This window comes from Haemaphysalis longicornis, unplaced genomic scaffold, assembly GCF_048455015.1.
Source record: "Haemaphysalis longicornis isolate Haplotype H1 unplaced genomic scaffold, Haemaphysalis longicornis Haplotype H1 scaffold_1, whole genome shotgun sequence".
NCBI classification, from domain to species: Eukaryota; Metazoa; Arthropoda; class Arachnida; order Ixodida; family Ixodidae; genus Haemaphysalis; species Haemaphysalis longicornis.
In genome coordinates this window covers 463,967,154-464,039,242 of record NW_027526203.1, presented here as the reverse complement: position 1 = coordinate 464,039,242, position 72,089 = coordinate 463,967,154, and the positions used below count along the sequence as shown (strand labels likewise).

The window sequence follows — 72,089 nt, the reverse complement described above, 5'->3', positions numbered from 1 at the left end:
CTTCCGCTCCCTTCACTTTGCGGTGTACTGGCGCTCGTAGTAAAAACACGTTTGAGTTCGTATGGCAACTAAACGCGGGCCTCTAGGGGCCGAGTGCGTTAACACCGGTCTACCTCAACACGTTTCCAGGGACGGCACAAACTAGCGTAGTGCTTGGACGGCCACCTCTCGCTACGGAACGCCTCACGCAATGAACCCTTCTCGCCGCGCCGTCTCTTCCTACCACAATTTCCGGGGTGGAATTCTGAGTTGTGTCCGTACCGAAAATTTCCAGTTCGCGTCAGTTTCAATCCTGACGTAGTTACACTTGCGAGGACTCTGACAAATGATATGCACAGAAACGGACGACTCGCCTCGCTTGTGTTGCGTCCTATTCGGTCGTCTGCTTTCAGCCCACCAGGTCTAGCTCGGAATAGCACTTTGAAAAGAAAAAAAAACATAAAATGGACAACACTGAGAATTTTGGCTCCATTCGCGGACATTTCAGGGCTCGGGTATCCCGTGGGGCTGCAAGCGGGAATGCAAAGCGAGGTTTACGGTAAAATGCTTCCCTTTGAAAGTGTTATCTGCGCTGTGTCCCTGAGAAACGCAGAGCGTCATGCTTGCATTGCGTTGTGCCACAGCGCAGACCGAACTTTTGAGCCAAGTCGTTTGCTGGACATCATCGCTCGCCGAATTAGGTTGGTTGGTGGCATAGATTAGACAGTCGAGGGCATTGTGGGGCAGCTGAACCCCGGCGTAGCCCTAGAGTGAAACCCTTAAGAACTTGGGGGCATTGTGGTGGAGCTGAACCACGGTATAACCCAATAGTAGAGCCCTTAATAACTCGAGGGCATTGTGGTGCAGCTGAACAATGGTGTAGCCCTAGAGTGGAAACCTTAATAACTCGGGAGCATTGTGGTGCTGCTGAACCATGGTGTAGCCCAAGGGTGGAACACTTAATATAATAACTCGGGGGCGTTGTGGTGCAGCTGAACCACGGTGTAGCCCAAGAGTGGAACCCTTAAAAACGCGATGGCATTGTTGTGCAGCTGAACCACAATGTAGCCCTAAAGTGGAACACTTAATAACTCGGGGGCATTGTGGTGGAGCCGAAGTACGGTATGTTTCCAGAATGGAGTCATTAATCAAACCTTATAGTGCTGCGAATGAGCTAACAGTAGCTCTTGAACCCATACTGCCTGTCGGTCGGTGCATGCAATTCACAGAAAACCATCACAGCTGTTTTTTTATTTGTCTCGAGTTTATAGAGGCCTTGGGGTTGACCATTATACTGTTTTTTATTGCAGTGAAGCTTGTTATGCCTCGTGTTCCGCGCATTTTGGTTCTGCGAGCGCAAAAACTCAGGTCTCGTAGATAATGCGAAATTGTTTGATTCTACCCACTAAACTTTTTCACACCCTTTTTGGCCGAAAAGGGTGTAAAAATCCTGACCAATAGCAGACACCTTTAAAAGGTGTTTTAACTAAAAAATAGTGCAAGTATGAAAAAACGGTGTGATTGTGAACAACCCAAAATGAGGGTGTCGCCATGCGCAGGTACGCGTGATCGGCTGAGCGCGCAGCGTGAAATTCAGACACAATCAACAGGCACAAGTACCGCTTGGACAACAAATGAATTCAGCAAGAACACAAACGAAATGCATTGGGAGAGCAAGCACATACTTGCCTTAGAAATATCTCTGTTCTTACTTTTATAGCCACCAGAGGAGAGTCCTCTTATAGAGTCGGTAGGCTTGTCGCAAAAATCAGGTATTTTAGTGCTAATTTTTGAGTTATGCATTTTAATGTGAGCATATCATGTACTTGTACATGAAATAAACTGGATCTGAAAATATACAAATCACCATGCGGATTTGCAAAAAGACGTTTTAATCGTGAGGTGGTGACTATGTTCAATAAGTCACGCAATTTTGTTAAGTACCGAACACTTATCCCACACCCTTTTAACACCCACCAAGGACGGTATTCATTATTTCAAATCCCTTTTTGCCACATGGGTGTAAAGCTACAAATTAGGGTGCTGGAAATTAAGAAAAAGGGTGTAAAAGACCACAAACTAAGAAAAAGGGTATGAAAGACCTTAAACTTTGGAGGTATTTTCTATCCGTTTATAGGGGCGGACTTGGAAATTTCCCACGAGCGGGTTGATGTTTTGTACCTCACGGTGTTTAAAACAATATGAATTGGCATCACTTATTACCAGCGGAGCTGTTTAAGCTTGAGCTTGGTTCGGTGGCGTTAGCAAAAAAAAATACCAAGAAAAATAACTGCGCCGCCTTTAAAGGGCGTACCACCACAGACAGGATATTATAACAGGGAAGCCAGCTTTTCAGCCAACTGGAGTGTGAGGACAAGGAACGTATGCGCACCTCTTACTGTAGCATTTTAAAGGTGTTAGTCTCTTAGGGCTACTAAGACGTAAAAAATGGCGCAACTTGCACTCGTGGTACAAGGCTGGAGAAACAGCGGAATGGGGGGATGACGTAGCTTGCTTCCCCCTTGGAGCCGCTCTCAGTGGGGGCACACTGGAAAAGCCTTGTCAAATCCGGCTAAACTTGGCCTCACCCCTCACCCCTCAGCACTTAGCCTAGCCTAGCAGGAGCATCCCAAATCCAAACAAAACTTAGCAAAGCATAGCAAAACTTAGCAACACCGGAAGAAGTAGGCCGAGCCTCAGCTCCGTGTTTTTGTTCCACCTGAACACCTATTTCACACCCTTTCAACACCCTACAAAAAACCGAACGTGTTGCAGTCGATCAACACCCTTTTTGACACACAACAAGGGTGTAAGCTACAAATTATGGTGTTGGAACCTAAGACAAAGGGCGTAATGTTTTCTCAACACCCTTATTCAACTTATGCTACACCTTTTTTTAGGCGGTTATGGTGCAGAAAAGTTTAGTGTGTATGCAAAAACTTCTGTCTTATCACTTGGATACGCATTTTGAGTCGATTAGTTATCAGTAGGAGCCATTTTCAAGATCAGTAGGCTCTCTGGTAGACAGTAAAGGTTTCTCAAAGACTTCCCTCTATGTGACCTGCATCAGCCATGTTTCAATTCTCACCGCCCTCTTTTCGTCGGCGTTCCGAGCGCTTGCGTGCCTAATTGCAATGAAAACGTCCTAGTGTCGTTAGCAAAACTGCGACAATATACTAATGTTTGACAAACACGCCACATGGAGAGATGGATAATTCCGACTTCCGACGCCACACGCTTTACGGTACATAATCTTTACGGTACACATTGTCTGCTTTTGTTAAATAGGCCAGTTAGAGAAAACTGTGATCAATCAATCAGTCAAATCAATCAATCAAATCAAAGATTATTAGTTTCATGACAGTGCACAAATACATTGGAGTGTATCCATATGTAATGCATATGTATCCCATATGTAATGCAAACCTTAACATTAGATGGTTTTGTGAGCACAAGTTGTGAATTTTGTACTTTTTCTATGTTGTTGTTGATGATGTGGTTGTTGTTTTTGTTGTTATTGTTGCGGTTTTTAAGTGAAACCACCTAACTTTCTGTGTTATTGCATGAAGTGGTAGTATGCAATATGTTTTTGAAATTGTACGTGTCAACCTATGCTGTCTCCGCTAAGCTGTCAACGAAAAGGTGGTCGGGGCCCCGTCAAACTGTTCAAACAGCTTTTTCTCTAGCCTCCTCCTGCAAAAAAGTAAATAAAGATGGAATGGATGTATTAATTAATTAATTAATTAATTAATTAATTAATTAATTAATTAATTAATTAATTAAAAGTAAAGTAATTTTTTTCCGGATGCTGTGGGTGGCGGAGCCATCCTAAAGACAAGTTGCTGTTCTCAATTTAGAATTTCACTCAAATCTCTTCTTTTGGCGTAATGGGGAGACCGCGTATATTCCGCTCTCTTACTTCGCTGGTCATCCCCATTCACAGAGTGGAATATCTGAGACTTTTTTTTTTTGTATTCCCAACGCTGACGCGACGGCTTACAAGAGCTAAACCCTTTCTTTTCAAGAATCGCCCTGCATCAACACAATTTTATTTCCCTTCACGGAGTTTTGTGCTTGTACAGCTTCGACACAGCTATGCCTGCTGTGCGCACAGTTCTCTAAATTATTTACTCGCGAGCTGTCGTTACGCAATGCTTATTAGCTATTCTAGTTTTATGTAGTTTAGTTGCAGCGTCAGTAAACAGCACGAGACTTTCTGTGTGGTGCACAACGAGCAGTGAGGAAACATAACAAATGGGACTACCATTACAGTAAATAAGATTAGTGCAAGCATCTCACGCAGAAGATAGCGAAAACTGGAAAAGCTGGAGCTCAAAAATTGCAGTATGCCTTCCTCTCAAAATGTCGTCGAGCGCACGAATTTTGGAAACGAACCTTCTCACTGAGGAAGCAAGCATGCTAGCATTCCTACTTGGGTCCATGGAGCATTTATTCATTCTCATCCCATCTCTCCATGGGTGTCACATGTCTTGTGTGAGTATGTTAGCCATGGTCTGGCTCAGTATCGTGCCCTCAGCACCAGATGACCGTCCTGACCTACCTCGGCCGACAGGACAGGACTGGTCCATACCTCCTCGGCCAATCATCCGCAAGGTTATTCATCATACGTGGATATGAGGCTGGAATATTTCTATTCTCTTCACACATTTGCGACCCTGCAGATTTATCCAGCAACGGCCCGTGTTTCTGTGGCTGCTGGCCCAAGTCGGGGCAAACGCAAAAGCATAACAAAGCAACCCTTCTGCGTCATGGATTTAATAGCATATCTTAAAACATGCGTGCAAACACCTGCAATTTTACTTCCGCAACCGCAAAGGAATAAGACAACCGTTTCGAACGGCTGTGTTTTTGGTGTCCTCCGCCGTTGAAAGTCGGTCAGCCTCTGGCCGAGGTGCCGTCTTGAAAGCTGCTGGTGGTAATTATATCTGCTACAAAATCATCGAGCCCAAACTTTAATCGGGTAACCACGTGGGCGTTTCCTGGTTTCTACATCTATAGTTCATCTCACAAGCTAGCTGCAGCACTGTGGAGGCTACATTGTTATCAATAGTGCGCCCGCTGAGGGCGCCTAATCCGCCGTGAAGGGGGTCCTGAAAGGACACTCCCTTCTCCCCTCTCGGCAAGTGGCACCGCACGGCCCCAGCGCCTTTTGTCGCTTCCTTCGCGGTGAGTTAGGCGCCCTGAGAGGGACAACAATGTAGCCTCCACAGTGCTGCAGGTAGCTTGTGAGATGAACTATAGATTAGGCCAGGAGGTTCATTCTTGACATTCAGACGATACCGCGCTGGCACTGACGTCGTGTAGACGTTCTGGCGTAGAAGCTATAGTAACGCCGAGATATCTGATGCTTATCTACAAAAGGGCACCTGGTGTTTCGGCTCTGTGGCGGGGAAGGAACACTTGGAGTGACCTAGGCCGCCCTTCATTCATGGGGAGAGGGGAGAGAGGAAGGCATGCCCACCCCAGGGAAAGGCAGACGGAGACTCTAAGGGAAAAGAAGCAAAGAAAAAAAAATTGAAAGTTGAAAACCAAAGCTGCGGGCTGGGGTGCAGTGCGCGTACTCTACATAACATTTTGACATTTTTTTTTTTGTTGTAGTTTTTCTTCAGGGGCACAGCCAAATGACTGATCGTCGTGCTGACAGCTGAAACGTCGACGCCGTGTAAGCTTGGGACATCGCATGCAACACGGAAAAAATGACCGATACTTTTATTTGACAATAGGCGAATTCAGGTGCCTCGTCCATCCCCCCTCCCCTCTCTGCCAGCGGCTGTTAAGCTTGAGCGGCGATTTCAAACGGCAATTCGCATTTAAAAATATATTTTGTCTTTGCGCTTTGTGGGAGTGAAACGAAAAGCATATGCAATATATATATATATATATATATATATATCTATATATATATTTTATTTGGGCATGTTTTATACCGTTTCGGGCACGTTATACGGATAATTCTACTTTTCACTGCGTTCAATCCACCCGAAACATCCTCAAGTATTGTAGCCCCGGCATTTTACAAACACTCAGCGCGATGACCTTATAAGGGCCGGGATATTTGTGGGGAGCTGCGTAAGCACATTTACTTAAACGAAGTGTCCACGTTGGGCCCGTTCAGAATGAGCCCTTTATGGAGGGCGTCCTCTATGTCAAGACTACTGTTTGGAGGCCCGTGATCATGGGGAGCTTACAGGTAGTTAGCGCTTCATCACAACAAGGAAAAGATGGTGGTCAAGCTGATCTGGCTATTGCAGTTCATCCTGTACCCCAGTATGCGCGAAGCACAGAGCTTAAGACTAGGGACGACGAAAGAACGACGCAGGCAAAATATATTAGCTAACACATACATGGACTACACCGAAAACTTGACACATTCAGGAAACCAAGAGGCAGCAAGGGGGCAGAAATCCAAGTCAAGTCTGAACAAGTGATCTTCAATGGGTGGCAGTGGCTATACCCTGAGAAAGCAAAAAAGAAAAAATAAACCCTACACAGAAATGTTTATCTGGGTTAATCCGAAGTATGTACCGGCACAGAGACCAGACAGAGAATTTCTTTCGGCCATGTACTCAAAGAAGGTATGTTTAGGCATGTGGCAGCCAGGCGGGCCATTTCGGGAATCTCAGGCCACTCTAAACTAATTAAACGTGGCGTCGCTAATCTGTGCCTTAGAAGCGCACTAATGAAGTCATGCGAGAAGAGTGTTAGGGCGCAGGCAAAGCGGCCAGACAAGGCGGGATATCCGCCGCTGTAGTCCGGGGGAATAGGCTCTTGCTTGACGTGCAATGTCGTCTCACAACTGGACCGACCGCAGTTAACACGAGGGAGAAGCCTGCAACAGGAAAAGTCGCAGTTGTGGGGTTCACGTACACCGTTTGCCACGTAGGCTCAAGTAGATCTGAGCCCGCGCAGACGTGACAGCGTTGTTTTCCGCTCCCGAAAGGCTTACAGCTTTACAAAGCAACTTCCCCCGGCCAAACGCGAAAAAGGAGCCGCAAGATAAGCCACGGGAACTAGTTCCTTTCGTGTGGGGAAAGTAACTCCTGTCCCGCATGTTCATAAATATGTAGGCCAGCCCCGCAATATGTGAACGTTGTGCCAGCACCTTTGGAATGGGAAAAGCGGAAACACGGGGAACCTTAGCGCACATTGCCGAAATTGAGCGTGCACGCCTTTCTTTAACGAGACCCCCACAACAGCCAAACATAACAATCTGCTTACAAGAGAGATTCTTGAGGCTTCCGAAATGGTCCTCAGCGGTACGCATGTGTAGCACGCCGACCTTGGTTTTATCGCCGAACGAAATTCTGTAGCTGATCTCTGCGCCTTTATATGTACGTACGAATAAGCCAGATACCTGTTTACTGCGTCTTCTTGTGGGATTTTTTGCTCCAACTCGAAAAGAACCGAAGCTGGCTAACAGTAACAGCTTCTATATTTGTAAACAAAGTACACTAGCATCAACAGGAACTTGGTTGTGACAAATTTTATTGTTAAAACGGACAACGCTTTTGCTCTCTTGCGATACGTACAATGCAATAAATCTCTGCTTAACGTGAATTATTGATAAAGCGAACAAATTTTGACGGTCCACTCGAGTTCGTCTTTACGAGATTTTAATTTTAATTTTAATTTCTAGGAGATTTTAATTTTAATTAATTCGTTCTGCCCTCTTTGGGAATTCGTCATTAGTAAGTGGTGGAATTAGCAGTTGGTAAGGTACAAGCAGTAAGAGGCGGCAGCTAGGTTTCACCAAGCACTAGGGTACACGTATACGGCTCGACGGAATGTTCGGAAGTTCCCATATTGTAACGCACAAATAGCTGTGAACTCCAGGAACTCTAGAGCTAAAACGTCTGTTTTAACCATGTAATTCGTCATAACCATCCTCGACATGCGTGTACCTTGTGGAAACGGTTTTGCACCAAGATGAGTGATAAGATGGCGTAAAAAAGGATGAATATAGACGAACCCGGCGGTGCATCAACGTATTCAGACAACATTACTAACAAAAAACGTTGGCGTCGACAGAAAACAGCGGAAGACGTTTAGCAACTTTAAAAATGCACAAAAAATTACCAAAAGCAGAAATTCTTGCTCCGGGACTTTAATTACCATGCCGGGTAAACGACATGAAGTGTGTCGGGTATTCACAAGCATTGCAGCGTAATTCCTGTGGTTCGTGAAAAAGTGACCTCCGGCTCTGATGTCATTGAACCCGTAACCCCATGATTGCGGGAGTGAATTCACCATATTGAAAACCTGTTTGAGGACCCATGCCTTTAAAACTACCATGGTTGTATGGCAAGTTTGTGTGGCACTTTGAGTTTGAGCCTAAGCAGCGAGACAGCCCTTTTCTTCTGGTGAAAGCGGGAGACTTCGGGCTTCTCCTACTTGTGTTTACGTTAGTTGCGGTCGCTGTTATTGCTTTTTTTAGAGTAAAACGGCTATCTTAGGAGTGTTATTCCGGAGTTTTTCGTGTTCATTGAACTGACGCCGAGGCAATTCTTTACGGGCTTCTTAAAGAAAGTAGCAGAAAGCGTTAATTGTTTGGTTGTTAATTTTTCCTCTGATTACTCAGATTCCTCTGAACTGTGAGAGGAACGTTAACGTGGTGTTTTTATAAGAGCGCCTCAACTGTACTGCACGCATTTATACTCCGGACTAAACCCAGATGCGCTCTATCCGCCAGGTTTAGCTAAAGCTACTGGCATGTCCTGGCGCAAGAACTTTAATGTCAAATTACACGGTGACACTTTACTCTCCTGTGTGCGGCTCCAGCAAATATTCTCACCGCTTGTTGACTGTCGTCATTGTTTTTTTTTTTGTTTTTGTTTTTAAGGATTATTTAGCAAGCTTTACTGCGGGAATATTCAAGTGGGCCACTTGAGATTCTCAGGCAATGTAGTCCTGTTCAGAAAGTCTGGAAAACACTTGCAAAACGCATCAGGACCTGCACTGGATAAGCCTCGTCGTAGGACTAAGGAGGAAGATGAATAAATCGAAAGTTATCTTAAATTTAACGGCAGGAAGCCTTCAACCTATGCTACGATATGGTAGCCCAACTGAACAAATAGAACTACCTTGGCCACGTCGTCAGTGCTTATCGCAACCACGTGAAGGAAATCCGGCACATAATAGTTGCGCACTGGTGTGCGCTAGGCAAACACTCTCAAATAATGAAAATTAAGCTACCTCTATAAGGGGAAAGAATGTTACACAACCAATGCGCATTGCCGGTGATTACTTATAGAGCAGAAACCTGGCAAAACTGATGTCAGCCCAACGAGCCATGGTATGAAGGGATGATAAGAGTATCGCTTAGGGATAGGCAGAAAACGAGCCTCTTGGATCAGGGAGCAAACTAGCTCAGATTAAGAGAACGAAATTAATTTTGGTTGGCCATGCAATGCAACGAATTGGCCAGCGGTGGAGCACCAGGGTAACAGAGTGACTAGCGAGAGTCGGTAATAAAAAGGGAGAACTATTCACTCGAGCGTGTGACGAAACAAGAAAATTTGGGGCAAAGAATGAGCTCGGGCAGCGCAAGACAGGTGTGGTTGGAGGTCTGTACCTTGGTCCAGCAGCCTGCAGTGGACAGAAAATGATTATGACGATTATTGTTATGGTATTGATGATGAATTAAACACGCATAATTACTGCCGCAGCGCTACATTCGTCTAGGATATTTTTCAAAGTACTTCAAAAGCCATGTTCGATAACGCCGTGCACGATTTGTCTGTGTTTTACTGTTTTTGAGTCCGAACCCCGGCCATATTAACCTAGTATTCCTTCATTCAACGTATTGTTCTGAACGTCCCATTTTGCTTTTCGGAGCAATGACCCACGAGTGCACCCCGTGCGAGGATATTTCAAAAATGGCCTTCTGTCTGTTCGCAATGCCTGGTTACACTGGTTACCCCACCCACCCGAAATATTACCATTTTTTTCCGCGCTGATTAATTTAACTTACCCTTAATTTTCGTAACTGGAGAGTTTCCTCTAGCTTTTCTAGCTTTGCGGCCGTCTCCGCGCACACGTACACCAGCAACGCATAAGAGAGAGAGAGAGACATGGGTAAAATGCGGAGTTCTAACAAGTGCGCCGTATTTTTCCCATCCGTGCTTTGCCATGTCAGATCGCATGACCACAGTTTTCGCTCGGCCACTTCTGAAGTTCAAGGTGTGCATTCTCTTATTTACTGAAAGTATTTTTTTTTTCATAAAACTTGTGTGAAAATGCTAAAAATGAGGTTTTAGCGCATAGTGTGATGACCAGGAGGGCGTTAGTTGCAAGTCAACAAGTCACGGCGAATAGGCAAATTATATAAAATTAATTAGCATTGAATTTAAGGTTTCAGGGTACACAACTGTGTAGCGGAACTGGAATCAGTAATTTTTTAAGGGCAATAAATTTCTTTTCCTAAGTTGCGTAAGAAGGGCGTGCTTTCAGATAACCATCGCCAAACTATGAGATGAAACTCTACTCCGATACACCGAAATCTCAACATACGAATTTTTTTTTCTACCAGTAAAATGGCCACCACGGCTGGTAATGGAACCCGCAACCTCGTGGTCATAAGCGCAACACCTTAATCACTGATCCACTGATCCGTCGCGGCTATACAGCACGTCTTGGCGTGAATAGAAAACAGCTATAGCGGGGTGTGCAACGACGAATTCATACTGTACGTAAATGATCTTGTTAACATTGAACATGATACCAAATATATTATATACGCAGATGATACCACATTACTATTTAAATCCAACAATCCCCACAACTTAATCATGCTTGCAAACACTGTGCTAAATAAAATGCAAGTGTGGTCCTTGAAAAATGGCTTAAACATAAACGCCAACAAAACGAAAGCAATTCTTTTCAGGGCAAAAGGCAGATATATAAATTCTCATTTCGATCTCCAAATAAACTCGTCACAAATAGATATGGTAGCTTCCGCAAAAAGCCTTGGTGTCTACTTTGACCAGGCTATGTCATGGAATGCGCACATACATTTTTTAACAAGTAAACTTTACCAGGTTGCAGGTCAAGTATATTCGCTTAGGTACCTTCCTTGTCAACTGAAACTACTGATTTATAATTCCCTTTTTGCCAGCTTACTTAACTACTGCTGTCTTGTGTGGGGTACGACCACCGCGTCAAATATCATCCGTTTGTCTCGCCTACAAAAACGAATAATTCGCTCTGTTTGCAACGCCCCGTATAATGCCGCTACTGCACCCCTGTTCAGTGATCTCGGTGTACTCCAAGTACAGCACCACTTTTCCAGCCGCCTTGCGCTCACTTACCGCAAGGAAATAAGAAGCAGTAAGGGTTTCATTGTTAGCCTAGCAAAGCTGAAAGTAAATGTTCCCAGCTATGCCACAAGAAAACCAGAACATTGGTATGTCCAACACCCACGCACTAATTATGCCATGCAAATGCTTTCTTACAACCTTCCGACATTACTGAACAGTCTGCTACTCAATGGAATTGATGTAACGTTGTGTTTAGATGCTAGCATAATTAACCACATAGCGTTACGAAACTAACCAGCCTTTTTTCAGTGTTACACCGTCACATGTGAAAACTCGTCTTTTGTTTTCTTTTAATTTAGAGTTGTTTGTATTGAATGCAATGCATTGTGAAACCCCGACGGTTGCATTGAACGCCTGCATATAATTTATCTGGATTGTTTCTCTAAGGCTACATAAGAATGTGTAGTGCAGTGATTTCTGTTCTTCACCCCTGCAGCCCCCCTCCCCTTCATTTATCTGTGTTACCCCTTCTAGGTCGTTTTTTTTCCTTCAACGTTATTTCTGCGCCTCCTTTTGTATAGAAATGTATACTCTCCTTTTTCTCCTTTTCCTTTTTTTTTATTGTATTGTTTATGCGTATACGCTGCTGTCTCCAACTGTAAATGGATTTGTAGGGCCCGTCAAGTTGCATGATTGCAACTTTTTCCCTATTTGTCCTGGCCATAAACTTGCTTGTGAAATAAATAAACATTCATTCATTCAACCCAACTAAAGAGGGTTAATGGCCATTTTCATTTTGTTCATTTTGTTTCATGCGTATGTCGTGTTTTGTCGTTACCTTAAGGCAATGTGGCCATTATCTTGAAGAGACTGGCGACCTGATCACTACTGCGCTACCGAGGCAGGTTTTGTCCGGTCACCTGTTCGAACTTAGCGCCGGTACACGTAACATTGGAAGCTCGCTATTAGGTGGCGCCACGAGTTGTGGCGCTCGTGGAGCGAACATTGAGTTGAGCCCGCATGGGGGAAGCTCATGAGTTGAGCCATCGACTCTATGTTGTTCACGATTTAAAATATTGCCAATGTTTTGGCAATAGTGATTATATTTCACCACGTTTAATCTTACAAGGATATGCGGTCCCAGCGTAGTTTGATGCAGGTGTAACTTGGATATTATCAGGCTACCGCACGTTCACAATATTGATTATAAGCAAAAATTGTGCCAGAACTGTTGCACTCTCGCCTTCCGGCGACCTAATTGAATATTCAGGATCAAATGACCCTTCGTTTGCTCGCAATACCCGGGTACGTAGCACGCAAGAACTGCGCGTTCCGCATTGCATCCCTTGCGATCGGCTGCCGTCAGAAACAATATTTACCGACGACTCAGCGTCCTCGGAGTCGTGCACTAAATGTTTGTAATATAACAAGCATACTTGGTGAACCGCTGCGGACTTCCTGGCGTTATTTTCTCTCGTGCTAGTCCACCCCCCCCCCCCCCCCCCACCCTCCTCTGTGCGTGTGCCCATTTTCCGGCGTCGTTTTGTTGTTGTTGTGGTTGTCTGCGCTCATGATTTCACTGTCGAGCATGGCGACGCCGAAAGTAATAATTTCTAATCCTGGCTCTGATGAGCATACGCGGAAACAATTACCACACCATACTAAGTCGCTACATGATGAACCTATATCTATGCAAGGTTTTAGTAGGCTGTTTGGGTAAGTTTGAAAATGACCTTCTTTTCTCGTTTCTAATCACATCCCGGAGTGCGTACGCCCGCGGAGGCGGAAGTCCACTTGTTATAATTCGTATACTCTTTAAAAGAAATCGCACCACGTTTCCCCTTACGAATAATCTATAGTAACGCGAAAATTAATTACTGGGGGTGAGCTAGAAATTCCCGTAATCTCTATTCGTGTGCGCTCTCCCTTCCGGGCTGCGTTTTTCATACAAATACGTCCGGAATAATCGAAAGGTTGTGTGGCTGCGGAAAAGTGCCACCACACTAATGCAACAACTTAAAAATAGTCGGACATTTTGCTAAATAAAGTGATCGCGGTCAACACTTAACCGCTAGCCCATTTCTTCCCGCTGCTCCAACCATTTCTTCTGTTTGTGACTGCTCTGCACGGATCATCCATGACAAAAGAAAAAAAAGGACAATTTGAAATTTTACCTGCGATGGTAGCACCGTTTCTCAAGAAGAAAGAATGTAAAGAAGGTACTAAAGGCGTCATTTTTCAAATAGACCAACGTTGTGGCGGCCCTATCGTAAGTAGGTGTAAAGAAGGCTTTCGCGCCATTTTCAGAAAAATGGAGGGAAACTGTTCTTTCCTTGCGCAGGTCGTCCAGCGCGTAAAATGCGAGAATTCATTCAGGCAGCTGGACAGCAAATGACCAAGGATGCGAGCGAGCCGCCCCAACGCAAGGTTACAAGCATCCAAACTACCGCATTGCGCCAAATCAAGTAAGCGGGTGTACGGAAACGCGTCACCATTGCACCGCGACGTGGCACCGTAATGACAACCCATGCGTGAAGTTTCTAGGTTGAAATTGGCCACACCCGCGCTAAAACTCCAAGATGGCAATAATGTACCATGATCGGCTAGTTCGTGACTAGAACACGAAGATTACTCTCTGCTTTGTCCTAGTAAAAATTGAATGTGCGTAGTTCAATCTCCACGATCGAATACGGCCTATCCAAGATCGAAGACAGAGGAAATCAATTTACGCTCTGATATAGTGCTGACGGAGCTACCCGAGTTTGTACGCCGATTTTACGTAACCAGCTACGTGTAAATGCAGTTTCCAGGACGAGACGAATGTTGCCTTATAACTATGGTGATCTTAAAGGGGCCCTAAATAGGGGGGCGAAGGCTAAAAGGCCTGGAGCTTTCACCTTTTCTTGCGCATCAAAGCGTTGTGGATGTTACGAGATGATAAGCTCGAGCAAAACAACTCTGAGACACTTGTCAGGGCGCTCACCGATTATTCCGACTTTTTATTCCGCTTACGTGGCACTGCTCCGTGGCACTGCTCCGTGGCACTGCCCTTCGCGTCTGGCGTGCTAGCCATGGCATGTCAGTTCTAGCATAGGGGAAACTAGCGTTTGGAGGCCAAATAGGGGGGCCGCAAACACAACATGCTCGCTCACGACAACAATCGAAGATTTCCACCTACGACTAGCGGACCGCTGGTATTTCTTGCATGCGGCGCTGTCGCGGCGAACAGGTGTCTTCGAGACTGGGTCGCGCCATGAACGGTTAGCATCGGCGGAGTTATAAATTCACCGCTTTATGAAGCCGCTCCGACAGCGGTTCTCAGCGTAATCTTCACCGCATTATGATCCCCCTTTCACGCATTTGTAAGCTGATTTTCAGCAATAGTCCGGATATGGCTTGTGGAGACGAGTTCTAGCTGCTGTGTTGTGTGACGAATATTGCACAGACCTTGTCTATCGTGCCGGAAGATGGTTGCCGCGGTCGCGTGCGTAGCGTTTCTACCTACATACGACACTTCGTTCTTTTTAGCGTTATTCATATCTTGTAAACGACGCGCTACATCAGCAAACTCAGCTAATGTCGTGTGACGGATGGCGACGATTGACATTCGTCCCTACAAAGATACGCCGTGCCGGAGTGTCGCTCTCGCAAGACGCCGTCAGAGCAGCCGAAGTCGCAGGCGGCTCGCTGACTGGCTGCAGCATTTGATATAATCATACAATAGCGGTGCCGTAGTCTTCATAGCCAGTTGCGTCATAGAGGCTACGTCACAGGCAAAAAAGCTACGTCAAAGCTCCGTCGTATGGTGGGGATACTTTACATGTAAACAAGTAACGAAAAAAACGCTTACCTAGCGATAGCGCGCTTTTTATCGCGACCTCTTTAGGTCCTCTTTAACCTAGAAATGTGTCTACTCGGTGCTCTGCCACACCTCAACGCTTTCACTGAGCGTAGCGAGTTGTCAATCAACTTTTTATACTAGTTGAGCACTTTGCTCTGTGCCGAGACGGCCAGTCTGGCATAAAGGGACCTGTAGGCGGCCGACAGGGTAGGGTGGCCGAGCCCACGTTTATTGAGGTTGCGACGGCTGTGCCATGGTGAGGAATAGGATCGAACGTAAAACAGGTTGCCGCTCCAGGCCAGGTACCAAGCATATTCTGAGCACGAGCCGGTTGATTATGATGATAATGATGGCGCTGCTGAAGATGGTGATGGCGTCGCTACAGACAAATCGTCTTTATCTGAATGGTGAGGCAGCTTAGAGTCAGCTACATGAGGACCACGCAATGCATGTTAACATCAATCGTCGCATATGGAACAAAGCTACGTACATTTATGAATGCCGATAAAAACATTCCCTGCACAACCTTACAAACACTTGACAGCAGTTTAGACCTGTTTAAATTACGAAATAGACCCCCAGAGTTTTTTTTCTCGTCAGAACTGCATTACAACACGGACGAGGACGCTGTGACAAGCGGTCGCATGACGGAAAGGCAAAAGATACTCGTGTATAGCCGGGTTTGAGTGGCAGATGCCCGTAGCATCATCGTTAAACGCTGCGCATATTTACCTCTATCGAATGCAGACAAACTTCGCCAATGCTAGATAACTGAAATAGATAATACAAGCCAGGGTGAGGATTTATTTTCATACTTACCTGATTTCACTTCAGGATTTGCGCGAGTATATATGAAAAAGTGACATCTGCGGAGAGGTGGTTCAGTGCTATTCTCCTGCTGAACACGCCCTGGTTCGATTCTGAGCCTTGTCAGCAGACTTTCTGCCGCAAGCCAAATAAAAAGTGCCCATTGTGAAATGACGTTTGAAAATCCCTGGCGCTCTGCATTTACTTGGTGCCTACGGCAGGCCTGGTAGACCTGAGGGAGCGTCAAGTTATTGAGGTACATTCGCCTGACGTGTGTGATCATTTTGTACAAGTTTGAAATCGCTGTGTCACAGAGTACATTGCATTGTGAATAGAGCTGATTGTTGTGGAACCTTTCCGCAACCCGGCCTGCGTACTGCAAACCGGTAAGCAGAATGCACTCCATGACAACTCCTAGCGTTTTGATCGGTGTAACCAATTCCACTGCAAGCAGTTCGCGAATGTCGGCGACTACCTAAACGTTTGATTTAAATTACCCTTGCGTTAATATTATAGCGATCGACGACGCTGTTACAATTCGTCTCTCCCCGATAACAATTTAGGTATGAAACAATGTTGCGGACGTTTTACCAATCCTACTCGAACCCTGTGTTCCAGTAGCATCAATCTGCGTCGCATCGCCTTAGAAACTTGTATTACAGTGACTGCATATCGTCATCGTTATCACAATGAGCTAATGTGGCAGAAAACGAACATGGTAAGCGAGTGGTGCAGCGTAATCAACAACAACAACAACAAAAAAAAACGCGACCGAGTAGTTCTAACCACTCATTTATTGTCGTTATAGTTTTAATTTATGTCGTGATATTTTATTTTTCACAAGTAAGATGCCGCAAATTCAAATTTGCTCCTTGTTTTCTTGCTCACAGACCGCCTGTTCAGCCTTCACCAAGACTATTCTAAGCAGGCAGGCAAAAACACACACATTCCCCTAACGGCCATTGCCGCTTTCCTTTCACTGAGATGTTTACAATTTAGTGAGCCCTTAACTCCTACTCAGGACCCATGACGTATCGGCAGTTTTTTTCGTGGTGGCCAATAAGATGCGAAGTGATGTAGAAATAGTAAAAGCATGACAGTAATTTAATGGCGCATGTCAGTGACCTCCGGATGCAGAAAGAAACCTTGAAAGCGACACCTGCGAACCGCCGGCACGATTCGCGATGCACATTTCTGCGGCCAATATATATGATTGCGAAAATTACCGCGCACCTACGGGTGTAGGCAGGCAACAACATAAGTAAAACTACACCGTCGAACGAATAGAAGCGGATGCGGCGATAAACATGCTGCATCTGTCCTTTCAGCCATTGCAATACCAGCACTTCACAACAACCTACAACTAGTCACAATATTACCCTTAATCTACAAGCCTACGTTTGATGTGTTCACGCAGGTCGCTAGTCTTCACTGAAGTTTGCAGCGGCGTGCACACCGTCCAAGGATTCATGCGGCGCATATAAGGCTATATGTGGCTTGACTCGTCACAGCTTGCGACGGGTGTCCATGACCTTGGCCTGGTACGGCGGCGGCGGGAAGGGCGGGGGGTACATGCGGCTGATGTCGGTCAACGTCACTTCCTCGAGCAGGTAAGGCACCGCGTTGCCGCTCAGCGTTCGCAGCTGCAGGTGCGGGCACACAGACACGGGTATCGGCTCTCCGGGAAATGTCACACATTGCCTTCCCAGTGGGCGGCGACGATCCTGCGCCTCTGCTGCCCTGCCACCTGCTGGCAGCAGGCACACTGACACCAGCAGCAGCAACGAGGTGCACACCAGACACAGGCCCCACCAGTGGAGGCCGGTAGCGAGCAGCGCCATGCCGGTCACGAACACGAGAGCAACGAGGGCGAAACAGAACGCAGCGGACGCCCTGTGCGTCAGCAGACGCCTCACCGCCCGCTCCAGAGTCTCGGCCGGCCTCTGTTCCCTTCGGCTGGCCGATGCCTCCAGTGGCTGCTGACTCGCGGCGCTTGCTGTGCCGTTCTCCACCGACGCGATCCTGTGACCAGAGACTGCCACGTCTGATGAAACCATGCTGCCGCGCACAGTTCGGCACACGTTTTCACTCGGCTAATGCTGCAGCGAAGCATGAGCGGGAACAGTTCCGTTCTGCTCGGCCATCACGAGAGGAATGCAGCGGCCTCGACAGGGGACCACGTGCTGCTCGCGAACTGCTGTTCTGTATCCCTGGAATTCTACGGCGCGTCAAGGTGACGAGCGAAGCGCGTACGGAGAGGGTCATGCTAGGTCGCCATACACGAGGACACCTGCTAGCGACGCATGTAGTCTGTGTGACGAGCGAGTGTTTTAGGAAAGCAACAGAGCAGCTGCAAGAGAAAGGGGACAAAAACAGCAGCCTCCCAACTTCCTGTCGCGTCGTGCACGTGGAGTCTGAATTACAGGAAGAATAAACGCTGTCGACAACCTCATTGAAATTGTTTCGAGAATCGCTAACGGCAGTGCACAACTATCTACACGTGAAGTGTTTTGCTGCACATTTCTAGAGATGCACTCCGCTGTAATCTTCCGTGTCGCTGAGCACGGGCGGCCTCTTGGCTATTACCACAGCACCGTCTTTGATGTTGTACAGTACGGCCGCCGAGTCGCCGCTGCCGGTGTGTGGCCGCTCAAACGCTTTATCGGAGGGTGGCGGGTACGGGGGAATTTCGATGGCCATGAGGGAGTCTACCGGAGGTCCGTAAGGCTCGTCTGTCGAAGCGCTGAGCGAAGGGCGGCGTGGCTGGCCGCCGTAGCAGGTGCGGCCCATCCACACGATGCCAACGAGAAGCGCCACGGTAAGCGCGGTGCCGATTATGAACAGGCCAACGGTAATGTCAGCCAGGATGATGCAGAAGATGCCTGCCACGCATAGGGCCACGAGGAAGGCCCCGGTACCGTAGAAGGCAGTGCGCTTCATGGGCGCCGGTGCTCAGCAGCGCCGCAGGACCTCTTTGGCGCCATGCTCGGCTTTGCGACAGACCTCGAGGCCCGGCCCCATTCCCCTGCGTGTCAAAGAGAACGGGACAGGCGGTTTGCGGATGTGTCCTCGCATCTTAGCCCTCGAATTCAAGTTTTTTCCTCATGCACTATTAGATCGGATTGTAGGATTTTATGCGCCGACGCAACGCAGGCGATGAGGCGCGCCGTAGAGGAGGGCTCGGGATTAATTTTGACCACCTGGGGATCTTTACGTGCGCCGAAATCTCGTACACACGGGCGTTTCTGCTTTTCGCCTCCATCAGAAAAGTGGCCGCCGCGGCCGGGAATCGAACCCGCGACCTCGTGCTGAGCAGCGCAACGCCTTAGCCACTGAGCCACTGCGGCGGGTCTCATGCACTACTAGTGGATGCAAGATGTAGAGTTGCTGTGTGTGAGAGAGATTTGCTTTCCAAGGAACAGTTACTGAACGAATTAGGCGACTCTGCGGCTCGACTGCCCGGAAATTAAGTCAGGTTAAAGTCCACGGCCACATGTTACCCTTACCGGAAGGCTGAGAGGATGCCTTTTCGGTAACATAGGGCCTATTACCTCACATCCCGCACGAGTAAACGTGCAGTGGTTCAAGCCCGCATTGAATTGACGCGTCGTGCGTACCGTTCGTCGAAAGACAATTCGTGATAGGGCATTTCTTAATGGGACAATTCGTCACAGGACAATTGGTCATGTAGGGCATTTCGTCATAGGGCTATTCGTCAAAACAAAAAAACCTTCTTATTACCTTCAAAGCACAACGTACCATACGAAAAAGGGCATCGAACATGTATGCGTAAAAAATAAATGTTCAGACGCCTCCTCAGAAAAAATTATCCATGGCGGGCGTTTGCGTGGTCACAGAGCCAGTCTTATCACTCAAGGCCACAAATTAGTGGTTCAGTGAGCCTGCAGCTTCCAGAACGAACTTTCACGGTTAATAAGATAAAGTTCGTCAACCAAACGCTACAAATGAACTAGCCTGAGCGCTTTTTTTTTTTTTTTTTTGAAATCGCTATGGAAGTCATCAGGACTGAAAGAGGCGGAAAAATGCTGGTTGGCGAGGGATTTTTATGTACTGTGAAACGAAGTAACGAGCAAACCATCTCCTGGATATGTCGAAGAGGAGAGACCTGCAAAGCGATGATCGTGACTGACATCTCTAATCCGAGCGTTGTTAAACTCACAGATATCCACAGCCATGCTCCAGACCCAACCGAGGTTAGCTGTCTGAAAATTGGTTCAGAGATGAAGGGCAGCGCAGACTGGAATGCATAAGGTAGTGTGCAGAGGAATTGCGCAGTGGCATTCGATTCGCCGACGATCGCCTGTTGACGTCACTCTGTTTACTTCTTGGACGCTTGCGTATACTTTAAGTTTTTGCGGAGCACAAGTTGGCTCCAATAAACCTTGTTACTTGAAGATCCCTGCGTCGTCCTTGGCTACCTGGCAATATACTCGATAACAGCGAGATAGCGCTTGTTAATTTTAGATAACAGGAATAAAAGTGTCTTGAGAGGTACTTGCGTCGAAGCATCGTGAATGTCGTTTGCATCACTTTGCACGTTCATTAACACACACCGTGCGTTTAATCTGGGAAGGCGCGAGGTACTTGCCTTTTATTATAGATTGCTTGTGTCCTCAATGGAATTGTGTTGTTAGTCTGCACTATGCCTGTGCTGTGCCTTTGCTTCATCCTGCTGTTTCGCGCAGCAGTAGAATTAGCTAGTGCCAACTAGCCCAGTTCACAGTTTTTTTTTACGCATTCGTCGAAGCGACGATTTGTCATTTAGACAAATTACCCTATTACGAATGGCCTTATGCGACTAATTGCCCTAACACAAGTTGCGATATTACGACTTGCCCTTCGACGAATCGTCCTACAGCCAATCGACACTACATAGAATACATGATGGATTCCGACGGCACGTCTCTGCAAAAGACACAATGACGCAAAAGACGCATTCAAAAATACACGCAGAAAACTATCAGCACTGCCCAAACGTACACTTTAGTTGGTATCAATATTAAAAAGTCACTGACTGCCACTCAGCGCTCTATAGATAAAAAAAACCTAAAAACTAAACCTTAGGCGTTACAGATCCGGTCACAAAACAGTTTGTACAAACTGAAGTTGAGGCTTACCTTCCCAAGCAAACTTTGCGCTAAATAGAGTTACGCTTTCCATTCATTATGCCATTACGGCAAAAAAAAAACGTGCCATCGTATAAAATGATGACAAAATGCTCCTTTGTAACACGTACCGGCTCTCAAAATACTCCAGAAGAGGCCCTTTAAATGGGAATGGACACCTCGCCAACGCACGGAAACTATTGGACCTACAAGTCCATGATGGTAAATGATAATCACCGCTACCCAACAATTAATACTTACGGACTTATTCCCTATTAACCCAACGAAAAATAAAAAAAAGTTTTCATTAGAACTATGAGCTTTCACAATTAGTCCCGTACCGTCTTCTCAGAAATACCTATAGCCGGCCCTAAAAAAAACCCTACGTATTTCTGCATTAGTCATGAAAGTCCATGCAGATGTTCATAGGCTTAATCAACAGAAAAAAAAAAACTGCTAAATAGTGTATACTCAGAAAGGAAAATGATAATTTAAGGTTTTATCTTTCGTTCGAAGATCATAAACAGTATCCGCTTTCGTCAGTAAAAAAATCAATTACCTACGGGCGGCTTTTAAATCTGTATACGCAGGGCTGTACGTATTTTTCTCTGCATTTTTTTTCTATTTTACGTTCTTTTTGTATGATTTGTTGAGGGTAAAACTTCACATGGAGCACATTTGAAAGTGTAAAAAACTGATATACTAAGAAAAAAAAAAAAAGAAAAGCTAGGCACCAGGTTGACTCCAATGACTTGCCCTCCTCACGTCTTTTAAATCATTTTGTTAAGTTAGGAGTTGATTTAAATCTCTTTCCTTCAATTCCCTTGTCGCGTACCACTTCCCCATGTTTGAAATTTAGGCCCAGAACGTACAGCTAAAAGCTGCCAAGACGGCAAATATGAGCAAGGCTACATGCACATCTTTTTGATGCGAGAGGACTTCCTTTATATTGAAAAACAAAGGCTCGGGGCAGCCTTTTATTCCATCGATCTGGCCGAAGAACCCCAAATCACACAATGATGATGATGATAATGTAGCTTGATGCCGCGGCACCATGATGGGGGTTTTACAGGTGATGTGGGGAAACGATCGTTTGGGACGGAAATCAATCCTGGCACTCATTGCTCCTTTGGGCAAAGGCAGCCACTTGACGCAATCAGTCGTCACACTGTTGAAACAAACTCCTATAGAAAACAAGCATACGCAGCTGATTGGAAAGAAGTGCGTTTCATTCACCTGTTGTTTCAGTACGGTTAGGACGATCGTTTATACCGCAATTAAGTCTGGAAATGACCCTATTTTAAAACAAGCTCACTCTGTGCTCTGCTGAAAGAAAAGCGCGAACAACCTTTTTGTTGATTTTAGTGTTCTGTAAGACCTGCCTTTTCACTCTCGGCCATCTTAAAACCATTAGGCTACATTTTTTCGTACTCTTAGTTTAACATTTTCATATTTTAGGATAGTTTGTATACCATATCAATGCTACGAAATGCCACGATGGGGGAAACGAAAATCGAGACGGGAATGCAGGCCACTGAAACAAAGTCCCTGACTTTCCAGTGCCTACGTTTAGGGAAATGTTCCTACAGTTGGGTACACAGCGAGGGCACCACCTGGAACAAAAATAATCGCTGCACAGGCGACCCAGGCCCCTCACATGGGGAAGAAAGTGATTGGCCGCCACTGCGACTTCACATGAAGGCCATGCAGTCCTCATAGCCGCCAGAATTACGTGCGGCAACTTCTTTTTGCGTCGTACCGAAACCCAGAGCGTGAAATTCTTCCTACGCAGCGCTACCGGCGCCACAATTGAAACGCCAAACTTTAGCCTGTAGCCTTGCAGAGATGGACGTACTGAAACCACGCGCCCGCCTTCAGGCTATTCCACGGGAACCTACAGCCTGGTCCTGCTCGGGGAGCATTTCGAAGCGGTGGGAGGCTTGCAACATCGCTTCCGGCTGTCGTTATTCAGTTACTTTGGCGTCACACGTAGCAACGCCGATATAGCCGTGGTACGCTGCCAAAAGGAGCCACCCGTTCGGCGCCAGTCACGTGCATGTTATGAATCCGCTTCTTCTGTTTGAGAGCCGGGCTCAAGCCACGCTGTCGTGCTATTTTCTTGAAGTTATATTTTTTTACGCTGCCTTACTGAGCGAAGCCAGATTCCCTGCCATCATTTTTTGCATTCGGGTAGGTTTGGTACCCTTTAGTTGACGTCAAACGCAAAATTCCGCATTTAGCGGAAATCACCCCCGCCCAAACATGCCCATCACCCGAGGCTCCCATAGTTTCGTAACATGCACCAAAGAAATATGCCCGTCCCCTTTCAGACGATACCAAATACGGATTCAGATCAAACACCACGCCGAGCTGATCGAGCCAGCCGATACAAACACAACGGCTTCCCTCAAGGTGCAACAATTATTTATACAATGACGTGGATTTGAACAGAAATTAGGCCGCTAAGCCCCAGCGACGTCAACTTCACAACCTCCACGGGCCTCCGGCACCCACAGAAATGACTTCCAGCTATTTTGAATATGACTTCAATATAACTCCAGTCTATTTTCGGTGCAGTGGACGCGCACCAAAATGTTAAACTTCTGCAGGAAATTATGAACGGCAAACTGAAACCTGCGCCCTCCGCGACTACCTTGTATATCCGCACATGCGCCTCACGCTCGCAACCGTAAAATACAAGCACGATTTCGTGCTTCGCATTACCTTAAGCAACGCCGCCTGTATTAACATTGCCTGACGCGTCGCGCGCTTTTCAATGGGAAGGGTAGGGACGCTTAGTTCAGGCACTGATCCGCTATGTGGCGCGTGCCGGCGGACATCTCGCCTTACGTCACTGCTCGCGAGTCGCGAACGCTGCACCCACTTCTACCACGTGTGTCTGTCAGCTTGCCTGTTGGGCTTCAAGGGCCGTTTCGCTTACATCTTAGCCGCGACGGGGCGCTAGTTCTGTGGCGCACTGCGGATCTCGTTCAACGTGTCGCTCGCTTCATACTTACTGCATTTTTCCAAAGATAAAGACCGAGGCGGACTGAAATAGTGTAAGAACATACTGATTGTCGGGTAGACATATAGCTAACAGAAAAACGATATTTTCGGATGGGGCAGCCATTATTTTACTGATATTTTTCTTTCTGGAGTATTTAGAGAAGAAAAAATTGAGTGCACGTTTTTCTTCAGGCGCTCACTTCTACGATTACTTTCCAATAATATCACGAGCTTGTAAACTTCAGAAAATTATAGGAAACAAAAGGATAAGCAGCTGGGATCCCGCCACACTGTCCGGGCGCTTCTACAGTACAGTCCTCAATTTTAAAAGTGCGTACGGATGCGGAGTGCGAACAGCGGGGTCAAAGCAATACCTACATGCGGAGGGGATAGAGGTGGGATCCCCACCACTCAGAAAATTTCAGGGCCTGTGATCCGAGTAGATAAGCGCGCAAAGCCGGCATCAGCCTGCGGCAGTGCAAGGGATTTTGCTTCGTGACAAAGGAAGTTTTATCAGTGACAGACCAAGACAGACAGGCATGGTGAAAAACAAGAAGGCGTAGGAGCGCCGCCTCGGGAACGCTAAACAAACTTTCCACTATTTTGCATAGTTTCCGAGAAGCGGCGCTGGCTGGCGGACACGAAAGCACGCTGGAAGGCTACGGAGCGGGGAAGGGTAGGAGAGAGCAACAGGAGAGTGGCTGTTTGGCCATTTTTCGCTCACGCGTTAGGCAGTGTTTATACAGGTGGCGTTGCCTTAAGGCATATAGGCCCCTGTAAATGCAAGCCAAAAGAAGAACGATAACACGCACATACGCACACACGCGCACACGCATGCATGCACACCCTCTCCAGTTTTCCGATCTGAAGGTAATGCATTTCCGCTACGCGATCGGTCATCGACAAAGAAGATCTTAGGCTCTTTACACACATTTGGTCACCAAATATACGTGCATTTTTTGCATTACCCTGCCCATATTGAACCACGTTGGCACTGTGTGCGGACCTTCAGGCCCCTTTAGCAAGTCTGAGCCTGTGTACCTTGCCGCAGTGTATCTTGCTAGAATCACTGTCTGTTTGGACCACGCCGCATCGTGCTCATAGAATATCCATTTTAAAAATGACTGACCTCGTATTCTTAATAAGGAAAATTAAAGCGCGTACATGGTACAGAGCCTACTTTCAGAATCAATAGCAATAAAAAGAAACGATAACTTAACCAAAGTTGCCCTAAACGATAACTTAACCCAAGAACGTATGCATATGAAATAGATTTTGGAAGTCGATAGCCCAGAAGCGAGCAAAATACGAGGGTAATGTTTTTCTACTACAGATTTCGCACCCGGAGTAGCCGTTATCTGCCGCCAAGCCCCATTCTCACAACCATGTTCGGGGGTTTTACGACTGGCTAACTGAACTGCAGAGCGACGTGAAAACGGCACTTTTGACAACCAACAGTGGCTAAGGTTTAAACCTTATCCCTTTACCACCCAGTCGCTGGATGACACATGTTAAAAGCAGCACTCAGCGTGTCTATTTTGTAGAATGCTGCCGCAGTACCTCGCGTTTCACGCACCCCGTTTTTCCTCTGGCACCAGACCAAAGATAATGCACGCAAACATGGACGGCCAGAAGACAATTCTAGCTGCATAAAATAACCATTCCTCTTACCTCCTTTCAATTTTTACCCGCAGCCGAGCTGCGCGTGTCAAAGTGGGCCTTGGCAAGTGTTCTAGGACTTCACAGGTGTCGTGTTTTTGCGTTACACGTTTTCCAGGTATATATTGCTGCCTAAATAAAGTTACTTTTTTTTCATTAGTTGACAGAACAAAGTCAAAATCTCCTACGCAACGAGCCCGTCAAATCGCGTTTGAAGGGCGAATGAAGCACACACAGGCAATGAAGAGGGCAGGCCGAATGTCTAGCAAAAACTCCCATGTGTACGAGATTTCGGTGCACGTTAAAGGTCCCCAGGTGGTCGAAATTAATCCGGAGCCCTCCATTATGGCGCGCCTCATCGCCTGCGTTGCGTCGGCGCGTTATACCCCGCAATCAATCAATAAATTAGCCCAAACGTCTGAGCTGATTTTCTTTGCTACTCCATGTGCTCTGCCCGGGCTGAAAAAAATCTTAAAATAAGGCTTCATGGCTCCGCATTACGGATGATCAGTATTTACAGGGGAGATGAATGGGGAGGCTTGCAGTGCAGTCTCCTGCGCCATCCATTCATGTTTGATGCATTTTATGCACCTTACCCACGCATATATGCGTGGGTGCGTGCTAGCTCGCATGCGTGTTCGCACGAACAGCACATAAGGAAGCGAATGCAAGGGGCAGCTGCGAAGTGGATCTATAGGTCACTGCGGTTCGGATAACTGCTAATAAGTGCTAATAAGTGCTAATTTCGTGAAAGTCGTGCTCTTACGCTGAAAAATCAGCGTTTAAAGGCTATATAAGGTGCACCTGGACGAAGGTATCACTCTGAAACGCAGATGTAGACCTAACACTGCACACGTAAGGGGTCCCGGAGAAGTCGTGAGCGAGAGGGTGCGTATGCAATTTGGATGAAGCAGAAATGTGTGAATGAATTTTGGCTTAGAAAAAAACGCGGAATATGCGACTACGCAGAAAAAGGACGCACAGGACGCGCGCCGTCCTGGGCGTCCTTTTTCTGCGTAGTCGTATATTCCACGCTTTTTCTAAGATGTCTCACCAAATCGCCCATCTTTAAATAGTGCTGAATTTCGGGCCAAATCATTTCGACAAGAGGCACCGGCACTGACACGCGTACACCGTCCCCCACCTCCCAACCCTACATATACGCACGCACACGCAGATACACGGCTGACTGATAGACTTGAACTTCTCGCCTAGAAGTCACCACTTTTAAATTGTATTACTCCCCAGAAATTTCTTTAACACGAGCCAAGTAAGCCTACCAAAAACCCCCGACTACGCCTGTAGTAGAGTGCGCACAGGCGGACGCCGAAGGCAGTGTGAGGTCTGTTCAAGTACACGGCCCTGGAGGCCATCATCTTTCTCCTCAATTTTTGTTTCTCGTGCGAACACACAGCGAGGTAGGAAAAGGCCAACAATAGGGCCCCTTCGGGGAACTGGTCAAGAGCCAAAGCCGTTGGGAAACGAGCAAGTGCGAAACGAGGTGTCGTGCTCGGCGGGGGGTAGGGCGCCATTTGCGTGTCGCCTGGTGCGACAGATGTGCGACTGTGTAGCCAGCCCCGCCGTGGCATAAAGGCGAGCGCCGCCGGGACCTGCGCGCTCGTTGAAAGTCTAATCAAGGTTTCCCTTTCAAGGTTTCCTCCCTCGCTGCCAAGTGCCAAGCCGTCAGTTCGGCGTCGACGCTGGCTGTCCTAACAGCAACACGCCGTTACGTTCTGCTTCACGTCCGCCCACTGCCAAGATGACACTTCACGACGCTGTGCCGCCACGCGGCAGTGAAAAGCGCCCAGCCTGCTGTCTCTTCGAGTACCATTGCCGCGCTTCAAATATTCGCACACGGCGCTGCACCCTTCCTGGGGGTTTTCGGCGGAGTTTTTTTTTTTTTGTTTATTTTGGGGTGCGGATAATTTATGCCGCACCTTGGGAAAAACAAAAAAGAATAGAAATGTTTGCCTTTCGCGCTGACGACCAAGAACAAGGACACCAAGCTTCCGGTGTGCCTGCGCGGAAGAGTAGCCAACGTGCGTCAGTACTGCGCTTCGTCAAAAAAGAGAGCGGGTGCGCTAAGGGGCCGCTTGTTTGCCCGCAGAATAAACTGGTCGCACTCTCACGGAGCATACCATGAGTCAGTGCACGTCGCGTATGCAGGACATGATCGCTGTCAAGCCTAATAAAGGAACTTGTGGACAATTTAAAAAAGAAAATGAATGCCGCCGCTTACAATCCACAAGTGTTCCTTTCCCTTTCCCTGGCACACATGGCAGTGCACTGGGTGGACTCATCATTTATACAAAGGTCAGTGTTGTGTATGGGCAGACGGATGTTGCGTTTCGATGCACGATTCTGATAACAGCTCGATTACGACGGCGGCATATTGCCACTATCCCGCTTTTCGAGTTGTCTGACATTATTCCGCACGTTATATTTATGTTTCATTCTGAATACTGCCCCCAACCCAAGCAGCGCCTCTCATTGTCGGCTTTGCACTAAATGCGCGATTCCGAAACTATAAACGCGTGGCTTCTGGTCGAATATTCCTGAATGGTCATAGTAAGCAGGGCTCTTCCCTGAAGGGAATCAGCGGCTGCAAGACCATGTGGGCAGTAAATAACACAGATGAACTCCGCGAGAGGGCGAAATGTGTGGACTGCTCCCACGAGGCAATACAGCGCATGTAAAGGCGCTGTGCTGGTGCACACACAAAGTTGCAGACTCGATCCCCGCCGCAGAGCTTGTATTTATGACGGGGACGAAATATTATAGCGCTGGAGTACAGAACTGTGGCAGGCGTTAGTGAATCGGATGTAGCCTAGTCAAGCTGCAGCTCGCAGCTTGTAGCCCAGGAGACCGAGCGGTTGTGCTGGAAATAAAATAAATAATTTCTATCCTCCAGTAGGTCGCGTCTCAGAGCCGTATCTTCGGATCGAAAGCTAAATTTGAACTTACTATTTGTTAAGATTTTCCAAGCTTTTGCCTTGTTTCACATTACTGCATCTAGTTAATAACTCTTGCTACTTATTTATTTCACTGTGAAATAGTCATCCGGTATTATTTAAGCTTTTGGTGTAAGCTCCGGAACCAAAAAATGATGAAAACATGCTAGCCAGTTTAGTACCATAGGCTCCCGTTAAGAAGAGAGCTGCAAGAACCATAAAAATATATTCGTCTCGAAAAAAACATGGCATATGTAAGTGTCTCAAATTTTTGGGGGGGCTTATTGAGAATCGCCGGTTGCGTATAAATATGAAATACATTGAAAGGTTACAGATCAAAGTGTTTATGTTTATTTTAGATTATATGCCGATCAAAATTACCGCCGTAACAGTAGAGCAGAACATTACTGCAGTCTCCATGAGTACCCCGTGTTGACAATCGGACTTAAACAATTCTGTCTTTAGTAACTTTAGCACAGCATACAGTACTCCTGCCTGCCGCCCCCCTAATTGTATCCCACTTCGTACCACGATGGCTTTCCGGTTGTGTGGCGCTTTCCAAAACGTCACAAAAAAAAACGTGTTGACAGAAGTATGCACGAAGCACGGTTTGTTTTACTATATTCTTTTTCCGTATTTCATGTACAGCAAATCAGCCGATGGTTTCTAGCAGTTCAACTAGTATTTGGATTGACAAAATTTACTAGGGGCGAAGCCCCTTAGGGGCTGGGGTTGTGGGCGTCTCCTGTCGTCGTCGTCGTAATCGTCGTCGTAATCGTCCTTTCATGTAGTCACGGTACTAAAACACTGGGAAATTCGTTTACGCCTCGCCCTATAACGTAACACGTACTGAAAAAACACCGGGACACTCGCTCACGCCTCGCGCTAGAAAGCTTCATGCTTCAAAGACAAGAGACTTCTACAGCAAAGCTGTATACTTCTACCCCCCATCGGTTTCATATCCGCTGGCAAAAACGCCAAGGCGCCAAGAATACACTTATTCACTGCATGCTTCGCCCCTGCCCTGATTTCACGTTAGTGGAGACGGCCCAGGGCTTTTTTTTTCCTTTAGCGGTCGTCTTGATGGCTGTATCTGTTTTATATTATGCAATGTTTCATCCTATCCAAGGTGGCTAGGTAAAGCTTTCTCCCTAGTCTTTAAACAAAGATCATCCCTGGCTGTGAGGACCCAGTCTTAGAGGACCGTGGCTTTGAAACGAGTAACGCCGCCCTCAACTTACCTGTCGCTGTTTTACGATGGATGGCTGTTGCAGCCCACTCGACGACTGCAGAGTTCGTGTCCGATTCACGAACGAACGAGATAAAACAGACGGCAAGCGCCTAGGAACGCGGAAGATTCTCGCATGTCACCTGCCGACTGAAATGTGATAAAAGGACGAAGAAAAGGCTACAGAAGTTCTGAGTATGCTCTACTGATGTGTATTCTTACACCGCTTCTTCGTTTCACCAACCTTACGTTTCCTGGGTTGCATTGAAGGAACACGCCAATCTAGACAGTGTCATTTTCTTTGTTTTTTTATGCAAAAGCTTTAGTTAACTCGCTGGATCAAAACTATTGCGCTCCTGGCACGCGTACGGCACACAAAGTGGTCAACTGCTCAAATAATAATAACAAAAAAAGCCGTAAAAAGAATGCTTCCACAAGGTATGTACTGGCAGGGCTCAGGCATGACAGAAGTTTTCACCGGAAATGAAACCTTAAGTATATTTGAGGCAAAATGAAAGCACATAGCCCAGAATGTTAGCGTTCTTTTAATTAATTATTTTTGGCTAAGGCGTTGTGCTGCGGCGGCCGCTTTTCTGGTTGAGGCGACAAGCGAAAACGCCCGTCTGTTCGATATTTCGATCGGCGTACGTTAAAGATCCCCAGGGGCTCAAAATTGATTGATCGTGGGGTTTAACGCGCTGACGCTACACATGCGATGAGGCGCGCCGTAGTGCAGGGCTCCGTATTAATTTTGACCGCCTGGAGATCTTTACCGTACGCCGAAATCTCGAACACACGGCGGTTCGGTGTTTAAGTGGTCAGAATTAATCCGGAGCCCTCCACTATGGCGCGCCTCATCGCCTGTGAAGCGTCGGAGCGTTAAACCCCACAATCAATCTATTAAGGCTATATTTTGGGTTGGCATCTACTATGGTAAACGAAAAAGAAACGCGATAAGAACGGTGTCATGGAGAAGTGGAATAAAACAGCGACTAAAACAAAATCTCCTCTCGTGCTGTTCCAAGTAATACAAAAAATCTGCAGAAATTCAGAGAATTGTCTGCTAATGCGTAGCATTCTCAAGCCGCTTGTCTAGAGTGTGAGTTCTTTACAGCCATTTTTTTTTGTTTTTCTACATTCTGTAAATTCCTACCAACCAATTATCTCATTTTACGCTATTATAATGATTACAGGAGTTACTTTTGCCTAATCTGCATTTTTGTGAAATGCAGGAACTGTTGGCCGCCTTCGGGGGAGGGGCTCGGCCCCTCGAAGAATTTATGTGGCCGCCAGAGAGCGGGACGGAGTCCATGAGGCCCTGGGGTCCTATACCTGGACGCCTCAGGACTCCTCCCGGCTCTCCGCTTTCTCCCCACATAAACTAAACTGTGCACGTGTGTGTGTGCTTTGTTTTTTTTTTCTTGTGTTTTTTTAGTTTTTTTCTTCGTATTTTAGTGTTTACCTTGTATACATTGCATATATGTATATCTCCTGTTAGACCTGTATACATTTTTACATTTATCCTCTCCTCTCTATCTTCCCTTTCCTGTACAACTGTGTTCCCCATTCCCCACACCCCCCACACCAGCAGGCGTTCCGGTGTCCACCCTTAGGTGAGACAAGCTACGCCTGCTGGTGGTCTTTCCTTTCCTTGTTTACAATAAATTAATTCATTCATTCATGCCGGACGTTCACACGGTTCACCATTTGCACTATTTTTTTCTGTTTTTCTTATTTTCAGGTTTTTTAAAATTATGTACGACCAATCGTTTCCATTTACGTTATTACAACGATTAAAGGTGGAAATTCTGCGAAATATGCATTTTTTGGGGAGCTGCAAGGCGTTACAGGGTTCTCCATTTTCCTTGGAACAGCGCAAAGAGACGAGGACGAGGCGTAGACAGGACACAGCGAAGACTAATAACAGGTGTTTATTGCAGAAAATAACTTATTTACAGAAATACGGGACACAGCGCACACTAACAACGGGTGTGTATTGCAGAAAATTACTATGCAGAAATACTTCAATTTCTGTATATAAGTAATTTTCTGCAATAAACACCTGTTATTAGTCTTCGCTGTGTCCCGTCTACGCCTCGTCCTCGTCTCTTTGCGCTGTTACAAGGATATTGTACCGGCATGCGCAAGCGTTTTATTTCTAGTTTTCTTATTTTTTGGTTTTTCAAAATTCTGTCTGACCAATTATCTCCATTTACGCAATTATAAGGATTAAAAGTGTAACTCCCGCGAAATATGCATTTTTGTGAAAATTCAGGGCGTTACTCCGTCCTGGCCATGGGGGCACTCAGGAAAGAATGCTACGCAATACCACAAAAAAAAAAAAAGGGCCATCTCCACTAACGTGAAACCTGAGGAGGAGCGACGCATGCAGTGTATAAGAGTATTTTTGGCGCCTTGGCGTTTTTGCCCACTGAGATGAATCCGTTGAGGGTAGAGGAATACAGCTTTGCTGTAAAAGTCTCGTGTTGTTGAAGAACGAAGCATTCTAGCACGAGGCGTTGGAACACGACTGTCCCGGTGTTTTAGTGTTGTGACTACATGAAACGACGACGACGACGACGACAACGACGACGGTAGGACACGCCGGAAGCCCGAGCCCCTGAGGGGCTCGCCCCTAAAACACAAAGAAAAAGACTAACGGAGTGCGCGCGACAAGTTCTAAATCGGAAAAACGGGACAGAATTGAACCAACATTTATAGCATTCGTGATGGGAGGAGCGCGGGGGAGGAATGCAAGGGGAAAAAATGGAGAGGCATTTACACGGCAGTGGACGCACAAGGCTATCGCCTTTCAACAACATTTGCAACGAAGAAAGCAAATACGCTGCTGTTATAAAGAAAATTAACCAACCGCCTGAGTGTGCTGGATTCGGGCTTTGATTCCGGGAGTTCATTTTGAGTTTATTTTTTTAGCTATCCTTGAGGGCGCCGTAAGATACAGCTTTGTAATTTCTTTCATTCAATTTTCAATTTTTTATATACATTTTAGTCATAGTTTCGTTTTTTAAGGGCGCTAAATTAGTTAGGCCTTTGCGATTTCGCAAGTTGGTTAGTTTTCGGTACTGTTTAAATTGTACAGGCTTGCATTTCCTCGGTTGCATTGAAGCAACATGTCAGCCCAGGCAGCGTTCATTTCTTTGTTTTTTGCTTGCTTTTTGTTAAGCGTGTGGGCACGCTAGATGACCTTTGATGAGGTTAGATGAGGTATACCTTTGCAATCTCGTTATTTCATTTTTATTTTTTTATTTTTGTAGTAGTTTTTATATTACCTCTTTTATTCGGTGACGGACGATGGTCGCCAGATTTTGCTATCATAGCAAAATTAGCGACTTTTTGTTCTGTTTGGTTGTTTTGTGTTTTTCTTCTTTTGTTGCTCTCTTTCTTACAATGGTCTACGCTTACGCTATCATAACGATTAAATGTCTCAACTTCGTCAACTACGCTTTTGCGTTCTCACACAAGACGTTCAACTGTTCACGTAGGAGTGATCGGCAAAAACAAAAATCTTTCTGCATCGTCATCTTGTTCATCAAAGGTGCAAAGAAACGCATCCAACGACCGTTGTAATGTGTTGTGCGGACAAGTGGTGCGCCAAGAAACTTCGTCGAAAACTTTTCGGATGTTTTGTCGATTCCCCGAGCAGGTCCTGGAGCCGCCAGTTTTGATAATGTGTTTACGCGGTATGCGTTGTTTGCATGCTTCACACATCCTCAAAGGCACCGCCGCACACGTTCAAATGTTTCGCATTTCGACCTGAAAGGACGAAACCATTCTGACTTGGTTTTTCTAGAGAGAGGCAACCTCCGATGTGTACGTCGCCGTGTAAACAAACGCCACTGTTACGTTCGAGCCCCGTATTCTCCCTCGTCCCTGGATTCCGCTCTCCTCAAGTATATCCGACGACGCCTCCAGCAACGCTGCCGCAACAGTGCTGATGCATTAGAAATGTTATTAATTCGGCGGGCTAATCGAATACACGACGCTTCCAGTCTTTTGAATTCCTTAGTGCGGATTTCATACCAGTAGTGTGTTAATACAGTTTTCCTATCCTTTTCCCCTAATATTGAGGGCGCGGCCATGGAGACGTGTGGTTGTTGCGCCCATCTATACAGGAAGCCAAAATTAAAAAAAAAAAAAAAGATCAGCCAAGAGTTTCATACAGGCCATTAAGAATGAATCAGTAGTGCGGTGCCTGTATGTTCTTTCTTGGTAATTACCAATTTTTCCGTTCAAAAGGCGGACAGTTCAGGAACCTAGTAAATCAACTGCAGGAAAACGCTGTTTCGCCCAGAGCAAAGAGTCGAATTGGGTATGAACACTGTAAAATGGCTTTCCAGAAGTGCAACTCGTTTGTGCAACTCGTTGTCAAAAGTTACTGCTACAAATTCAAAGCTCTAATAGTTTCCATGAGTAGGAACGTGGTAGAGCAACTTGCTACACTCGAAACGGCGCACAAAGCAAGCTTTCGCCATCAATATTAGCTGTGCGATTATGCGTTGCGGGACACTGAACAACTCCAGAGTAATTCCTTCTGAAAGACCTGCAATGAGCCGGAAATCTGCACCTGCGGCTACACGTTTCTAATTTAGGCAGCTCAATCGGTCCACAGTCGGCTACCTCTCAAAATATCCTTTGCGCTGGTGAAAACACGCTGTTATAAATGTCGGTGGAGCACTAGTACCGCATCCGCAGTGGCCTCCGATAGGAAAAATCAAGCCCAAATGACTTGGTGTATTGTGGTCGAAATGCAAAACGTTGATACTCGTGGGACAGTGCAATTGAGGATATATGCATGCTCATGCAGGCAGTGTACCGCGTAAACGCGCTATTAAGACACGCGTCCTTGTGGCCTTTCGAGGAAATTGACAATATATCCGAAAACTTTCTTTCGCTGAAGCCATTTGGCGCACATTCGTCCGAACAACGCACGTCTGTGAACGCGTTTGTTTGCACCTATGATGATTCAAGTGTCGATGCTACCTATACTGCGGGAAATTTTCTGCGGGAAAAACACCGTCCCCCCTCATCACCATAACGGCTCTCTTTATTGCAGGAATATTTTGGAGGCGAAGAAATGCGTTGCATTATGAACGCAATGAGCGCAGTCATTTAGTTTAAAATCCATATTTTAAGGACTCTAGCTTGATGGAATTTGTTGCTTATTCTGCGAAAAAGCGCCCTTGGTGTTGTCGTTGTAGTTGTCCGGTCAAGAAAATGGGCAGTGCAGTAAATAAAAAAAAAACATGCGTGATCCCATACGGTTTCCAGCTGTTGTAGCCCAAGACGCACAGCGCATGAGTCAGGACCGAGCATTTGCCGCCAGAGAAGCCGAGGGCAAGCGACAGCCCGCCGCGACAACGAGTAACATTTCATACCATCCCCCCATCCGCATGTGTAGGGGTTTACAACAGCAGCGCTGGACATACACTTTCGCGGGGCGGGATGGCGTCCTTTTTTTGGTTTCGCACCTTCAGTGTAAGCAACGTAATTCTTCACCAACTGATTGAATATAGCTATTTTGGAAAAGCTTCCGGTGCTGATGGAAACCATGACAAGGAACTTAGGCGCAGCATTTTTATGGCCTGAGTTGCCTTCGGGAAGTGCTCAGAAATCATGAGCATCAAGCTAATTGTGCCACTAATAACAGTGGTATACAAGTAATGCTCTTCCAGTCATCACATGCGGGCCGGAAACTATAGTGGTCGACTAGGTACCTCGGAAGAAAGCTTAGGTCGGCTTGAAGAGCCATCAAAAGAAGAATCCTGAGGTTCACAAATGAGTAAGAGAACTTGTTGCCTGAACAACCTCGGGTCGAAGATATTTTAGCGTAAATTTAGCGTAAGAAATTGGATTCGGCAGGTCATTAAATGCGAATCACGGTCAACCGTTGGGCCCCCCGTTTAACGGAATGGATACCGAGAGGCACCAAACAAATTATGGAGGGGGGGTCAATGACCCGATGGAGGGACGAAACAGGAATATCTGGGGGCACAGAATGGACCCAAAAAGTGAACCACAGGAGCGGTTGGAAACCTCCGGGAGAGGCCTTAGTCCTGCTGTAGACACGAATGGGCTGTGTATGATGATGATGGTGCACCTGTAATGATACAGGGAACTGTCAGACTGCTTTAAACCGCGAGTTAAACCCGATCCTGCCTCCAGCGGCGTATGTAGAGGCGGACCCAGACTGACACGGGGTAGGGGGATATTGGCGCATAGCCAAGGTAAGATGGGAGGGTACAGCACGCACTGTTCGTTGGGTAGCGCTACTGCCTGGGGTGCGCCTGTAGGGGTGGCCGATTGCCCTCGTATGCGGGTCTGGCCGTATGTAGCGGCGGCCGGATTCACTAGATTTTTGCGACTTCGTCAATCGGCCGAGTGTTCTATCTTCACAAGGAGTGAGCACAGGCGCCTAGGTTAGCAAAAATAATACTCGCTAACGCGCTATAAGACGAAGGAGGTGACACGCAGTACTGATGTTCCCTCTATAGACTGACTTACACGGTATCTCAACAGCTGGTACCCACCACTTTGTGGGCCTGGTGCAACGAGACAGAGTGTATGCAGCATTTCTTTCTTCAATTGACTCGCATTGCCGTAAAAATAAATTTTGTTTTGCGATCGCCAACACCTCAACGGCTGCGGTCAGATGGCCGATTGGACTAGGGACTAGTAAGCCTCCGCATGAACTATAATAAAATTCATTACTACTCATTCTCCTTTTTTTTTTCTCTTTGCGATACGTTGGATGCATTGGGCTTAAAGTTACCCCTTCAAACAACCCTCTTACTTGGCGGCCACTGCCGTGGATATAAATGCGTGCAGTAACGTCTGACCTGCACAGTTATGCCGTTGCTACGGGAAGACTTACCTGCTGAAATCTTCCCACCTTTCCCCACCATTTTGTTTTTCACCGTGTCTTACAGCGAAGCTGTTAGCGGCACGTTGTACGGAATTTTACGTGCCGTAGTAATCGTCATGATTGTCGCCGTCCTATACCAAAAACACTATGCAGCAAAAACAATTTTCATGCGAAAGCTCCTCTTAATCAATGTAGATATCTTGACAAAAATCCCCGGCAACTGATCGTTAACATGACTGTGCCATTGAGCTGAGTTTCATTTACGTCTCATTATTAGGTAGTTCATATTGTAGTTTTAACATTTGGGGAATTTCCGCTACTGTAGGTACATGGGCTTCTACGGGAAGATTATAGTTACAGGAATGGGCTCTAATTGTAGTTTTATCGTAACTACCCCGAAACAAAGTAAATGACGTTTGACAGCTCAGACGGAAACATAATCATGGTGAGTTTTATCTCAAGCTGTATCATGGATAATTAGTACTCGCAGTTTTAATGCAACCAAAATGAAGCCGCCGCATCTAAGCCATTACAGCTGCATCATCCGGTTCGGAAAAGCCACCATCAGAGACGCAGCCCCGTGTTTGTCCGCCAGGATAAAACTGTAGTCTTTCCAAATTGCATTAGGCAATCAAATTAGAAGCGCGGTAAATTGCCTGTTAGAAAGAATCGTGTTTTGTTTCTTGCATTTGTTGGGACCGCGACCTGATGACTGCGCAGGACGTAAACATGAATTATTGTAAAAGTACAATTCAAGGTGCATTTGTGATTTATTTTTCGATAACATTTTAATTGGTGCTTTAACATATTCATCGTAGAATTATTTCACCGAAATCAGTGTCAATAATTTTCTTATCTATTTTGTTTTATTTTTATAATTTTTTATTTTTGTTTTTATTTTCAATTTGAAGCATCCACCGCATTTAATATCGTCATTAAAAATTAACTGTCCCTTAATTCCTTCACCGTCAAGAACCCCCACCCATATCAAGCCCCCTCTGTGGGTGTGTGCAAACGACAAACTTTCGCGGCAGCGGCTAAATTTTGTTCGAAAATGAAATGAGCTGAGCTTAAGCTTTCTCCGCAAGAAAAGTAGTCAACGAAGCTACTCAATATACACAGTCAGCCAAGCAGTAACCATTGAGGATGCTGACACAGTGATACGCCCGCAGAAAGTTGTTTTTTTAGTGCAAAGAAATAGAACGCTCCTTGAAAAGTAGTGTAATAAAAAAATTGAAGGCTCATATTTTACCTCAGAATCTTTATGCTGGGCGATGCTACCCTGCAATAAACCATTCTTCACCAAGTTCCTTGGATAGCAAGTAGCCCCACCACACCCACATTGCGTGGCTTGGCAAGAGGACTGGAAGGGGATTATGTTGTGATGGAGCTCGAAATGTAGTAAACCCTCTGCTTCGTGTAAAAATACTTACTAATTGGTGTTCACTCTTATTACCCAAAACGCAATGCGGTGTGCTCTCGGCGACCAATGAGATAATTATGTCTACGCAACATGTTAAAAATAACTTGGGGCAACAATAATACCCCCGCCCCTCCGAACCCGGTGTCTATGCTGATAAATAAGCAACCATTGGTGGCCAGTGTGGCCCTTCTCACCATGAGCTATGTTGCCGACGGCGGCCTCATGGCTTAAAGATTAGCTGGCAGCTGCGGCGCACTTATAGTCTTCGCGCACGTTTATGGCGGGCTGCCTGAAAGAGACGAAAATGTCGCGAATCACGAGATGGAAAGCGGGTGCTGGAAACCGTCAGGTGCATCGCACGCCGCAGCTTTCTCAGGCAATGCGTATTTTTGAACTGGAGCACACGGCTAAAATTCATCGTTGTCATCGGACGTATTTTGACGCCTACTTCACGCCCTGTTTTCAGTGGCCGATTTAAAAAATCCGGCTGGAAGCTGCGTTGATACGCAGGCACAACAGATCCAGTTGTGCGCCATATTGCAGGGGCTTTGCGTTTCAAGCCCACTTTGTTTTCGTTCTGCCCCAAAAGGGCAGAAAATGTAGGCCATACTTCGGCTGCATTTGCATCTGACGTTTATTTATTTATTTTTTTTTCACACTCACTTCCGTGGTATGCTATTCAAGTGACGCTCGTCCCGCAAAGATATCCGTCGTAGTATCCTCGCTGCATTATCGAGGGAAAATATCACTTTACGGGCTATTTCGGGTGAACTTTGCGGCCATGCAAAATGTGATATGGCTTCACCAAGCCGCAAAAGCTGGAAAGCGAAGCCGTGCTAAATATGCAATCGCACGTCTCTGCATTGCGCCTGCTATTTTGGCTATCTATTTTACAGCGAAGCCGTTAGCCTCTCTTTGGTCGGAAAGTTTCGCGTTGTAAACAAAAAAACCCAGGCAGGTCCCAACAGTTCTCGTCCAAGACGCCGAGCGCATGCGTCAGACCAATCAGGCGTGCAGCATAGAGCTCAGTATTCGTGTTAAGAAAAAACCACAAATCAAGCATCCACACCGCATGATGGATGATAAAACGCCGGTGAACAATGGAAACCCTCCCCATGTGTTCTGGTAAAGATTAGGTTTGCAGCTGCTCTAGAAAGGGGATGGGGTAATTACGTCATTCGAAGGCTAGCGCATGCTTCAGGCTAGGCAGGACCCAGCAGTTCTTGTCCAAGACGGCGAGCGAACGCGTCAGGACCCAGCATTTGCCGCCAGAGAAGCCGAGTGCAAGCGACAAGCCCGCCGAGTCAACGGGGAACATTTCGCGCCCTCCCCCGCCAGCATGTGTAGTGGTTTACAACAGCTGCGCTGGACATCCACTTTCGCGGGGGGAATGGTAACCATTTTTTTTTTTTTGCTCACGCGCTATTTTTGAACGCGCTTTTACTGCACTTTACGGCTTCATCGGTGCCTACTGTGCGCAATAAAAAAGATGGACCATACTTTAATTGTCAATCGGTCGGCATCGGCCGCACTACAGGACTCCAAAACACTGGATTTACTTTGCCGGTATAGATTTGTAACTGCTACGCAGAAATAAGTACAATTACTGAAAGCCAGCACTAAAAATGGCCCTGAAGCGGGGCTGATAAACGCGTTCTCTATTTCCTTGGGGCCTGGAAGCGGCCCGAAAGCCGTAGTTTAAATTAAAGTTGGATTTTACGCGCCGAAGCTGTACTTGTGCTTTGGGTCACGCCGTCGCGGACTACGGATTTAGTTAGATCACCTGGGGATATTTAACGTCGGACTTTGAATAACGTGGGAAAGGAAAAGATCTTCGGGCGAGTTTGTAAGTTATGTCATGGCCCAAAGCATTAGCTTTTACCCTCGGTATTTCGTCGCCACTTTATCTAAGGACTCGACGCGCTTATCGATCGTGTTCGAGAAGGCGTTTGAAATGTTTAATAAGTTTTTTAAAAGCATTACAGTGACTCTTGCAGAGCAGTAAGTGACGCTACCATTTACTCATTGATTTGAAGATTTACAGAGCTCACACGCGAGTAATATTGCCCCTGAGCTCGAACTGCCTTCAACTCCTATATCTGGCAGACTTCCTTCTGCCATCCCCATGGCCTCCTCACCGCACCCGGTGGGCGACGAATTATTACAGTCAGTCTGGCCAGCCGGCCGACCGGACAGCCGGCCACTGGACGAACATGCGATTATAAACTTAGACGGACGTTGCAGTATTGCTCGTGCAGCGAGGAAAGCCGCCGACGCATGTCAACGGTATGTTTCACAGCTGGAGGCAATACTGTAAACTCGTCAAACGTGGGCCTATTTTCTGAACTGCTGTGCCCCGCATATGTCCAATTATACGGAGAGCGAGTTCAATGGGAACTTAATATACGTATTCAGCCCCTGATTTAGTTACCAAAATGTTCTCTAAATGCAATACTCGTCCGCAATGTATTTGCTGTGCAATGCAGGTATACTGCTTGCATGCCGTTTATAGTAGGGACGATATCTTAGGACGGAATTCTATATGGGGAAGAGAGGGAAGCTGTGTAACCTTTACGGCCACCACTGGGTTCGATGCCTTTCTAAACATGCGGGATACACTAGGCTGTCGTCGCCACACTGCTCCAGAATGACCAATCAAAGTGGCCCTGGTGTGTAAAATCCCAGGATGACGTGCCCGAGCATTATATTGCCTTTAGCCTCGGTGCCCTCTTAGGCAGTGTCTGAGAAAAATGAATGAAAAGGGGAAATCTGCGCTGGGACATTGCGCAATTCAAAAGGCCCTGCACGCCTTGTATGTTGTCGTCTCCGCGCACATGCATTATTTTAGTCAAAGCATATGCTGGGCTTCGACATTCGCCGAATGTGCTAACTAGACCACTACGGTAAGTCATTGTGGAGCAGTGTGGTGAAGACGGCCTACGAGGGCTTACAGTGTAAATACAATAACGGAAAATTCGATGAAGCGTTTTTCGATGAGTTTGTTAAAAAGTAGCCAAAACAGAGCCCACACACACAACAAAAACTGAGCAGCTACATTTACAAAGCAGCTCTGATTGTAATTTCTTATGCCTAGTATAAGCCTCGTTATATATCATCTTCTGGCTGCATTGTCTAAATATGAATGGGTTATGAATGACAAATATTTGACAGGAATAGGGCAGTTTGTGTTCCTCGTAGGTAAGGAAATACACGGGAAAATTTTGGTACTGTATACGTACACCGGCAACATGCGAGATGGTAACTTCTAATTGCTCTGAGCACGAGGACGCGCGTTCAATCTCCGGCCGTGGCGACCGCTTTTCTGATGGAGGCGAAAAGCAAAAACGCTCGTGTGTTCGAGATTTCGGCGCACGTTAAAGATCACCAGGTGGTCAAAATTAATCCGGAGCTGCCCACTTCGGCGCACCTCATCGCCTGCGTTGCATCGACGCGTTAAACCCTACAATCAATCAATCAATCAATCAATCAATCAATCAATCAATCAATCAATCAATCAATCAATCAATCAATCAATCAATCAATCAATCAATCAATCAAACAAACAAACTTTTAATAGCTAGAGGGACTCATTTGCTAAAGTTTAATCGAAAATAGTTGAAAGTTCTGAACGGCGATCTTCTGATACTTTACTGTGACTGATAATACTAAATCCAAGGAAGCGTAAAGCGCCTGTCGTCCCTTTCGCCTCCTGGTATCTCCTCTCGCTTATACCGTTGGCCAAGTAACTACAACGCTCTCTTGCGGCTGTAGGGTCGGTATTTAGAACTTCTCCTCACAGCAGGACATTTTTTGCAGATGACGGGGGTTCTGCCCAGACATTCTCGATGATCGAATGCTCACACTGAGTTTTTATTACGACATTGGATAGCGCAGCAACGGATGTCAAAATAATCTACAAAATAGTTTAATTTCTAGATGTATTTTAAAAAGTCGCCACTTAGACGCTTTTATCTCGACTAATTTTTTTTTCTAGGAAGTTGGTAGCTACACCGAGCCGCTGAGTAAACGTAAGACCTGGTATCTCCTGCTTATAGATATAGCGGAAATTTCGGTAGAGTTACAATGCTGTTCGCAAATTATAAAACGTGTACGACATATTAAACGGCTAGTTCCCGTGTTTGGCATACCCGAACACGTTAGCGAGACCACTCCCCTGGCAAAAAAAAAAGTGCTAGCAACTTGAACGGTTTCTTTGTGTGTGAGGTCATTTCATATCCCTCTTATTACGCGAAAGCTGCGGAGAAGGAAAAAGAGAGGAACTTTATGCCTGAGCGTTTTCTGTGACGATAGCGCCGGGCACATGCCAAAGTGACGCTAAGTATTGTTTACTCCTCACGCCTCCTTGTCGGTGTAGCAACACTGTTGCTCAGGAAAATCCTCGTGAGTCTCCTTTACACAATGCCCAAAGTTCTCCTGTTTGCCTGTTCTACGTACCACGTCTCTCCTCGCCTTTTCTGTCATGCAGATAGGCGCATGTTGAGGTTCAGCACACCATTTGACTTCCAACATGCGGTTTGTGTTGTATCATTGCGCAGCGCAAACAAGCCGTTTTACAAGGGCCTGGCTGCACCGCAGAGGCTACCCTTTAGCGTTCGTAGCATCACGCATTCTAGTGGGGCAGGGAAGGCATCCTCGCTAGAAGTAGCAGTCTTCTCGTTCGTGTGCGTGGGAACAATTTTCAGAAACCCTTTTAGGCTGACCATGCATTCGCAAAGGTCTTTCACTAGCAGATCGGTCAGACGTGTGCTCAATATTTTTCCTTTGGGTCATGAACACCCACGCTGGGTTTAACGTTCCATATTATTCCGCAAAACCCACTTTTTTTTTTTGTTTTTCCTGTGGCGCTAAACTGGGGCGTCTCATCCGCGGACCTCCCGCCTTAAATTTTCTCGAGCGCAATGGCGGATGGAGGCACGCGTCTGCAGTCAGGAAGCCCACGCAATGCGACCTTCTGGACTGCGGGTTGGGTAGAGTCAACACCACCTAGGTGGTGTTAACAGAGTGAGTTTTGTCCATCCTTGCCATACAGCCCATCACTCTTTTTAAGAACTATAAGGACTAGAAATATCCTAGATTTTTAGTAGTATTTTCTATTTGTTATTGGTCTCACTGATACAAAGTCTGCGTTAAAATAACGAGTGAAGGGCGGTTCGTCTTCTCACACCGCCAGAACTTCGTGTTGAAATAGAAAAACAACAATTATACGTATGGCTTTTCCGTTTCTAACATGACTGATAAGGACGAAGATTACAGTATAATCACAATGACCTAACTTGTCGCCTGTCTCACGAGACATGCACACGATCCTTTGTCGATTCTTCCGACTACGTGCTCGGGAATCAGTTTTGCGTCAGCCCTTTCACCCTTTAACATCGCGAACACAGAATTATCTAAGGTTCCACACCAACGATGGTTTCTCAGAATTCTCCGCTGGTGCTATCAAAACCCGCGATACACATTTCCATCACGAGTATTACCCAGTATTGTTTGCCCCTTCAAACAGCTGACTCTAGCGTTGTTGACAAACAAATATGCCGGAGCTGTGCGCGAATTCGCCCATGACTGTTCTCTGTACCCATCCATTACTCCTTCGTCCATCCGCCGGTCTCGTTGTGGTTCACCCGGCCTTCCTTTGCTCCACCTCTCGCCTGCATCACATCGGGGGAACTCTGGCTGCCTCCCCCGCCGACAATGAACATACAGGCTGCCCAGGGCGCTCTGTGTGAACATGTGCACCGGATCCGCGCAAACATATACTTGAGAACACCTCGCAGACCCCGGTAACTGCAGGCCACCACTAGGGCCTGGACCTAGGTCCTTTGGGTAGTAAAGTTTGTTCTCTCTCTCTCTCTCTCTCTCTCTCTCTCTCTCTCTCTCTCTCTCTCTCTCTCTCTCTCTCTCTCTCTCTCTCTCTCTCTCTCTCTCTCTCTCTCTTCTCTCTCTCTGTGTGTGCGTGCGTGTGTGCGTGTGTGTGTGCGTGTTCGTCTGTATGTGCCTGCGCGTGTGTGCGTGTGTTGTGTTTGTGTGTGCGGGGGGGGGGGGGGGTGGCTGAGTCCAGGTCAACTCCGGCTGGGGTGATTCCTATCCTGGGCATTACCCGGCGCCCCACCCTGAACCTCAGGATAGTCTTCAGAGCTACTGAATCGAATGCCACCAGGGAGGCGATCCGCTTAATTTCCCGTGAACAACCTGAAGCACGGACCCTGTTCTGGGCCGCAAAGCCAGCACTCCAGGTCCTCGGTGCTGTTCTGAAACATGGTCCATATTATGTGCGTCTTGCGGGAGGATGAGTGCGTGCTATTTTGCGTTGCAACAAGCCTCTGTTCTTACCATGGTGTGGGCACCAAGCCATGGTGATCTGGTGGTATACGGTCTGGGCTGGCACGGAGGCAAAGAAGGCTTCAGTATATAGGCGCTCTTGTCGCACGCCTGCCCTTCGCAAGACCGAACGCTTTTCCCTCTGCTATTCTCCGCGGCGCAACCACGAGTATGCTGGACCTGCCCCGAGCGCCACATAGAAGGCACCGTCGACGTGACCGCGATTGTAGATTTCGGTTTCTCCCAGGTGCTCAGTGAAGCCACGCGACGCTGAATCGCTGTGCCTGTGAGTATTGCCTTTATCGGCCGCTACCAGCACCTCATCGGTGGTGCGAGTGGCCCCGACTATGAAACGTGCCATGTTCCAAAGACCATTCCACACGTTCTGTGCTGCTGCCTGTGCCACGCGAATCCGCGAGGGAAGTCAGCCACACCATCGGCCCGTTTACACGACTGGATTAGGTCTGAGGACATCCGGCTGCGTCCTTGTCCTTATTTGCCGCGTGCACACGCGGCATGACATTTTTTTGCGATGCAGTGACTTGGCAGCTAAATCGTATATCAGGCCCCGTCTTGGTGAACTGTTTTACACGAACTTCATATAGTTTAATACAGTCGACTCCCGTTAATTGGAAGTCCATGGGGACCGCAAAACACTTGAAATAAACCGAATTTCCAAGTGGCACAAAAACGGCATTCTTATTAGTCTGCAATAGGCCTCCCTTCTTGAGTTCGTTCAGAATGTCGACTTTCGTCGCCGAATAGAGCGTACGACACGGGCTGCCATGATAGTTGAGATCACGTTGAGACTTATTCCTAAACGCCTGTTCGCAACAGAGGATGGCGCCGACATGAGCACAGAACACGGCACTGTTCTTGCGCTTGGAAATTTGGAACTCTGTCGAGGAGAAAAGACGGCCACTTTGATGCTTCTTATTCGAAACAGCTTCCGATCAACTGTTATATTGGGTTTTAGATTCGAATTGCCGAGTGACTTCTTCCATAGTTATTGCATGTAAATTGCCGGGACCAGCACATCACTTCTAATTAACCGAAGATTCCAATTACGCGACTTCAAATTATCAAGAGCCGACTGTACATACATTCATATCTTGCGTGTACATAGGTAGTCATACTCTCATCTCTTCCTCATCTTTTGAGGGGGGAGGGCGGCGTGGCGAGGCGCGCGAGACATGCTGCCTGGCGGGGACGCGCTACGAGAGAACGCCAGAGTACACCGCGCGCCGTCACACGTTCGCTGATGACGCGATCATTTCCTGAGACAGCAGCTTCGCGCTGTCGCCGAGAAGACTGCAGTTCTCGCTGCGCTCAAATTTCGCATTAGGGAGTATCGTCAGCCATTTCTTTTCTCTTTAATAAAATTACTCGCTCAGGCTCTCTTGCTAACTCTGCTTAAAAAATAAAATGCGGGTGTAAGCATAACGGTGAAAAAAAAATGATAACGTTGCTAGTTCCCGGAAAAGAGGAAGGGAAAGTAGGCCGAACCCCGAAATAAGTCAAGCGTAAGATACGTTTCATTTATGCACATTGACAGCGCGGACACTGAATAATTCACGGCACATGAAACACAAGACAAAAAGTGAGTTAACAAGGTACGCCAGGCGCCACTTACAACAGCGACACCCAGCGGCGTGAAACATCACAACACATACAAGCTTCCAAACTCGTGTCACAGCTTCCAGTCATCCTCCTCTCTGTCGGCAACGAAATTGATGAGAGGCAGGCCTCCGCAACGTCAACGACACGCGCGAAAGCGCCAAGCAAAAAAGCACGCCGAATTTTTGCGCGCGCCGCAAGTGTCGGACAGCCAAGATTTAGGCAGGAGATCCTCTCTTTGGGGCCTCTTTCCCGGACCTTGGCGTCCCACATCTTCGCAAGGCTTAGCTTCATTCACATCGCTTACTGACCTCACGTTTGCTTTGCCAACTGCGCTCCCCAAGATGTGGATAAATGTGGAAGAGCTCGCCATTTTTCATCATTAACTTTGCGCTGTTCCAGTATTCCCAGTTACAGCGTGTGTCTTAAAAATGCACTGCTTTCTTTTTAAGTGACTAAAGCAAAGACAACAGAAAATGTATCACATCATCACAACATCCAGAACCTCTGATTTGTAAATGTCATGGGTGAATTGCATCACTGCTCGTCTACAATGACGAACGATTAAGACACCGTAAACATATCGAGTTTGCTTATTTAATCGAGTTAAACGTTCCGACAAGAGATGCAAGTTATAGTGTGAGCATACATTTGCACTAGACTAGAGAGTGACGTCAGGGGCTTGACTGAGCGCCGTGTTGTTCCATTAGTGCAGTCGAATTTGTGTATACCTCCGTCAGCAAACAAATAGCGTTTCCTGGTATTTTAAATGGCAGTTGCACACTTGTGACCTTCAAACTACGTCATAATATTTTTTACAGCATTGAGTGCAGTGGCGTTGAGCAGAAGGATGGCAGTGACAGTGTAGATAACCACCTTTTACTTTATTTAGTTCACAATGATATCAGCTCTACCTTTGCGTTTACGGACTACCATAGTTCAATCTGTGAAACGGACATGACGTAGTGACATCTCATTTTTTAAGTACATAAGGAATGCCTTTTCTAATTACGATGACGAACCAATATGGAATTGATCTGGTATCTAACGAATGAAAGAAGCACATGCATGTACTCAGATCTCCACTTCCTAATTTTGTCGCTTTTATACTGCAGCAATAAAAGACAAGAAGAAAGAAAGACAAAGTGGTGTAGCATTGAGACCAATCACACGGCCTTGCTAAACGCACAGTTTGGCCACGTCGTATATAATTCTGCACAGCATCTCGTCCTAGGGTTTTATTCCCACGAATGTGAGCAGCTAGGCAGGACACCTTTTCCGCAAACTATTACTTGAGACACGTTAAAATAGCAGGACGCAAGCACGGATCAATATTTCGGAATGTATCACCATGACATTGGCGTTCCGGCTCACCGCACATGGGTAGCATGACCTCCATCCAACGCCTAGCTCTACTACGAGGGTGCCCGCGTCACGTCCGGCATGATTTGTGAATAGAGGCGACACGAGCTTGGCGTGCGCACGCAACAGTCTGGAAGAGTCAAGCGTGGCGGGAGACTCACCGATGCGATGCCGTACGCAGCACTGCCCCGAGCCAACAAAGGCGGCCGCGCAGCTGTGCGCTCGCCGATAAGCGGCCGCTCTGTTTTGAAGAGCAAAGGAAATGCTCTTGTTTCACGTACGCAACAGCTGCTGCACAGCCGCGCTCGCAGTTGCCGGCGCGGAGAGACACAGCAGCTCGCGACGCACACTATCGTTCCGAGCAGCCTAGCGACGACGCGCCAATCGACAGGGGCGAGCTGAAGAGCTCGGGCGCCGACGATCGGCCCCGTGTCATCCGGCCGCCGTCATTACGCCCCGTTTGGCGGCCCGGGGTGGACGCCAGGGAAGCCCCGGGCCGGTCGCCGGCCAGCACGGCGTCGTACGAAGGGGGCTCGCCGCACAGTCCTTTCGGCGGCGACTTCCCGGCCGGGCCCTCGCAGCGTGCGCGGGCAGGATGCACGGCCGCCACATCGAAGGAAACATATGGTGGTTGCACGAGGCCCCAGATAGCGTCGCGTTCCGGCCACGGCTCGACAGGCCAGAACAAGCGGCCCGCCGGGCCGTGCAGGCCTGCCGCTGGTAGCTGCAGCGTGTACACGACCGGCCCGTTACACCACGGACGCTGCGCGCCGTGTTTACGGCCGAGTTCATTGACGCCGCCGAGTTCGCCGGCAAAGCCACGCTGGGGAGCGCAGACACACCACGGTGACGGCAGGCTCCGGTGTCGTCGCACCGGGCGCGGCTCGCTCACGGGGAACAGAGCCTCCGGGCAGGCAAGCGTCGTGTCTTCGGGCACGTCGTGCGACACGACCGCCTCGTAGGCCGGCGGCTTGCACTGCTTCGAGGCACGCATGCGAGCGACGCACGAATCCACGAGCAGTGCACCGGTGACGAAAACCACCACACCGCAAACGACGAAGCCGAGTCCGAGGCTCTTACTGTACGTTGGAAAGATGGCCAGGCCGGCTGATATGAACGACAAACCGAGCAGGAAGACGAGGCCATAAGTCATTTCTCGCCGGGGGCTGCGCAGGCTCTTCACCGTGCAGGCCATCTCCGGACTGGCGCCGCTAGCTGCTGGGCTCCGAGAATGTCTCCGCTCTGCAAACACAAGAAGCAGTCACTCGCTTGTAATCAGCACTGCCCTGTCAACACCGGGCGCAGGGAGCATGACTGCAACGGTAGATAACGCACTTGGGGGGCCAAGTCTCCTCCACGGCCTGCCAACCGCGAAGCTCATCCTAGCGCTACTTCTTGATTCTTCCGATACACCTCCGACGGCATGCTCGCCACAACCAAGCTTTGTTTGACTCTGCCACACTCGAAGCCAGTGGGCTACGTCTTTAGCAAGAGCTTATAGGCAGCTCATCCAGCGGGATGCCCCGCGCAGACGGCAGTCGCCCTTTGTGTCCGCGTCAGTCAACATTTGCGTAACGTTATCATTCCAACACGGGTCGTCGGTTCGCCTCACGTTTCCAGCGGTTGTGCCGCGGCGAATCGTCCAAGTGAAACTTGTTTGCCGGATGCGATCGAGTGGAAAAACATGCGGCCGGAGGGGCCTGCGCTGGGCTCCCTTCGTGTCCCTAATGAACCGTCGCTTCTTAATGAGGCGTTGCGTAGCGGCAAAAATATTTAAGCAGATGACAACGTGCAATAACGGTAGCGGCATTTCAAAATTTGATTGTGAACCTATAAGGTTCAAATATGCACATTTCTCACACATTTGGAACACTACCCGCATCTTTTAACTATTTGTATATCTTTTTCTTTTTTCCCAACCGTGGTGCTCCAAAAAACTGAGTGTGTTGGTATCCTACTGAGGCATACTATTAATATTGTTAGGTTTGCTTCTTTACAATTTCTTTCTGAAGAGGGCGCGAAGGGAAGCGGGCTCGCTAAAGAGAGGGAAAACGCTGGTATAAGCCCTTTACGCGGCGTACCACGGGCAGTGGTAAGAAAATGATCCGACCGCACCTCAAATTCAAATCAGTTTTCTGGATCGTGACCTCACTATTGGGGTGAGGCCTGCTTCGGCAAGCTGACCTCAACGCAGGTTGAACCCCACAGACGCCACCTCAGTCCCGCATTGTCCTTTGCACCCCTTCAAACTCAACCTCATCTCAGCCTCTAGCGTATAAAGCAACTATATTTGCTCATTTGAAGTAACTTCCCGCAAATAAGTGACGCACTTCCGTAATTTGGAATGGACACTTTGCAGTAGGTGCTAGCATTCCTTTTGATAATTAGTACTAACCTGCTAATTTGTTTTTAAAGCGAAGCTTTTTATTTCTTACTGATGGCATATGTCGCATCGAAAACGCGCTGCAGGAAAGGCAACTTTCTCTGGCGATGATGATGATCGGGGGTGAAGTGAACGAAAGAAAAACGCTTCCCGTGGTCAGAATCGAGCCTGCGTACCTCGCGTTATGAAGCCGACGTCTATCCTATTGCGCTTTCAGACACGGTCGAAGCAGTTTGATTTGGAGAGGGGTGCATGGACGAGCAAAATTTGCGAAATCGAAGCCCCCCTCCATCTAACGACTTCGATAGTTGAACGCGAAGCTTTCGTCCCGCGAAATCAAATGGAGAAGGGACAAAGTCAAAGCCGCTGCGATCAAAAAGTCCAAACTGCGAGCGAGTTAGAAATCAAACTAAGATGAAAACTTAGTAATCCCTGACGAGAAAGCTTCGCGTTCAACTATCGTCGTCGTTGGACGGAGGGGTGAGGGATTTTTGTCTTGCTTATTGTTATAGAGGTCATGTCCAGCATCAGGTATGGTGGAATGCGCGATTGTCGGCCACTTGAGCCATATCGCTAACTGTCGCACTATCTCCGCTAGCATTTTTTGCTGCAGTGTTCCACGTACACGGAAGCAACATCAGAGGGCATGGAAAGTTGTCATCGCTAGATAGGTAATTGTAATAGTTGATGGAAAATATCTGCGGGGAGTGGGGGGGATACTTCCCAACTTTGTCACACACATTTAGAAAGGCCAGAAATTTAAATGCTTGCCGCGTCCGTTAAATTATAGCTATTATAAAATGATAGAAAAGCACCAAACAGAAAAGATGCTCCCGATCTTGGACTTCAGTTTAACCTCAGCTCCAATCCCAATTTCACTTAATCTTAAACACGCCGGACGAGGCTGAGTTCAATACCTCCGGCCTCACTCGCTTGTGTCTCGCCAAAATACCCGAGGTTGCATGAGCAAGAAGACAGGAAGATAAAATACCACCAACTGTATATACGATGATAAAATTTCCATTTCGCTCGCACTGTCGTTTACGTTGACATTCCATGCTGAATATTCTAACCGATAATAGCCAACGTTCGAATTTTCAAGGTTGTCGCGCATTCACGTTGAGGGTGTTTACATTGACAAATATTGAGTAAATCTAGGATAAAACGTACTTAACAAATTCGTTTTATAGGTACAGTTATTAATTAATTAATTAATTAATTAATTAATTAATTAATTAATTAATTAATTAATTTCGAGTATCCCGATAGCCCAACAGGAATGAGGCACGAGAGTGGTACAAATATAAACATAATAAAGTGCGACTTGATAATAGATCAAATTCATTGTGAACGTGAAATGTCTACGTTTTTTAAGAAGGCTTGCATTTCTCGTAACTCGTAGTCCTACTGAGGCCCTCTATTAGACTGCCCACATGCCCGCTCCAGGATTGCAAGTTACGCGAGATGCATCGTGGAGCGGCAGGAGACATATCCGCTAGTTAAGGCAACAGTTAGAAAGCAGGAGCGCGAATATAGAGATGGGAAACAAGCTAAGTAAACCGGGAGCATAGAAACAAACCACTCACCCCACGAAGCATCCAGTGCATCACATCGCAGCCGACGAACAGCACGACAGCATCGCGTTGGCCCGAGAAGAATCAGCGTGGCTCATCTCCGTGGCGACGACCGCGCAGCGACGCACCTTCGCCACAGCCAAGAGCGCGAATCCCGCCGCAGCTGGGGTCCACCGGTTCATGCATCCATTTCACTCGCACCACCTGACGTAAGGAGCTGACACCGAGATCCGGCAGCGCGCATTTTCGTCGCCCGTGCGCCGTCCGCGGCTGGTTCGGACTCGCCATTCAAGGCCCCGCGAAGCGCGAGCCCTCGCACGCCCGTGTTCCGGCAACACAGCGTCATGATAGTAGCTGGATGGAACCCCAAGGTGGCCCCGGCACGAGCGCGTGGCTGCTTCCTGCAGTGCTCCGCTGTTTACGCAGCCGCCGACGCCACGGGCCGGCCCGGTACAGTACACCCATGTTTTCAGGGCCTTCCGATGGGACACAGCGGCGCACCGTTATTAAGTAACGCGCCACCACAAGCTGGGCTGCTGCAACACGAGGTCGCCGATGACGTGGCGAGGAGCCCCGGTGTCGCTTTGCACGGCGCGCTTGCACTGTTGACGCGGTTACAGGATTCGTTGCTACACTGCACACCGACGGCCTCCTCCTGAACATAGCTCGAGGGCGTGCTGCGTGACCTTTGTTGCACCCCTTGGTGAACAACTGGGCACCGAAAACTAGCGGAATAAGGGACTCAACCAGCCAGGGTTTCAAACATGCTATTTAATTCGTGTAGCCATCCGTCGCCACTTTGATAGCGGCAGCAATCGTTTCTTCATCATTCAAATCCAAAGGGATTAATGCACCCAACCGTGGTCTGTGGTGGAGGCATCCGGATTAGCTTACACCGTATGGGCTTATTTTATGACTTAGCCAAGCCTGTACGCGGGCACTTTCGTAGTCACTTTTATACCAGACCGTCGTTTTAAGACCTTATTTTATTGCTTTGTTGCACTGTTCCAACAACAGTCACTACGTGTTCAAGAGTCTGAAACAGTTTTTTTTTTTACTTTACAAGTTTGAATGAGCCCGGAGATTGGCGTTTAACCCACGGGATACCCCGAACTGCTGCGAGGACGTAGATTCGGGAAGGTGCGCTGCTATGACCAAGGCCGAGCCACTGCTAATTGACAAATTTGCTGAGGGTAAGAGAAATAACCAAGGCCTCAGTAAATTACTGCAAAGGCCGTTCCAACATTGGGGTTAAAAGCGTCCAACCTTGCAAATAGTTATCGAACACAACCGTACCATCAAGGCCCAGCAAGCCCAAGAAACACGCAGGCCAAACTAGCGGCCTGTAAGACTAAGGTCTAATGCGCACGATCATGAGTTCCCATATCAAGCTCACCGCGATACTCGAAGAAAGCTGCAAATGTAAATACAGCATGTACCGGAATATTATTGGGCTGCACAGAATCAACTAGGGCATGGAAGTCCGCAAAGAAGGAGGGGAGGGGGACGCAAGAAGGGGATTGTGCCCCCCCCCCCCCCTCTTGAAACTGAGGTCCATCCTGTAGTGCGTAAGGTTCATTGTTAATATCGGTGCTGAGCCTAAAAAAGGGTTACGTTTGTTTCCAAATGCCCTAAGGTTAGTTAGTTAGTTGGTGGCAAAAAACAAGTTAGTTTTTTGCCACCTTTCCTGAATGACCCATGCACGGCTCGCTCTTTACCCATGAAAAAATTCTGTGGACGCCAACGATCACGGGCCCTCAATTTTTCCGGCTGATGGGAAATTCGTCCCGACACGAAACCCAGGACCGGGTGCTCGGCTACTTCGTCAACCTGATTTTTGTGTCATCCGTTTTATGTAACAAGCGTACCATTGAGCGTAAAGCTTTCTTTTTTGCGAGTACAAACTCACTGCACTCACAGCAAGGGCTTAATAAAGTCCACAGTCGCCCAAAGATCCCCCGAACCGCATTTAAGCCGCATTTAGACAAAAACCGTGACAATTTTAGTTGTTATGACTTCAAATTTTGGTATTTTCTAGAGATTAGGAATTAACACTAAAGCCAATGTGGGAAAACCTACTTTACAAAGACGAAGCGACCGTAGATCGAGCTTGATTGCTACGTACAGCAATCAGTACTACACCGTAACACCTTTTTATTCCACAACCCATGTGACCCCCGTGCATACCTATGGAACACATCACCCTTTAATGAGTTACTCACAGACGAATAGCTCTCATCCCGCCATCCAGCCTTAACTTCTAGCCCCGTCTCTCGGCACCCGTTCTTACCCCGATGATCGTCCACCAGTTGTCAGTTCTCCCAATTGCATGCCCCGGCCAACTCCGCCTGACTCTCTTCTGTTCCCTTCCCTTCCCCAATCCAAGACGCTTTTTCCTATCGCTAAGCGCCACTCGTACCGTTCTTCTTTCCGTGGCTCGGTTGGCCGGCCAAGATCTCTTTCCAGTTGTTTGATGGGGCGCCACGTTTGTGCCCCATAAGTGATCGCCGCAAGCACGCATTGGTTGCGTACCTATTTGTTTAGTGGGAGAGGAAGCGTACTTTGCCGAGTGCTTCCTAGCTCATACTAAATGTACGCCCGATTTATTTTCACGGTTTGGATCAGCACTGGGAACTTGTGCAGGATAGTTTGTTCACCCACCCCTTCTAGGATTTCAATGCCCAGGCTGAAGGGTACGCTGATTTCTTCATGTTTACCTTTGAGCGAATGACTGATTTTTTTAGTACAGTTCCTTAAGCATTGTTGCATGTCCTCTTCCGATTTACTTCACAAAATATTGTCAAGCAGAAGTCTCGAGTGCGTCAGTTATTCCCCACCAACTCGTACCTGAATTCTGCAAATCACGCTCCCCCTCTAGGCAGGTTGTTATTAATTATGGAAATATTATATCTCCTTGTCTTCGGCTCTTCGTGATAGAGAAATTCCATCTCTTATGAACGATCGTCGTTCCCCTACATTCTTTGCAAATGTACAGTCGGTATTAATTCAACTAGTTACATCTGAAAACTGCCGAAACATACTCTTTACAAACATGTTGGAACCAAAAGGGGTGGGCTAAGACTTCGGAACTCCGCAGCAGTTTTCTTCAAATCCCGCTCAGGCGACGCAGGATAAGGTGTAAAATACGAAAGCTGTGTTAAAGACAAGCATTTTATGGGCTCTTTAGTATCGCAGATTCGAATTATATGGTATTAGTATACTAAAGAAATAATATTTATCATTTAGAAATTATAAAACACTGTTCAGTTATTTTAAATGCTTTCCTTCTCACACAGTGATGTACGCATGCTTTGGCAAAAAGTTTACTTATTTTTCTTCCTTTCAGCTTCGCACCAGCTAAATTATTCTTTCCGAACATTTTAAATGCACTGATAACTTGTGTTGGAACTGTATACCATCAAAACATTATCGACGATGGCTGCCTTTTATTCTCACCGTAACTATTAACTTCCTCGATGGCCGTTTTTTTCTCTCTCGTAATTCTATTACCGGCCTTCCATTGAACGCAGTGCTTACTTCCGTCGTGTTCCATCATCACCCATGAGTTCAATTAAGTTTGATGCTTACAACTCTTCCTATGTTTCTTCCTGACCATTGATTTTCCTTTTTTGCGAATTCATTAATTTATCTTTCGTTCACTTTAAGCCGTTAAACGCAACTCCGGCACGGGCCAGTTGGTTGCACATTGGTCTTCCCCGTTCAAGACATGGGTTCGGTTCGTGCAACTGACCCCTTCATTACTTGATTGAAAACTGATTTCCTTCAAACCATAAAGGCCGCATAGTCAACGACGATGAAACTCCTGGCCGGGCCAACGCGACCTGAATAAATGTAGGAGCCCAACAACCGAGTCAGCCTCCTACAAGTGGTGACCCGGACGTTCCCTACATGTGGTGACCAGGGAGTTCCGCGCCTGTTCCTCGGCCAGCGGCACACCGACAAGGCGACGTGGGGTGACCCGCCAATACCGGCGTTCGAGCCACGCTACCCAAGAGGATGGTTCTTCAAGTTCGAGGCTGCCCTCTGGCTCAACCACGTCAGCATACAGCCTCTGAAGCACTCCATCCTCTGGGAGACGCTTCCGCTAGAGGTCTGCCGCGTCCTCGTCCTACCATCGCCCAGCGCGACCCCCTACGATGACCTTCGTGCTGCCGTGCTCACGCACTACGGCTTCAGCGACAACCGCTCTCGACCGCCAGCAGAGGACGTACCCGCGCAGCCCACGCACGATTCGCCGCAGGGCATTGTACCCTCTGCACCATCCGCGTCGTCTCCTGCCAGTAGTGTCGCCCCCCCTGGACCTCATCTCCAGCAAGGCAGCCTCACCCACGCGGACGGGACTTGCAGCCGACGACGTCACGGATGCCCACCAGTCACACCCCGCCACACCTATATCTACCACGTCATGCAAGGGCTCCGGTGAGCAACTTTGCTCCGTGACCGGCCAATCATTCCAAAACTCGTCTCCTGCTCCGCCAGAATTGCACGATAGGTCCACCACGATTCACGTTGTCGCTCCCAACGCCAACGACGACGAATTCGCGTCTCCCGTCCGGCTGCAGTCAACACCGCACCTGGATTCTCAAGGACGTGAAAATGCCACCAGTGACGACTACATCCCGTCGCTCTGGCTACCAGCGCAACGGCCACAAATCTATGCACAAGCGCACGTTGACAGCACACCCAAGGCCCCAACACCGCGAAACCGGGCTACCGCTCGTGACTTGGATGACCATACCACGGCCACACAATCTCCCGACCAGACAAAGTCTGTTATTCGGCGCCGTCGACGTCGCCACCGACGTCCTAAGCAGCAGTCGCCAAAACGAGTTTCGTCGCAGGGGCTCCTTCGGTGCACGCCCCCAAGCCGTGAATGGCGTCTTGCCCAACGCCCTTGGCACGTTCCCGGTCGACGGGGGCTTCGGATCCGTGCAAACCCTCGTCGGCACTCGGCACTCGCGTGTCTTGCTGTAGACGCGCTCAGCAGAGGTGTCATGCCTCGGACGCGCTACGAACCTGCGGAACAGTTCTGAGCCCGAAACCGCGCTCGAAACTTCCATGTCAAGGATATCAGCCCACTCGAACCGGCAGCCGAACGCCGATGTGCACGCATCACAAGAGGCTGCTCGTGGAGCGCCGATTCTCGGAGCATTGCCATTTCTTCTACACCATGGCCGTGGCTCTAGCTTCTTTCACTTCGGGACTTCAAAACCGCCGGCTATTTCGTCCCCTCCGCCACTCCGAGCCAAGACCACCCGACGGCTTCTACTCACCGGACGCTCTTACGAGACTGATCACGACCACCCAAGGACATGGAACGCGGACATACATTACTTATGGCCCTTTCTGTACATACCTGTACATAGTGCATAGTCCCTTTTCGTGCATTGTTATTTACTTTTGTTAATTTACCGCGCTTCACGCTAGGGGGGGGGGGGGGGGGAAGCCCTGTAGCGACACCATCGTCATCGTAATCATCAGCGTCACAATCATCATCACGGTGACCGGCCAGCGTCATCAGTTCCACGCGCTACAGATCGAACGTCGAGTCAGCAGCTGGGCGGCCGCACGTCCGCACCCCTCCCACTCCTGGCCGGGCCAACGCGACCTGAATAAATGTAGGAGCCCACCAACCGAGTCAGCCTCCTACAGTATGACAACGCAGGCAGACCGAACTATGGCGACGGAGACGCTTCGCCAGGAGTACGGCAAAATGCCTGCAGCAGACGCGTCAGTCGCGGTTTATCTACAGATGGTCGCACCGGTGGTCATGACAAAGTGCCGGCGTGACCAGTGATTCCACCGCTGGCCATGCTCCATTGACCGGCTGGTTCGATTTGCACTGTCATGCCGAACTTAATAGTGAGAAACAGAGGAGCGACGTTTATTGAAGTCCAGACGCTAGAATGGCCCACACACCATGATGGTTATGGACAGGAGTGAAGATGTGGAAGAGCAGGCATAAGAGGTAGTGCTGATACTTATGTACAGATGAAGACGAAGCGCTAGTAATCTGTCCATGGTCCACTCGCTCGTCACCACTTGCAAAATATTTGTAAACAACGCTCACAATAGCTAAAGCTTATTCACTCTTTTTTTTTCCAAGCAGCCATAGAGGCCACTCCCACCAACAACGAAAAAACCAGACGTACGCAGTGTAGAAAGACTTCGCATTTAAAAGCCTGCTCTTTAGTTCTGCGTTGAAGATAAAACCGAAGCAAACCGTCAACGATGCACGGTTCCGCCGAATCGCTTTGTGATGCCGGCGTAGTGATTTTCTTTGTTTTTTTTTCTTTTTTTCTTGCGGAAGCTTGTTGTTCATCATAAAGAAAATTATATATACAAATGTACTCTGGATTCCTGAAGAAATCGGAGTAGTGGGCCACAATGGGGACCCTGTGTCCATGCGACAAAATCTGGCGAACGGCCAGGGCGCGGGCAGCAGGAGGCGAGGTGCGTAAGCTTCGCAGGGCAGGACAGCTCCACACCAAATTAAGCGCTCTGCTATAGCCTGCTCAACAGGACGGGGCTCAAGAGGCACATCGACTCGAATGGGGTATGGTACTGGGGTGGTCAGGCCCTCGTAACAGCCGGCGCGAGGGCCACCTCCAGGTGGAGACGTCGGAGCAGGGCCTCACCTAAGAGGAGAAACCCGCCAGGGAGGTTCCCCAATCTGACCATAAACCCAGAGGCTCTACGACAACGATGCGAGAACTGATGTGTCTGGCGCACTATTCCCCCCAACTCCTAGCGAAACGCCCTAAGCTTGTCACCGCAGTAATTTCAACAGATTTGCCTGTCTTTGTTATTGGCCGTTATTATAGGCCCAGATGGCAACATTAGGTGCGACGCATTTCCACACATACGTCGACGAATGTCTTGTTGCGCGTGTGGCCTTCATGCTGTTTGTAGTAAATAAAAATCGATGCTGTGAAAGGACCGACCCCACGACTCATGCTGCACGGCTGATTAAAGTGCGACCAAATGTAATTTCAACGTTTCGGTAAACCGCTTAAAGGGGCCATGCAGACAAAATACAAGATTGTTTTATTAGAAAGATTTAGTGTTTTATAGGGCCTTGAGTGGTTGTTCGGCAGAAAACGATGCTTTATTCACTGAGACTTAAATATTTTAAGTAAAAAATTCAATTCTCCTGCTAAATCGTGTGTTTTCGTGACGCCGACAATGACGTATTAAAGGAGCCATGAAGAGAAAACACAAGTTTGGTTCATTCGAAAGATTGCCTCGTTAGAACCATACTGACACCACTTTTAACACAAACTTCGCTTAAATAAGCTACATAATTAGGAAAAAAGGGAATGACCATGCGACCCACCAGCTCATTTCCCGCAACAGAACCTATGATGTCACACGAGAATGCTCTGCGATTGGCGGAGGCAGGCAAAAGCAAACGCAATAGGCAGGGCTTACCAGTTTGCATAGTGAGCTATATGCCCGTTAAACATACTGCACATTCCTTTTATGACACTAAGAACGGTGGAGTAAACGGTTGAAGTTCCGAATAAACACGCAAGCGTGTACGCCAATGCGTACGAAACTACCGCCAGCCGAACTCGACATCTCGCCGTCGCCACCGTCGCGCAGACGAATTTTCAGGTTCGAGGCTCTTCGGGGCCAACGAACCGTTCCAGCACGCACAGCCGCGACCTTACTTGGTATCGTAATCCCTTCACAGGAGGTTGGCCGTCATATCGCCAACCAGCAAAGGTAAAAATAGAAACGAGGGGAGTAAGGAACAGCAAGCAGCGACGAGATAGTGACAGCCGTCGCAGTTTCGGAATGGTGTTGGCTTGCTGCTATTGTTAGGAGCTCGTTTCAAGTTTACAACCACTGAAAACTTCAGTTTGTTCGAGTACTTTACAATGAAATTTCGTTGCTACGTTTTGAAATGCCCATGTAGTACGGGCAAATCGTCGAGGGAGTGCGACATCCCCGCCGGTGAGGAGATCTCCTTTCATGTGCTGCCCAACGACGAACCTCGGCGAAGCAAGTGGCTACGTTTTGTGAACTTTGCAAACGGAGGAGAAAGAGAGCTAAAGGAAGTACGAGTGTGCTCACTTCATTTCCGAGGAAGTGATTACTGCAGGGACCCTTACGTTAGCTCACTCCTGGGACATGCTGGCGCTCGTCGCCGACTTCGTCAAATCGCCGTCAAAGCGCTCTGACCTTGGGGGAAAAAATGCCGTACACACCGCGGATTGACGCTCGTATCTTTCTGGTCGAAGCAGAGAGCTCGCGCGAACGGCTTTCCATACACGACACCGGCCAACTGGCATAAGCGATACTGCTACTGAAATTGAACTATTATTAACCATAATAAAAATACGGCACTTACGTACCAGTCTGTATTCGTCCGTCGCGACGGGGCTGACGAGGCAGCGGTGCCGACGGCTGGGCGTTCGTCTGTTGTGGCTATCGCGGAATGGTCGCTTTTCGGTCCATCCGCGTATCCCACAACTCCTGCCGCTCGTGCACTTAGAAGCATTGAGCGTTCAAGTGGTGTGAGGTTGTTAAATGCAAGCCCGAGCTTCTCGGCGAGAGTTTTGTTCTCGGGATGAGGCGATTCCATGACTAGGGCTGTGGGTGCACTAGGTTTTACTAGTATTTTTAAAATGGCCGCCGTCTCGGTTTCGGCAGGCTTTCCGGTTCCTGTTTGATTCCCGCGTGTGGGTGCTATATGGAGTCGACATACTAAGTACCTGTTTCATGAACCGGCTCGTATGACGCCATTGTTCCCGTCACGAAATGTGCAATTTAGCGGGAGATTTAAAATTTTGGCTTAAATTGCCTTATTTCTCAGTGAATAAAGCATCATTTGCTTCCGGGAAAGCGCTTACGGTACTATGAAACACCTAATCTTTCGAATAAAACAAACTTTTGTTTTCTCTTCATGGCTCCTTTAAGAGCAGGGCCTTAAAAACTAAATATCGAAATATAGCCAACTGACCAGGGGGGTATTCTCGTGTTTTGTCCCTTCTGAGTCCCTTTCAAAAGTGGCCATTTTGAGAGAGCCCTGATTGGCTAAAAGCTAACAACCGGATGTGACGTAACGCAAACGCGGAGGACCTACTGCGTTTAACGGTTTAACCACGGCTTCTTCAAACAGGCAACTTGAATTTCAAACAGACGCTTTTGTAAGTTCAGTCATGAATGCGCCGGTCATCGCCTTGTTGTTGTCTCGTTGGAGGAACACGCGGTCGAGAAGTAATGTAGACGCTTTTGATATGCCCGCAGAAGCATTTTGCCAGCATTTCCGCCTCTCGAAGAATACCATGCGGTGGCGGTGCGGCGAGCTGCGGGCTGAACTTGGGCGGCGGCCACGCGAGCACAGTGTCGAGGAGCAAGTGATATGCGCCCCTTGTTTCTTCGCTACCGGTTGCTTTCAGAGAGTGGTCGGTAATGAAGAAACGATATCGCTGACGCAGCCCTCCGTGAGCCTGTGCATCTACGCCGCCGCCGCCGCCACACAGTGAAATAAACGATCATCTGTGAGCTAGCTAACGGTCAGCATGTGCAGTGGAATAAACGATCGCCTGCGAACTACCTAACGGTCAGCAGGTGCAGTGGAATAAACGACCGCCTGCGAGATTGATAGCTGCCGAGCAGACGACCAAAATTATACAGTTTCAGTTTCAGTTTCAGTTTCAGTTTACTTTGCATTTCTTACATAGCACAAAAAATATGCAGGGAGAGGGGACAGAAAGCTGATGCTATATCAGCTTGACGGGGTCTCCCATCTCCCCTTACAAGGCATTGAGCTAGGCAGAGTGCAGCTCTTAATGGAATGAAAAACACTTTGGTAGAGTAACAGACTGTGTAACGTTACTGAAAACAGCAATGATAGAAAACATAAACTACAGGAATGCAAAAAAAAACACCATAAAAACACTGCTAGCTTGCATATTTCTAAAGAAAAAATTACTGCAGTGACACAATTTAGGAGAGAAAGAAAGAAATAAAGTATGCAAAAAAAGAAAAATCAAGTAGCCCAAAATATCGAAACATAAGACAACACTATACGAAATACGAACAGTATCATGTTCAACGAGAAATATTGTGACAGCAGCCTACGACTCAGTCAAGTAAAGCTATGAATTGGAAATAGAAAACCGAGCAAAAACACAACAAAATTAGAGCACATGCATTTATTCACGTGTCACTACGCTTTTAACCACAATGTTTATGTACAATTCAATAATGGCAATTTATAAAATAATGCTTTAATGCGGATATGGAAATACTGTATATGTTAACACTTTCTATATGTTAACATTTAATAGTCGCGATATACGGTTATCAATGTTATCTAGCCCACGATTGGTTCTAGAGAAAGGAACCGCCCAAGTGGCTTTATTTCGAAATGTATATCGTGTATTAGGAATTTTCTCAGGTTGCATAGTGATAGAAATGCGGTTTTATTACTTTCTAAGTTCCTTTTATAACTAGCCAGCAACATAAAATTGTACAATTGGGGGACAGGTACGATCTTAAGGGAATTATAATTATCGTGTAGTGACACATCGTAGGAAACGTTTGCAACATTTCTAAGCGCTTTCTTTTGAATAGAGAATATGCTGTTTATATTATTCTTCGATGTTGTGCCCAAAATCAAACCACAGTAATTGATTTTGGAAGAGAAAAGCGCGTTATAAACCATAAGTTTTACTTTTATGGGCAAAATATGACAAAATTTGCACAGAATACCAGAAATCTTTGCCAGACTGCTCAGTACCCGCTTTACCTGCGTATTCCATAGTAAGTGCTGGTTAAAAATAACGCCTAAAGTTTTGACTTCCGAAGCTACTTCAATCCTATCATTACCAATATGCAGGATAAAATTGTAGTCAACATGTTTCTGATACAAGCACTCGGCTTGACATTTATAACCTTTTATTGGTAATTAACGCATGCACATACCAGCTTAACGTTTGTAGACTTCACGCGCAACAGGTGCGTTGTTAAGAAACGAAAATGCCCCCCCCCCTTTATATATATATATATATATATATATATATATATATATATATATATATATATATATATATATATATATATATATATATATATATATATATATATATATATATATATTATAAGCACTGTAGTTCTCCGCGGCACAATATTTCGCTGATTTCAATCTTCTGTGCAATCATCATCACCTGTCATCCTTTTCAGTAATGCTTCATCTTCGTCACCTGTACATGATCATTATCATCCCTGAGGGTAGTGCTGCTTGGCTGCGCGTTCGCCAAATAAACGGCGTCTGTCTCCTCCGCTCTATCAGTGAGCGACGTCTCCTTGAAGGCCTCTTACAATAAATATATATATATATATATATATATATATATATATATATATATATATATATATATATATATATATATATATATATATATATATATATATATATTCACTCGTAGAGCACCACGAAAATGTCAACGACGTAACGCACCATTCCAGTTTTTTTTTTTTTTTTTTTAAAGACCACGTTAAGGTACCTCGATTCACGCGTTCGCCGTACGGGGTGCAGACTCGTATACGCTGGCGCCGCCGTTTTGGGTCACTCGCTCGCCGCCGAAGCAAGTCATTGTACCAAAACCGCGCTAAAATTATCGACGCAACGCGGTTTACTGGTGAAGTTTGAATCACCTTATCTGTTTCGCATTGCTGGGTCTCGTGGGTGCCAGTGTTCGCAGTTTGCCTCTGGCTGAACTTCTACACCTGCCGTATTTTAATTACGGTTCATAATAATCGTTTCCTAAAACTTAAGCTATGGCCTGACAAACATGGTCCCGTAAGCGACCGTGCCACTTGTGTTAGTTGGTCAGTGTTGTTTCAGACAAGTCCAGCGCGTCCGAAGGCTGTGTTAGCGGTGTCAGCCGGGAAAGTACCGCACTAACTGCTTAGGTGTATACGTGTCCGTTCGTAACTCTAATTGGTCACCCCGAAATTCTTACTGCTATAAAAAGAATGTGCCCTACATTTAAGTGCAAATAGCTCGTTCGGCAAGCTTATAAGCCCTGGCTAATTTGTGTTTGCTTTTGCTTGCCTGAGCCAATCGCTGATTGATTGATTGATTGATTGTGGGGTTTAACGCGCCGACGCAACGCAGGCGATGAGGCGCGCCGTAGTGGAGGGCTCCGGATTAATTTTGACCACCTGGGGATCTTTATCGTGCGCCGAAATCTCGTACTCACAGGCGTTTTTGCTTTTCGCCTCCATCAGAAAAGCGGCCGCCGCGGCCGGGGTGAGCCAATCGCTCACCAGAGCTTATGACATCATAGGTTCTGTTGCGGGAAATGAGCTAGAGTGGGTATCATGGCCATTCCCTTTCTCCCTAATTATGTAGCTTATTTGAGAGAAGATTGCTTCAAAAGTGGTGTCAGTATGATTATAACGAGGCAATCTTTCGAATGAACCGAACTTCTGTTTTTGTCTGCAGGCCCCTTTAAAATGAAGGCCAGATATTTGAAGCTAAAAAATAACGGTCACAGTGAGTAGTGTTGGATTCACGGGTGGCCGAACGGCGAAAACTGAATATTTTTATCCTACAAACCTGAGCGCCCTCGTACTTCCTACATGTACATGGAACGCCAAGCTGTTACAACTGGGGTTACACAACACATGGAAAGAGCTCTGTGAGTCACAACGCACTTCACAACTCCAACGGCTCCAACTCACTAATGATGGACGGGCGACCCAAGTGCGCATTGGATATCCACCACTTACGGTCTCCTGATGCAGAATCCGTATTCCACTGTCTATACGGAAGCACGTCCGCGTTACCCCAATTCCTCTCAATATTCACCCCACCTATCACACTGGACGACAAAGGGACCGCGCCAGCTATCTTCAGACACAATATAAACATCAAAAGAATATACGATACCCATATGCCTCTCCCTACGTAACCAAAAACGCCTATGCAATATCAGTGGTGAATAATAAACTTCAGACCGTAGCCACAGTCACTGCCCGCACCACGGACACCCCCATAGCTGAAGAAGCAGCAATAGCTATGGCAGCCACCACAGCACAGAGCGACTAACTGGCCATACTGACAGATTGTAAAAAAAAACTTGTCGCCACCTTCTGCGAGGCACTCTGTCCGCAGCAGCCTTCCATATTCTCAAAAATACGACTCACCTACCTGACCTCTGCATTATCTGGGCACCAAGTCATTCAGGCATAGTCGGCAATGAAGCGGCACATACTGCGGCTCTAGAAGAAGTACACCGGGCCCTTACGGTCAGCCACGACCCTATGCCAACCATCCCCACCCACTACACTCCCCAACCCCTACTAACATATACAATGACATACTCTCTCACTACCGACTAGCCTGCAAACAGTTTCCTACACCACGTAAGCAACTCACCAAAGAGGAAGGAAACATACTTCGCCCGCTTCAAACTAACACCTTCCCCCACAACACGCCCTGGCACGAAATATTCCCCACGCCATACTCACCTCAACGCATCTTCCGCCCCACATCAGGAACACTATACCACATAGTGTGACTATGCCCAAACACCCCAGATCTCCCTCCCAATCCCAACCCTAACCCTTCACAGTGGGCGGCGACGCTGACCAGCTCTGACCCCTGCTCCCAGCTTCGGGTGGTGAATAGGGCGCGGAAGGCCGGCTACAGCCAGGAACTCCTGGAATGAGGACACCCCTCACTGGTCCGGAGTAACCGCAATCACAACGGATGGGATAAACAAAGTTTCTCCTCCTCACGGGTGCCACGTGCGCGCTTACTGACTGGACTAAACACGGCAGAAGCATGCATTGCGTTTCGTGGCAGGGAGGTAGTGCATAATCGAAGAAAAGCCGCAACATGGCACGCGTCAAGGGCGGGGGGGGGGGGGGGTATATTTGAGATATTCCGCAAGAATAAATACTTGGTAAGCAGGTGAACGACAGAAAGCGAAGTAATATTCGATGCACCAGTATCGACACGGAAATTCGGCACACCTGCAATGTGGTGCCTGTAAGGGAACTGATGTCTGGTGGTCAGTCCGCCAAAGACAATAGCGCATAGCTAAAGGTAGCCAAGCTGAAGGACAATAGGGGGATGTGATTCAGATCGTGGCGACAACAGGAGCGCGCAGGCCCTAAGTGTCCGTCCCCGATGCTGCCAGCAGAACTGCCCAGCTGTGCGCACTACGACGCAGGACTATGCCGATTACGTAGGGCGCGGGGTGACGGACACCGTTACAGTGTCTGGGCCAAGGTCTCCACCCGCCGATCGACCACTACGGTGTCACTAGTCATAGAACTGATTTCATGGCCTTAAGTCACGACCGCCCGTGCTGAAGGCGACTGACTCCCTCTTCACCGACGACGCTAAACAGCTCTGCTCGCCCAACGTCATCCGTGGAACCGCATCGCCTTACTTCACCTCAGCTCGACCCGACCCGTTCTGTCTCCTCTATCCGCTTGAGCAAACGTAGGGCTCATGAATGTATTACGTGTTTTCGCCTTCCTAAACGGTAGCGTAGGGCTCGCGACTTTCTACGTAAGCTTTGGCCCATCATGACAGTTACACTAATTTTCAACAAGCAGCGATAATTCATTAGGATGATAAAATGAAGTGAAATAAATCTGCAGTATTCAGCCTGCCTTCACAGCCAAACGGCTTCACTCCAACATTCCCATAATGTGATATATAATCCACGAAACCCAGTTAATCCTCAAGCAGCATACTGCCAGCATCGGTACCCGCGTCATACGAGGCGAGAATAAACGTGCCCACTGACAATTCATGAACGTTTCCGCATGAACTTCGTTCCAACCAGCTTCGGTGAAGATGGTCATAAAATGTCTGCGCTGTGTAGTGCCGGTTTTTCTACGAATCCTGAATGGAGTCGACCCATGCGTATGATTTCTTCGCATTTCGACTGCAACGAAACGAAGCTGCATAGCCACGCGTTTTCCGCGTACTTTGTAGCAGCTCCAAGCATTTTTCTACCGTAATCACAAATAACAAGTGCAGGGAAACCGACGTGAAAACGCAAATTGCGCGAATGCGCTAAAATGTTGCTTATATTAGCATGAACGAAAATCTATTGCTAGCCATTGCGGCGACAAAATATGAGGAGAAAATCCGCGATTATCCGGCCCAGAGTTCCGGAGAATAAAAACTTTAAAAGCGCGCGATAGCTCTAGCCGGAAAAAAATTATGCAATTCTTGGGACACAATAAAGCGGGCTTTGCCTAGAGCAAAGCACCCTCGAGGGGAGTAGCCACTAGCCGGGCCGCGAAACTGGTGTAGCGAGATCTCAGCACTCAGCCGCGCTTCTGAGCTAATCCCTTTTACGCAGCCAATGCGACGGCTGCCCGTCTGTTGGTCACGCACGCCAGGCGCGCTTCGGAAAGCGTTTTTTCTCTAATCCTGCTCCGCTTCGTCATCAATAAAAAAAAAAGGAAAAAGCGCAAATCGCCACCGACGTAGTTCTGCGCCGCAAGGCGACGTGGGCGGCGGCGAATTTCCATCGGGCTCTCTCCTCTCCGCTCGGGACTCGTTTCGGCCTTCCGCGCGACATTTTTGACGCAATACTTGGTACAGCAGCGGCAGCGGCACTCTGCGCTTTAGTGGGTTCGATTTGCATTTCGCCCATATCGCTGCGGCGCGCGGTGCGGCGCGGACAATAGCGCGCAGGCATTAGTCGCCGCCTGTCTCGAGGGGAGATCACGGGAACCAACGTTTGATCCGGCTTTATGAGGGCCGCCACGTGTCGCCGGTCGACTGCTGCCCGGCGACCCTGTCGACGAGCAGAGGCGAGCGCCGTGTATTTACAAACACGGCCGGTTGCGCGCAGCTACGCCGACACGTTCATGTTGGTGATGTCACGCGTCATTGGCGGTGCCTACCGCATGACTTCATGGGGCGAAACTCGCAACTGCCGCAGCACCCCTACATCCAGCCGATCATTTCAGCGGATCTTGCGCTTGGAGCTCAAGGCCTGTGTAACATGTATATATATGTACGCACGCTTCCAATAAAAGCCATTGGGCGTCGATATTGGGTACGGTCCTGCGGGAACCTGGAAGGAAAAAAAAAAAAAAAACGGAAGGAAAAGCGCGCAAAAAGTGGAGGCCATGAATCCTTTTTGCATGATTACAATAACCGAAGGAGCACGCTGTTGAGTCCTGCTGGTGTCATCCATTGAATTGGTGTCATCCATTGAATGCTGAGCGAGTGAAACTGGCATTTTGGCGTGCTATTCAAACGGAGCTTGAAATAACTGACTTGAACGTGCGATGTGTGTATGCTAGACGCCACGCAATAAAGTCCACTTAAAGGAGCTCTGGTAACAATGATGACCTGAACTCACGTTCGCAGGTCTATGGGTAGGCCACGGGTGATTCGTTTGGCCGAAGAGCAGGCGGCGATGCGGGCGCCCGCTCGTGAGCGTAATCGTGCTAGAGCTCGTGAGCGTCGTGCGGACTCGGGAGTTCGTCAGGCGGGAGTGGAGGCCAACAAGCGACAAATGCCTCAGTTCTCGTTATGCATTGCGTGTTTACCATCAAGCCTCACGTGTTTTACCTGTTCGTTTGGTAAAGAGACGTATAATTTGTGTTCCAGCACCCGCTTACGTTTAGTCCTACCGTCAGGCTTCGTAATTACTTCGGTAAAGTGTATTGATGAATAATTTAATTATTTATCCTCAGTCTCGAAATACATTAAATGAGTAATGCGAACAAAAGAAGCCATTAAGCAGAAGCACAGAAAAAAATATTTTTGATGCAATGTAGTCCTGCAAACTGTTATCACTGCACGGTGCGAGAAGACAACTCAAACGGGCGAACTGCATGAAGAAAAGTTTGACATCCACCTGACTGCAGCCATACGGCTACAAAGGAAAGCTATACAGCTTTCTCAGAAACTTCGCGGTTGAAGAAAAATTCGTCCTGGTCTAGGATTCGAACCAGGGACCACCGCTTCACCGGAGCAGTCGCTCCACCAACTGAGCTAACTAGGAGGCTAGCAGTTTGTAGCGCGAGAGCGAATTGATCAACAACTCGAAGTGAAGGACAGGTGTTGATCGACCAGATTTAGGGGAAATCCCCAAGGTGGAGTAAGTTTCTATGAAGGAAAATTTGACATCCACCCGAGTGCAGCCATACAGCAACAAAGGAAAGCTATACAGCTTTCTCAGAAACTTCGCGGTTGAAGAAAAATTCGTCCTGGTCCAGGGTTCTGGACCAGGATTCTGAACTGCATGTGGTATTATAATACGCTCACTATTAAAGTAAAGGGGATGGAACAGTTCACGAAAAAAAAAGTGCTACAGTTCATGAAAAAATGTGTTACACGACGCAAGGGGTTTTAAGATAAGGCCTGATATCATTCGTGATGAGCTTTTGGTTCGGTTTTGTCTAGTATAAAATGAATCCAGTTATTTTTTATAACTTTTAGTGGGTGCGTTGAATTTTCCGTCAGAGGGATTCCAAAGTGGCGAACTGTGTATTTATTCTGTGCGAATCAGTGCTTTACATAGAAGTGGCTTTGGGGATGGCAATTTTCCTAGCATGGGCATGCAGTTATGGCTGTTAAGTATGTAAGGGATTGGAAAATTCCAGGTTATCGTAGATATTATATGAACACTGAGATATTTACACACTTTCTAATGGGCTATTTTTAGAAATATAAACAGGCAGTGCTTTAGATTATTTGAGTGAGTCTCCAGCTTTTAATACAGCCAGTCAAGTGCCGCCTCAGGGAAATGGCGGTGGGTTAACCAAAAAACATGCGTGTTGCCAAAAGTCCTAGCTTTTCTATGATTAAACGTATTTTGAAGCGGCTTGAAGGAACGTTGGGTTCCTTACGCGAGGAAAAACTATTGCGGTAAATTTTACTTCCTTTTTCAATTCAGTAAGCTCCGAGATACCAACGAACCCCTTATTATACTCACCTGTCAAACCAAAAAAAAAAAATGGTTAGACAAGTAATATGCTGCTCAACGATTTCTCTATTTCATCAAGCCACCAAGTTTTGCACCAACCACATAAAACTTACGGTAATATTAGGAGTGCTACCTCTCTTTAGTTCTTTTTAATACCGGTGCACCCTGTTAAAAATCAACTGCACACTGAACTTTTAACACTTTTATCGCCTAAAAAAGGTGTAGTATAGGTGTAATAAGGATGTTGAGAGGCCATTACACCTTTTTTTCTTAAGTTCCAACACTAATTTGTGAGCACTCTAATTTGTGGCTTTACGCCCATTGTGTGGAAAAAGGGTGTTGACTGATTGAAACCCCCTCGGTTTTCTGCAGGGTGTTGAAAGGGTGTGATATGGGTGTTTGTTATTTGATTACAGCGATGATTATTAACGCCATATATACGTAGTTTTAAACACTCCTCCCTGACCGGTTGTGGCTGATGTTCACGTCCACCGCCGTAGCTTCTCCTTCCGAAGCAGTACGGCCCCCTTCATATTTGAGTAAAATTATTGTTATGGTGTTAACAGCTGTTACGCACATACAGCCCACAAACCAGTAATGGGCCCTGAAAGTTCTATTCTTGTTCGCACTGATAGAACTTAACAATTGTGTCGTTAGCCAAGCGGCGTGATAACATGATTTTTGCATATTGAATATATGGTTTGCTCCTATCGTTTGAAAAGCATACAAAAACAATGCCCTGAATGCCCACTCTAAACTCTTTACATCCTCTAATCCTTTCCAAAAGCCGGCAAAAGTGTTGCAACGGGCTTTCACCATTTTGTTGTTGTTGCCCTAACACTCTTTACACATTTTATGGGTACACCCTAATGCTATAACAAGGTGTTCTATAGGTGTGATTAGGGTGGTGGGAGGTATTTGCACCCTTGTTCTTTGTGTTCCTCCACCTTTATTTTAATTAGAGGCGTAATGCACCTACTAAACACCCCCAAATTTTTGTTGAGCGTTGAAAAGATGCGAAATGGGTGTTCAGTTGCAAAAAAATTACGCCCATTTATATTTGTTTCAAACACCGTGAAGTACAAAATATCCGCCCGCTCGTAGAAATTGTTCAAAGTCCACCCCCGTGGCCCCTCGTTTCGAGGCAGTACGGCTCCCTACATATCGGGATAAAATTGTCTTAATGCTATTAACAGTTGCTACGCGTTATACAACGCACAAATCAGTGTCAGTCGCCTGAACATTCTTTTATTTTCAGTACTAATCATTATCATCCCCAGCCTACTCAGCCCCACTGCAGGCCGAAGTCCTCTCCCATTGACCTCCAGCCGCTCCTGTACTGCGCTGCTCGAGTTCACAGTTTACTCCCGAAGTTCTTTCTTTCATCCCTCCACCGGATTAATGGCCTTCCCATTCTTCTAGACCCACCTCTTGGTATCCACTCTGTTACCCTAATTGTCAGCCCTGTTGTCGGTTCGTCTCACTACGTGGCCAGCCCAAGTCCATTTCTTTTTTCTTTACTTGAACTATGATATCGTCAACTCTAGTTTGTTCTGTAATGCGGGTAGCTCGCTTCCTGTTCCTGAGTGTTACTCCTAACATTATTCGTTCCATGACCCGTTCAGGCGACCTAAGTTTATTGTCTAGTTGTTTACTAAGGCGCCAAGTTTCAGCTCCGCATGTCATAACGGGCAGTATGCACTGGTTCTAGATTTTTCGTTTGAGTGACAGATGTGTATTTGTGTGTGTGTGTATATATATATATATATATATATATATATACGAAACAAAAACGTCGGTAAGGTAGCGACCACGATTGTTGCCAACGTGTTTCAGCAAGAGACTTTCCTTCGTCAGCCAAGTCTCTTGCTGAAACGTTGGCAAAAGCCGTAGTCGCTACCTCGTTCGCAGTTCTCTCTCTCCCTCTCTCTCTCTCTCACACACACACACACACACACACATATTGTGGTGCAGGTCTGACTCTGACAATCCTCTTCACGCGGCTGCCGTGTAGACGGCGCCGGCGTGAGAGCCAGGCAAGAGACAAAGGCAACCGACGCCAATCTCCAAGGGGGGGATTTATTCCCAAAACCCTCCCCTAGCTGGCCCCGTCTTCTCGCTCATCGACGGGTCCCGCGTTGCTCGAGCGGCGGAGTCGTTCGACTCCGCCGCTACCGGTGGACGATGGTCGGTCCAGGCTGGAGGGGAAGACACCGGGTCGCTCCGCTGCCGCACGCCGTCTAGTCCTCGCTCGGAGCGGCCGCCCATCGCCGCCGAGCGCCACAGCCGAAGTCCTACGCTCTCCGCAGCCGCCTCCCCGCCGAAGCGACTCCGAGCTCCGCGCTCCCACGCGCGCCGGTGGCGCCATCTCGCGACGCGCAAGCGAACCCCTGTACTCTTGCCGTCTTGTTGCGCAATCCCGCGCAAGCCGCGCGGCCCTCCGAGCGCTGCCGCGTACCGAGTCGGGATCACGGGCAGCCACAATTCCCACAATATATATATATATATATATATATATATATATATATATATATATATATATATATATATATATATATAAAATCCAGGGAGTAGTAGAACTTTGAAGATGGTAGAGAACACAAGAGAAGAAAAACTTCGAACAAGGTAAAAGCACGATTGTGGCCTACGTTTCAGCAAAGAGAACTTGCTTTCCTCAGGCC

The 72,089-nt window shown here is 47.4% G+C and overlaps 1 protein-coding gene across 5 annotated transcripts; it reads right to left on the bottom strand.

The window, feature by feature from the left end:
- Positions 1 to 17,960: 17,960 nt before the first annotated feature.
- LOC144156178 (uncharacterized) lies at positions 17,961 to 52,031 on the bottom strand. 5 transcript variants are annotated; one of them, XR_013319701.1, is made up of 3 exons: positions 48,833 to 49,298; positions 47,486 to 48,739; positions 17,961 to 18,928 (listed from the first exon to the last, which is right to left on the bottom strand). XR_013319701.1 is itself a non-coding variant. In XM_077688039.1 (2 exons), exons 1-2 carry the CDS (start codon positions 48,876 to 48,878, stop codon positions 47,847 to 47,849), a joined length of 939 nt encoding a protein of 312 aa, XP_077544165.1. In that variant the 5' UTR covers positions 48,879 to 49,298; the 3' UTR covers positions 45,923 to 47,846. The 5 variants fall into 5 exon arrangements, 2 of the variants coding, with proteins under 2 accessions (XP_077544165.1, XP_077544166.1); XR_013319700.1 differs by having other exon boundaries at positions 47,510 to 48,739; XR_013319699.1 differs by having other exon boundaries at positions 47,659 to 48,739.
- Between the last annotated feature and the right edge of the window lie 20,058 nt (positions 52,032 to 72,089).

Excerpts from the sequence above, each read along its gene's own strand:
- LOC144156178 (XM_077688039.1), bottom strand. The coding sequence starts at position 48,878 with ATGAGCTTCGCGGTTGGCAGGCCGTGGAGGAGACTTGGCCCCCCAA. Across the intron at positions 48,740-48,832 it reads GAGGAGACTTGGCCCCCCAA|AGCGGAGACATTCTCGGAGC; the intron begins GTGCGTTATCTA and ends TTGTGTTTGCAG.